Genomic DNA, 72089 nt, shown 5'->3' on the forward strand with positions numbered 1-72089 from the left:
AGCTCCTCTGAGGGCAGGGTTAGCATGGCAGAGATGTGGAAAAGTTTTGTCAACACGCCACAGCTAACTGCACCACCACCTGATACGCAACGTGTTAGCAGGAGGCAACATTTCACTAACATGGTGGAACAGTACATGTGCACACCCCTCCACGTACTGACTGATGGTTCGGCCCCATTCAACTTCTGGGTCTCTAAATTGTCCACGTGGCCAGAGCTAGCCTTTTATGCCTTGGAGGTGCTGGCCTGCCCGGCAGCCAGCGTTTTGTCCGAACGTGTATTCAGCACGGCAGGGGGCGTCATTACAGACAAACGCAGCCGCCTGTCTACAGCCAATGTGGACAAGCTGACGTTCATAAAAATGAACCAGGCATGGATCCCACAGGACCTGTCCGTCCCTTGTCCAGATTAGACATTAACTACCTCCCCTTAACCATATATTATTGGACTCCAGGGCACTTCCTCATTCAATCCTATTTTTATTTTCATTTTGCCATTATATTGCGAGGCTACCCAAAGTTAAATGAACCTCTCCTCTGTCTGGGTGCCGGGGCCTAAAAATATCTGACAGTGGCCTGTTCCAGTTTTGGGTGACGTGAAGCCTCATTCTCTGCTATGACATGCAGACTGATTCTCTGCTGACATGCAGACTGATTCTCTGCTGACATGAAGCCAGATTGTCTGTTACGGGACCTCTCTCCTCTGCCTGGGTGCTGGGCCTAAATATCTGACAATGGACTGTTGCAGTGGTGGCTGACGTGAAGCCTGATTCTCTGCTATGACATGCAGACTGATTCTCTGCTACGGGACCTCTCTCCTCTGCCTGTATGTCGGGGCCTAAAAATATCTGACAGTGGCCTGTTGCAGTGGTGGGTGACGTGAAGCCTGATTCTCTGCTATGGGACCTCTCTCCAATTGATATTGGTTAATTTTTATTTATTTTATTTTTATTCATTTCCCTATCCACATTTGTTTGCAGGGGATTTACCTACATGTTGCTGCCTTTTGCAGCCCTCTAGCCCTTTCCTGGGCTGTTTTACAGCATTTTTAGTGCCGAAAAGTTCGGGTCCCCATTGACTTCAATCAACTTCTCGAACCCGAACATTCAGGTGTTCGCTCAACTCTATTTATGGGGGCTCTTCTCGTACGGAGAGGGCCTGCGATGGACCGCAGCCTAGTACACGTTTTTGTGTGGAACGCTGCATGATTTTGATCCATGGGTGTAGAAAGCACATTTCTTGATCTTTCATAATTTTTTTTTATAAATTAACCCTTGCTTCTGAGGTGCTGACGATGCCCCTGCTGCGTTGGCTACTTCTTCCTCCTCTGCCTCGCTGCAGGTGGGAATGCCATCAGCAGCGCGTCTACCAGTGTGCGCTTGTACTCGCGCATCATCCGTTCACGCTCCAGTGCAGGAAGTAAGGACTGCACGTTGTCCTTGAAGTGGAGATTCAGCAGGGTGGCCACCCAGTAATCGGCACAGAATGTGGGCTTCACCACCACAAAAAACTAGCCACACCACGACCATGGCCACGGCCCCTAGTTGATGCTCCCCTCATTTCGTTAGTCACCCACAAAATTGCCTGACAGACGAACAATTGTGTATCCGTGTGACAACAGCAAGGAATTTTGCAGCACAAAAATAGCGACACAATTAACAGACTGAGTAACTATTATATCTCTGTCACTGGTGCAAAGGGGTAGGATTGCACCGAAAAACATGCCAACGGGTCACCCTCAGACTGAACAGCACTGATAAATATGGTATTTCTGTCTCACTGGTGCAAAGGAGCTGTACTGCACCCCTCAATAATGCCTACAGGTCACCAGCACACTAACCCTCTCCCTACCTGCAGTAGCGTACTGTCCCTACACTAGTCAGAGCAGAATGGCGGCATCCCATGTGATCCAGCATTTACGCATGCAGGGTCACATGGTGCATCTGCCAATCACAGCCATGCCAATACTAGGCATGAATGTGATGGCTTCCAAGTGCCCACAGCTTAAACGCTTGTTGATTGGCTGCCCTGCAGCCTTTCAACAAGCTTTATTTAACCGCCTCCCGACCGCCTAATGCAGGGATGCGTCCTGTGGGCGGCTGGGTTATTCCTCCTTGACGCGTCGGCGCTTTATCTCGCGCAGGTAAGAAGCGATGCGCAGCTAAGAAGCTCATCTACAGCCTGGCAGCGGCGATCATTCGCTGGCAGGCTGGAGATGCGATTTTTTTAACCCCTAACAGGTATATTAGACGCTGTTTTGATAACAGCGTCTAATATACCTGCTACCTGGTCCTCTGGTGGTCCCTTTTGCTTGGATCGACCACCAGAGGACACAGGCAGCTCTGTAATAAGTAGCACCAAACACCACACTACACTACACCCCCCCCCCCTGTCACTTATTAACCCCTGATTACCCCATATAGACTCCCCTCACCCCCCTGTAAGGCTCCATTCAGACGTCCGTATGTATTTTGCGGATCCGCACATTGCCAGAACTATATAGAAAATGCCTTTTCTTGTCCGCTATTGCGGACAAGAATATGACATGTTCTATAGGCTCTACCAAAAATGCAGTGTTCGCCCGATCAGGCCTGATCTTGTGCGCACACTTGCGTTCAGTCCGCCCCACCGCAGTGACAGAATTTTATTTTTTCTGATCACTGCACAAACACCGTAAAATCACAGCGGCGCTGTAAAGATAACTTTTGAGGGGCATGGCGAGTTCCAAGAAGATTTTTTTTTTATTGAACAAGTTAGCGGAAATTGATTTATTTTTTTTGTTTTTTCTTACAAAGTCTCATACTCCACTAAGGCTACTTTCACACTTGCGTTCGGGGTTCCGCTTGTGAGTTCCGTTTGAAGGCTCTCACAAGCGGCCCTGAACGGATCCGCACGGCCCCAATGCATTCTGAGTGAATGCGGATCCGCTCAGAATGCATCAGTCTGGCAGCGTTTGTCCTCCGCTCCGCTCAGCAGGCGGACACCCGAACTCAGCTTGCAGCGTTCGGGTGTCCGTCTGGCCGTGCGGAGCCAAACGGATCCGTCCTGACTTACAATGCAAGTCAATAGGGACGGATCCGATTGACGTTGACACAATATGGCTCAATTTTTAAACGGATCCGTCCCCCATTGACTTTCAATGTAAAGTCAGGAGTCCCTATTAATATACCATCGGATCGGAGTTTTCTCCAATCTGATGGTATATTTTAACTTGAAGCGTCCCCATCACCATGGGAACGCCTCTATGTTAGAATATACCATCGGATTTGAGTTAGATCGTGAAACTCAGATTCCAACACAGAGGCGTTCCCATGGTGATGGAGAATATACTAAGAACTGTGCAATAACTGTCCCCTACTGCCTGGCAGCACCTGATCTCTTACAGGGGGCTGTGATCCGCATAATTAACCCCTCATGTGCCGCACCTGAGGGGTTAATTGTGCGTATCATAGCCCCCTGTAAGAGATCAGGTGCTGTCAGGCAGCAGGGGCCAGACCCCCCTCCCTCCCCAGTATTATATTTATTGGTGGCCAGTGCGGCCCCCCCTCCCCCCCAGTATTATATTAATTGGTGGCCAGTGCGGCCCCCCTCCCTCCCTCCCCAGTATTATATTCATTGGTGGCCAGTGCGGCCCCCCTCCCTCCCTCCCCAGTATTATATTCATTGGTGGCCAGTGCGGCCCCCCTCCCTCCCCAGTATTATATTCATTGGTGGCCAGTGCGGCCTCCCCTCTCCCCTTCCCCCCTAATTAAAATCACCCCCCTCTTCCCATCATTGGTGGCAGCGGAGAGTTCCGATCGGAGTCCCAGTTTAATCGCTGGGGCTCCGATCGGTTACCATGGCAGCCAAGACGCTACTGCAGTCCTGGCTGCAATGGTTACTTAGCAATTTTAGAAGCATTATACTTACCTGCGCTGTCTGTGGCCGGCCGGGCGCTCCTCCTACTGGTAAGTGAAAGGTCTGTGCGGCGCATTTCTTATAGCACAGACCTTTCACTAACCAGGTAAGTATAATGCTTCTAAAATTGCTAAGTAACCATGACAGCCATGACTGCAGTAGCGTCTTGGATGCCATGGTAACCGATCGGAGCCCCAGCGATTAAACTGGGACTCCGATCGGAACTCTCCGCTGCCACCAATGATGGGGGGGTGGTTTAAAATTAGGGAGGGAGAGCGGAGGCCGCACTGGCCACCAATGAATATAATACTGGGGAGGGAGGGGGGCCGCACTGGTCACCAATGAATATAATACTGGGGAGGGAAGATGGGGGGCCCCACTGGCCACCAATGAATATAATACTGGGAGGGAGGGGGGCCGCACTGGCCACCAATGAATATAATACTGGGAGGGAGAGGGGGCCGCACTGGCCACCAATGAATATAATACTGAGGAGGGAGGGGGGGCCGCACTGGCCACCAGTGAATTTAATACTAGGGAGGGGGGGCCGCACTGGCCACCAGTGAATTTAATACTGGGGAGGGAGGGGTCCGCACTGGCCACCAATGAATTTAAAACTAGGGAGGGAGGGGGTATCTGCCCCCTCCTGCCTGGCAGCACCTGATCTCTTACAGGGGGCTATGATACGCAGAATTAACCCCTCAGGTGTGGCACCTGAGGGGTTAATTGTGTGGATCACAGCCCCCTGTAAAAGATCGGGTGCTGCCAGGCAGCAGGGGGCAGTCATGTACACTCAGTTCTTTTAGTATATTCTAACTTGAAGCGTCCCCATCACCATGGGAACGCCTCTGTGTTAGAATATACTGTCCGATGTGAGTTTTCACAAAGTGAAAAATCAGATCTGAAAAAAACTGTTATGCAGACGGATCGGTTCTGAACGGATACCATTGTTTGCATTATAGGAGTGGATCCGTCTGTGCAGACACCAGTTGTCTTTTACAGAGATATTTCTCTCACCCAGCATGGGTATATATAAAAATACACCCCAAAACACATTGTCCTACTTCTTCTGAGTACGGCGATTCCACATGTGTGACACTTTTTTGCAACCTAGGTGCGCAAAGGGGCCCAAATTCCAATGAGAACCTTTTAGGAGGGCATTTTTAGACATTTGGATTCCAGACTTCTTCTCACGCTTTAGGTCCCCTAAAATGCCAGGGCAGTATAAATACCCCACATGTGACCCCATTTTGGAATGAAAACACCCCAAGGTATTCCGTGAGGGGCATGGGGAGTTCATGTAAAATTGTATTTTTTTGTCACAAGTTAGTGGAATATGAGACTTTGTAAGGAAAAAAAAAAAACATTTTCCGCTAACTTGTGCCCAAAAAAAAAAATATTCTAGGAACTCGCTATGCCCCTCACGGAATACCTTGGGGTGTCTTCTTTCCAAAATGGGGTCACTTGTGGGGTATTTATACTGCCCTGGCATTTTAGGGGCCCTAAAGCGTGAGAAGTAGTTTGGAATCCAAATGCGTAAACAATGCCCTGTGAAATTCTAAAGATACTCATTGGAATTTGGGCCCCTTTGCGCACCTAGGCTGCAAAAAAGTGTCACACATGTGTTATCGCCGTACTCAGGAGAAGTAGCGCAATGTGGTTTGGGGTGTATTTTTACATATACCTATGCTGGGTGAGAGAAATATCTCTGTAAAATGACAACTTTGTATAAAAAAAATGGGAAAAGTAGTCTTTTACAGAGATATTTATCTCACCCAGCATGGGTATATGTAAAAATAAACCCCAAAACACATTGCCCTACTTCTTCTGAGTACGGAGATACCACATGTGTGACACTTTTTTGCTGCCTAGGTGGGCAAAGGGGCCCAAATTCCAATGAGTACTTTTAGGATTTCACAGGGCATTTTTTACGCATTTGGATTCCAAACTACTTCTCACGCTTTAGGGCCCCTAAAATGCCAGGGCAGTATAAATACCCCACATGTGACCCCATTTTGGAAAGAAGACACCCCAAGGTATTCCGTGAGGGGTATGGTGAGTTCATGTAGAATTTTATTTTTTGTCACAAGTTAATGGAATATGAGACTTTGTAAGAAAAAAAAAAGAAAAAAAAATTTCCCGCTAACTTGTGACAAAAAATAAAAACTTCCATGAACTCACTATGCCCATCAGCGAATACCTTAGGGTGTCTACTTTCTGAAATGGGGTCATTTGTGGGGTGTTTCTACTGTCTGGGCATTGTAGAACCTCAGGAAACATGACAGGTGCTCAGAAAGTCAAAGTGTGTAAATTATTTTTTTGCACCGTAGTTTGTAAATGCTATAACTTTTACCCAAACCAATAAATATACGCTTATTGCATTTTTTTTAATCAAAGACATGTAGAACAATACATTTAGAGAAAAATGTATATAGAAATGTAGTTTTATTTGAAAAATTTTACAATAGAAAGGGAAAAATGACATTTGTTTCCCAAAATTTCGGTCAATTTTGATTAATATCTAAAAAAGTTAAAATGTCAGCAGCAATGAAATACCACCAAATGAAAGCTCTATTAGTGAGAAGAAAAGGAGGTAAAATTCATTTGAATGGTAAGTTATATGACCGAGCAATAAACCGTGAAAGTAGTGTAGTGCAGAAGTGTAAAAAGTGGTCTGGTCATTAAGGGGGTTTAAGCTAGGGAGGCTGAGGTGGTTAAACTACGAACAACGAACATGGACTTTGGCGCCAAACTCCACGTTTGGGTTCGGTACCCGGACACTGTAATGTTTGGTACTGTCCAGGTTCGCGCATAACTAAACCTCAGCGCTCAGATCTCCACCAATCAAAACTTTTGATATGTAAATGTTAAAAAGACAAAATAAAAAGGTCATACAAATACAAGCAGAGTCATAAATCAAAAGGAGAAATAATAGAAGACCTAACACTAACAAGATGTAGTCTCTCCTGGTTCCTTGAAGAACATGCTTCGTCTTGGCTCCGTTTTGAACATGTTTTTAGTTTCATGTCTTGGTTCTGGTTTCGGAACGTCCCAGTAATTTATTACGCAAAACGTGGTTGATGGAGGCCAGTGACATGTGGACTGGCAGGAACAATGTGAAAACGAGAGAGAGAAGAGATGGAAATTGGAGGTTTTTCTTATTTTTTCACTGAAACCCCCTTTAATGGATGATTCTCATTCAATAGGTTTTTAATAGTTTAACATCAATTACAAGATATTAAAGTACAATAGAGTACAGTGTCTCCTGTTAATCATTGTAAAACATGAGATGGGACTCTTTATAACATGGACCATAAAAATATAAACAGTAACAGGAAACAGTCTATAAATTTAGGTTTACTGAGTTGGATGACCCCGTCTGGTTCTGTAAGACGTGTACTTATCAGCTGCTCAGTACAATATACAATGCTATCTGCCCGATTCTACCAGTCACAACTCTAAGAAGCACGGCCCCTTCCAGAGTTTTATAGAAACTGACTGAAAGGAAATCACATATACAAAGTCTGTGCAGAGAGAAAGAGAGGTAAGCAAATGACGCTTCTGCTTTCTTTACAGTAAGATGTGAGATTATTCATTTTTTTTCTTTGCAGTTTTTGTGCAGTTTGCGAACAAAATAATCTGTTGCTTTGAGGAGACCATCAGCAGGCAGTCTATCAACAATTGATGGATCCTATTATAGGTTTATTTTCAGTGTCGGTTCATTAATATGAATGTCCGATGCTTTTTACCAGGGTTGTCTCACCACATAGCAGGTTTTGCAGGGTACAGTAAGGTGTTTCCCTTGTAGCAGCAGCTGCGACAGCCCTCCGTTTTGGCTAACAAAGGGGAGAAAGGGGGATTTCTATGCCTTCACCAGGCCACCCCTTGAACACACAAACACACACTCCAATGACAACATAGACTCTGCTGTTATCTCTGCACTCATGGGTCATCAATGAGGAGTAATAGGTCGATGCAGTGGCGTAGCGTGTGTTGCCAGCACCCGGGGCAGGCCAAGTATTGCTCCCCCCCAACCTGTGGCCACGCCCCTGTTTACAGATAATGTAGTAGATGTCACCTGCAGTCCTATGTAACACCACAGATAACACGGTGATAACTCTCTGGGTACAGATAATGCAGTAGATGGGTGTGAGCCCCCAGATTTCAGAACAGGCACAGTGTGACCTCAAGTCTGGGGTCAGGCTGCTACAGTTTGGGCCAAATTCTATATCCACCCTCCCATCACTGCAGAACATACAGGGTAATACAGCACCTCATACCTCTTACATACAGGGTAATACAGCACCTCATACCGCTTACATCCAGGGTAATACAGCGCCCCGTACCTCTAGCATCCAGGGTAATACAGCGCCCCGTACCTCTTACATCCAGAGTAATACAGCACCCCGTACTTGTTATATCCAGGGTAATACAGCCCCCATACCTCTTACATCCAGGGTATTACAGCACCTCATACCTCTTACATCCAGGATAATACAGCGCTTCATACCTCTTACATCCAGAGCAATACAGAACCCCATACTTCTTCTATCCAGTGTAATACAGCCCCAATACCTCTTACATCCAGGATAATACAGCACCCCATACCTCTTACATCCAGGGTAATACAGCGCCCCATATCTCTTACATCCAGGGTAATACAGCGCCCCATACCTCTTACATCCAGGGTAATACAGCGCCCCATACCTCTTACATCCAGGATAATACAGCGCCCCATACCTCTTACATCCAGGGTAATACAGCGCCCCATACCTCTTACATCCAGGGTAATACAGCGCCCCATACCTCTTACATCCAGGGTAATACAGCGCCCCGTACCTCTTACATCCAGGGTAATACAGCGCCTCATACCTCTTACATCCAGGGTAATACAGCGCCCCATACCTCTTACATCCAGGGTAATACAGGGCCTCATACCTCTTACATCCAGAGCAATACAGCGCCCCGTACCTCTAGCATCCAGGGTAATACAGCGCCCCGTACCTCTTACATCCAGAGTAATACAGCACCCCGTACTTGTTATATCCAGGGTAATACAGCCCCCATACCTCTTACATCCAGGGTATTACAGCACCTCATACCTCTTACATCCAGGATAATACAGCGCTTCATACCTCTTACATCCAGAGCAATACAGAACCCCATACTTCTTCTATCCAGTGTAATACAGCCCCAATACCTCTTACATCCAGGATAATACAGCACCCCATACCTCTTACATCCAGGGTAATACAGCGCCCCATATCTCTTACATCCAGGGTAATACAGCGCCCCATACCTCTTACATCCAGGGTAATACAGCGCCCCATACCTCTTACATCCAGGGTAATACAGCGCCCCATACCTCTTACATCCAGGGTAATACAGCGCCCCATACCTCTTACATCCAGGGTAATACAGCGCCCCGTACCTCTTACATCCAGGGTAATACAGCGCCTCGTACCTCTTACATCCAGGGTAATACAGCGCCCCATACCTCTTACATCCAGGGTAATACAGGGCCTCATACCTCTTACATCCAGAGCAATACAGCGCCCCATACCTCTTACATCCAGGGTAATACAGCGCCCCGTACCTCTTACATCCAGGGTAATACAGCGCCCCGTACCTCTTACATCCAGGGTAATACAGCGCCCCGTACCTCTTACATCCAGGGTAATACAGCGCCCCGTACCTCTTACATCCAGGGTAATACAGCGCCCCGTACCTCTTACATCCAGGGTAATACAGCGCCCCGTACCTCTTACATCCAGGGTAATACAGCGCCCCGTACCTCTTACATCCAGGGCAATACAGCGCCCCGTACCTCTTACATCCAGGGTAATACAGCACCTCGTACCTCTTACATCCAGAGCAATACAGCGCCCCGTACCTCTTACATCCAGAGCAATACAGCGCCCCATACCTCTTACATCCAGGGTAATGCAGCACCTCATATTTACCTAATTTGAGTTGGATGGCTTGGGGGACCTGCGCACCTAGATCGTTATCATTAGGGTGACAAAAATTTCAATTATTTTTTTGGGATGCCAGCTAACTCTTCTCTCACTGCTTAGAAAAGCTGCATAAAAAAATTCAGTTTTCTAATTGTCCTAACATTATATTCAATAACCTTTCTATAGTGATTTGTCATGTAAACTCATTTGCATAAACTTGGGCATATGGGAAAGACATGCAAATAGTGTTTCAGCTAAAAAATAAGGCAATTATGCAAATGAGTTAACATGACAAATCAATATAGAAAGGTTATTGAATACAATAATAGGACAATTAAAAAACGGAACATTTGTATGTAGCCCTCCTAAGCAGTGAGTTAGCTGCCCCCCCCCCCAAAAAAAAAACAACAACATTTTTTTTGTCACCCTAATGATAATGATTTGGATGCGCAGGTCCCCCAAGCCATGCAACTTTGAGGCTTATTGGCTCTCAGTCAGATGAGAGCTGGTTTTGTATGTCTTATAGTGCACAAGACTGCCGTTGTAAGGTATGCTGACTGTAAATAACTGTCTTAAGGATAGTTTGTTGGCTCTCACATATTGGGCTTTTGGTTTATAGCTTTTGTGTGATTGTTTGTTATAAATAATAAAATTGTGTGTGCATATAACATTGCTGATTTTTGCAATGGTGATTTCTTGAATTTTCTAAATGATGGTGCATATTCAGTTAAAAATTTGCAAAATATTGCAAATTTGAATATTTTGTATGTTCCTCATCACTAGTGAGAATACAGTGCATTGCAAAAGTGTTCACCCCCTTGACTTTTTTCATGTTTTGGTGCCTCACAACCTGGAATTAACATGGATTGTTTGAGGATTTGCATCATGTAATTAACATGCCCACAACTTGAAGATTTTTTTTTATTTTTGTGAAGCAAACAACAAATAGGACAAAATAACAGAAAAGGTCAATGCGCATAACTATTCACCCCCCTAAAGTCAATACTTTGTAGAGCCACCTTTTGCGGCAATCACAGCTCCAAGTCGCTTTAGATAAGTCTCTATGAGCAGTTGCCACATCTTACCACTGGGATTTTTGCCCATTCCTCCTTGCAAAACTGCTTCGGTTCCTTCAAGTTGGATGTTTGCGCTTGTGAACAGCAATCTTTAAGTCTGACCACAGATCTTCTATTGGATTGAGATCTGGGCTTTGACTAGGCTATTCCAACACATTTACATGTTTCGGAAAGGAGTGAAATTAACGTGCTTCATTAAAAACGATACCTTTATTATTAAATGGGTACGAACATGATTAGCGATTTGCTCAGGTGATGTTCTAAATATAATATATATTTGACAGAAAACCTCCTATTATAGATAGGATGGGTAATGAGTACATAAATCACTAGAAGGTTGGGGGTAGTAATAGGTAAATTCGTGGGAAAAGGTTCTTTCCCTAGATAACCCTATGGATCTAGTGTCCTGAAGCACAGGGATGTCCCCTGATGGTGGAGACACCCTGCCCCCGTACCTAAGCCTCAATATGGCCCTAGTGACGCCCTACTAATAAAGCTGGATTGGGAAAATATTAATTCAGAGAAAAAAAACAAAAATAATTAATTTGATATAATGGTGTAAAGACACAACTCCAACGCGTTTCAGCTGCATACAGCAGCTCATCAGGAGGTGATACAAGTTATAATGGACGTAGGGAGTAGAAAAAGCAAATATAGATAATGCTTAAAATAAAAATAGTACTTAGCTCCCAGGTATACCCAGTTAGGCTGTATACACAGATGCAGACCTCTGTCAATTGAGTGATGGAATCTACAAATAGAGACAATGGATGTAAGATGTTCACAGAGAGGTACCAAGAGAGCCTGTGGTATGAATATCGCAGGCACTTACCGATCAGAGGGGGGCCCCTGAGGCGGATACAGCGCGTATGCTGGAGACTGGAGGGTTCAAGTGAAAGTGCTGGCGCTCACTATTTAAGCGCTGGTGCAGGCTCATGCTTCCGGACGCCGGAAAAAGAGGACTTACAGTAAGTGAACCGCATCGCGGTGACGCAACGCGTCACTTCCGGTCCTTTGGAACGCATATTGCAACGCATATGCGGCCGGAAGCGCTGTGAGTTGTCTAACTGTGTATCTTTGCTGGTGACAAATAATTAGGTCTACACAGTTAATATAGGATAATAATGAGACCCCCTTCTCTCAGTGAATTGGGGGCAGGGGGATTTCAGCTGTATTTTGAGCCCTTAGGTAAAAATCTAAATCGGAGAAATAAACACAATTATGTAACTGCAAGATAAAGGTCATCTCATACATACAATTAGAGATTGAAAATTATATGTACGTGAAAGAATAGAGTGACAATGATATATGTCACTGCTTATGGAAACGGTGCTTCTCGCACCAGCATAGACAGAAGGTCGGACTGAGTTTGGAGATATACGAATAAATATACATGGAGGAGCTATCTCCAATAAAGGGAACAAAGGGTTTTTGAGGGTAAGAGCTGTATCAGATGAAACATGTATATGTGAGTCTTTCATTTAGACCACCCGGCGACTGAGACCGGAAGCGATAAATCCATTCGGACTCCTTTTGGAGTATCCTCCGGTCCCAGTCTCCCCCCCTTGGGGGCTTGGGGACGACTTCAAGTACTGAGAACCTGAGGGAACTTGGATCCCCTCCATGTAGATCATTTACATGGTTAGCAACTGAAGTGTCCTTCTTTTTTGCTATGTCATTGACATGTTCGCAGATTCTTCGTCTAAGTTCCCTGAAGGTCTTGCCGATATAATCTTTGGGGCAGGAACACTGACATATGTAGACAACCCCCCGTGTTTTACAGTTAGCAAAAGTACCTATAGCTTGTAAAAAGTCGGTCATGGAGCAGGTAATTGTTTTTTTGATACATACACATTTACATGTTTCCCCTTAAACCACTCAAGTGTTGCTTTAGCCGTGTGTTTGGGGTCATTGTCCTGCTGGAAGGTGAGCCTCCGTCCTAGCATCAGATCACGCACAGAGTGGTACAGGTTTTGCTCAAGAATATCCCTGTATTTTGCACCATCCATCCTCAACTCTGACCAGTTTCCCAGTCCCATCCCCTAGCATGATGCTGCCACCACCATGTTTCACTGTGGGAATGGTGTTCTTTGGGTGATTTGACGTATTGTAATTGCGCCAGACATAGTATTTTCTTTGAAGGCCGAAAAGTTCAATTTTAGGCTCCTCAGACCAGAGCACCTTCGTCCATACATTTTGGGAGCCTCTCACTTGCCTTTTCGCAAACTCACAACTGGCTTTTTGTTTTTAGCTGAAAGTAATGGCTTTCTTCTGGCCACTCTGCCCTAAAGCCCAACTCTATGGAGCGTACGGCTTATTGTCGTCCTATGTACAGATACTCCAGTCTCTGCTGTGGAACTCTGCAGCTCCTCCAGGGTCACCTTAGGTCTCTGTGCTGCCTCTCTGATTAATGCCCTCCTTGCCCGCTCTGTGAGCTTTGGTGGGCGGCCGTCTCTTGGCAAGTTTCCTGTTGTGCCATGTTCTTTCCATTTGGTTATGATGGATTTGATGGTGCTCCTGGGGATCATCAAAGATTTGGATATTTTTTTATAACCTAACCCTGACTTGTACTTCTCAACAACATTGTCCCTACTTGTTTGGAGAGTTCCTTGGTCTTCATGGCAGTGTTTGGATAGTGATGCCTCTTGCTTAGGTGTGGCAGCCTCTGGGGCCTTTAAAAAAAGGTGTGTATATGTAATGACAGATCATGTGACACATAGATTGCACACAGGTGGACATCATGTCACTAATTATGTGACTGCTGAAGGTAATTGGTTGCACCAGAGCTTTTTATGGGCTTCCTAACAGAGGAGGTGAATACATACGCACAGGAAAATTTTCTGTTTTCTATTTCTAAACAATAGTTTTATTTATATATTTTTCTCATTTCACTTCACCAAATTAGACTATTGTGTTCTGATCCATCACATAAAATTCAGATTAACAAAACATTGAACTTAAGGCTGTAATGTAACAAAACACGAAAAAAGTCAAGGGGGTGAATGCATTTGCAAAGCATTGTATAAGGTATGTGATAGGATATCTGCACACATATCTCTCAGTGGGTATATAAGGTGTGTGATAGGCTGTCTGCATGCATATCCCTCGGTGAGTATATAAGGTGTGTGATATGCTGCCTTCACACATATCCCTGGGTGGGTATATAAGGTGTGAAAGGCTGTCTGCACACATATCTCTCAGTGGGTAGATAAGGTGTGTGATAGGCTGTCTGCACACATATCCCTCAGTGTGTATAAAAGGTGTTTGATAGGCTGTCTGCACACATGTCCCTCTGTGGCTATATAAGGTGTCTGATAGGCTGTCTGCACTCATATACCTTGGTGGGCATATAAGTTGTGATAGGCTGTCTGCACTCATATACCTCGGTGAGTATATAAGGTGTGAAAGGCTGTCTGCACACATTTCTCTCAGTGGGTATATAAGGTGTGTGATAGGCTGTCTGCACACATTTCTCTCAGTGGGTATATAAGGTGTGTGATAGGCTGTCTGCACACATATCCCTTGGTGAGTATATAAGGTGTGATAGGCTGTCTGCACACATATCCCTCGGTGGGTATATAAGGTGTGTGATAGGCTGTCTGCACTCATATACCTCGGTGAGTATATAAGGTGTGATAGGCTGTCTTCACACATATCCCTGGGTGGGTATATATGGTGTGATAGGCTGTCTTCACACATATCCCTGGGTGGGTATATAAGGTGTGTGATAGGCTGTCTGCACACATATCTCTCAGTGGGTATATAAGGTGTGTGATAGGCTGTATGCACATATATCCCTCGGTGGGTATATTAGGTGTTTGATAGGCTGTCTGCACACATATCCCTCAGTGGGTATAAAAGGTGTGTGATAGGCTGTCTGCACTCATACACCTCGTGAGTATATAAGGTGTGTGATAGGCTGTCTGCACACATATGCCTCGTGGGTATATAAGGTGTAATAGGCTGTCTGCACACATATCCCTCGGTGGGTATATAAGTGGTGTGATAGTCTGTCTGCACACATATCCCTCAGTGGGTATATAAGGGGTGTGATGGGCTGTCTACACCATATCCCTTGGTGGGTATATGTAATGCAACAAAACACGAAAAAGTCAAGTGGGTGAATACATTTGCAAAGCACTGTATAAGGTATGTGATAGGATATCTGCACACATATCTCTCGTTGGGTATATAAGGGGTGTGATAGGCTGTCTGCATACATATCCCTCGGTGAGTATATAAGGTGTGTGATATGCTGGCTGCACACATATCCCTCGTGGGTATATAAGGTGTGATAGGCTGTCTTCAAATATATCCCTGGGTGGGTATATAAGATGAGCGATGGGCTGTCTACACACATATACCTCGGTGGGTATATAAGGTGTGATAGACTGTCTGCACACATATCCCTCAGTGAGTATATAAGTGGTGTGATAGTCTATATGCACACATATTCCTCAGTGGGTATATAAGGGGTGTGATAGGCTCTCTGCACACATATCCCTCAGTGGGTATATAAGATGTGTGATATGCTGTCTGCAGACATTTCCCTCAGTGGGTATATAAGGGGTGTGATAGGCTGCCTACACCATATCCCTCGGTGGGTATATAAGATGTGTGATAGGCTGTCTGCACACATATCCCTTGGTGTGTATATTAGGTGTTATAGGATGTCTGAACACATATCCCTTGGTATAATATACAGGGTGTGATAGGCTGTCTTTACACATATCCCTCGGTGGGTATATAAGATGTGTGATAGGCTGTCTGCACACATATTTCTCAGTGGGTATATAAGGTGTGTGATAGGCTGTCTGCGCACATATCCCTCGGTGGGTATATAAGGTGTGTGATAGGCTGTCTGCACGCATATGTCTTGGTGGGTATATAAGGTGTGTGATAGGCTGTCTGCACACATATCCCTCAGTGGGTATATAAGGACAAAACAAGCAGCTTTTTTATTCTTAAAGGAACCACTAGCAGCGGTGATGCTGCAGATGCACTGGCTCCAGATACCCGGTGAAGCATGGCTCCAGATACCCGTGACAACCTACCAGGCCCTTATTGAGTTCCTCCAAGCCCGTCTAAGTGTTGTCCGTGCTGCACATGGCCGTTACTCTGTGTACGCTGGCATAATAATATGACTTGACTGTGTCAATTTACTAGTTGTTTTTAAATGTGATGTAATGTAAAAATTACAAAGTTTAGGGTATAAATAATATCAGTACGGCACATCATACATAAACCCGGAAAAAGCCCAGTGGGAGCAAAACCTAGGTCGGGTGGAATGATGTGCCGGTTAGGGTTGAGCGAACCCGAACTGTAAAGTTTGGGTTTGAGTTCGGTGTTCGGCAATTAAATGGCGCTTTTTGAAAGGCTGCAGGGCAGCCAATCAACAAGCTTTTAACTCGTGTGCCCTTAGAAGCCATCACAGCCATACCTACTAATGGCATTACTGTGATTGGCCAGTGCAGCATGTGACCCAGCCTCTATTTAAGCTGGAGTCACGTAGCGCTGCACGTCACTCTGCTGTTACTAGTGTAGGGAGAGGATGCTGCTGCTGTGAGGGAGAGAATAGGAAACAATTCTGGTGTTCTTGGTGTTAAATCTGCAAACTTCAGCGATTATTTTTGTGGGTGCTATGCTACATTTTTGTACCCCTGAGCCCAGTGCCACAGAGAAATAAGCTTTAATCAGTCTGTTTGTTAGGTGGGTATTGGCAACCATTTTTGCAAGTGCAGTGCACCAGTACTGCATGTGTGCCAGAGACAATAATCCTATTCTGGTAGCTCAGTGGGCGACATCTAGGCATTTATTAAGGACACCTGCACTGCATATGTGCCAGGGGAAGAGAAAATAATATAGGTAATAACTCTGGGAGTTCAGGGACCCAGGAGGTGACATATTCACATTTTTTTCTGTAAAGTACCCCTGTGCTGCATATGTGAGTGTAATCAATTCAGTAAATCCATCTCTTAAATTCTGGGAGGACAAATTATAATTTCTTTTGTTAAAAAGTACATTTGCACTGCATTTGTGATAGTGAAAGAAAGTCAATTAAATCCATCTGTTTAACTGTGGGTGAAAAAATCATATTTGTTTTTGCCAGACAGTACCTTTGTGGCCAGTGCTGCTAATCTGATAGTTAAATATAATCATAAATCCATCTGTTTCATTGTGGGTGAAAAAATCATATTTTTTTTTTCCATAAAGTACCTTTGCAGCCTGCACTGCAAATCTGATAGTGAAATATAATCAGTGAATACAACTGGGACATTGTGGGTGAAAAAAAAACACCTTATTTTTGCCATAAAGTACCTTTGCGGCCTGCACTGCATTTGTGATAGTGAAAGAAAATCAGATAAATCCATCTGTTTCATTTGTGGGTGAAAAAAATCATATTTTTTTCCCCATAAAGTACCTTTGCGGCTTGTGCATCAAATTTGATAGTGAAAAAAAATCTGTAAATTCATCTGTTTCACTGTGGGTGAAAAAATCATTTTTTTTTTCCCATAAAGTACCTTTGCGGCCTGTTCTGCAAATCTGATAGTGAAATATAATCAGTAAAAACAACATTGTGGGTGAAAAAAACACCTTTTTTTGGCCATAAACTACCTTTGCGGCCTGCACTGCATTTTTTTTTTCCATAAAGTACCTTTGCAGCCTGCGCTGCATTTCTGACAGTCCAATAAAACAGTTGAATACTGCTGTTACATTGTTCGTTGATAAAAAAAACTCTTTTTGTGCTAGATAGTACATTTGCAGCCTGCACTGCATTTCTGACAGTCCAATAAAACCGTTAAATACTGCTGTTACATTATCAGTTTAAAAACTCACTTTTTATGCTATATAGTACATTTTCAGCCTGCGCTGCATTTTTGACAGTCCAATAAAACCGTTAAATACTGCTGTTACATTATCAGTTAAAAACAAACTCGCTTTTTGCGCTTGATTGTACATTTGCCGGCACTGCAAATCTGACAGTGAACTATAATCAGTAAATACAACTTGGACATTGTGGGTGAAAAACACCACCGTTAAATACTGCTGTTACATTCGCAAAAGCACAAATGCAATCGCACTCTGCAAACCAGCACTCTGCCCTGCCTTTATGTTGGTTTTGTAATGAGGCATTGGTGTACATTTTGGCCAAAGCGTAATAAGCCACTCACCACGTCAAGGTCGCCTCTATGAGTGGTCCCTAACACTAGTTCCTACCTGTTATGGGCCACGACAGCCATAGCAATGTGCACCTGCATAAAGGGTTGTGCGGGCTGAACCCCCCACATTTTTTTCTTTGTAGTATATATTGGAGGCGTGGCGATCTCCATGCAGTCATGCACACCTGACCTGCCCCGGAGGCTGGTTTTAAAGTCAGTATAAAACTGAGTCTGCTTATATAGCACCTACCAGTAGCCATTTGGCTCCAGGAGAAGTATATAGTGGGCTCAGCATGCATGTTGGTACTTGCATCCCTGGATCCGATGAAAGCTGTAATGGCACCGGACGGGGTTAAAAGCAGAGTGTGCTTGGCGTGCATGCTGTACCTGTGCTCCCTGGACTTTGTGTGGCTGTCGTGGCCTATAACAGGTAGGAACTAGTGTTAGGGACCACTCATAAAGGCGACCTTGACGTGGTGAGTGGCTTATTGCGCTTTGGCCAAAATGTACACCAATGCCTTATTCAACATCCAGCACAGAGGCAGGGCAGAGTGCTGGGTGCAGAGTGCGATTGCATTTGAGCTTTTGCGTTTGTATCTGTATTGAGCCATAGCAATGTGCACCTGCATACAGGGTTGTGCGGACTGAACTCCACACATTTTTTTCACTGCTGTTACCTTGTTGGTTGAAAAAAGCACACTTTTTGTGCTAGATAGTACATTTGCAGCCTGCGCTGCATTTCTGACAGTCCAATAAATTTGCCTGTTGTGTGAAAAACACCAATTTTGGGCAAGATAATACATTTGCGGTCAATACTGCTGTTACATTGTTGGTCACAAATAAATAAAAAATTGTGACCGTGAAGTAATTGTTAAAAATTCGCCTGTCACACTGTTGTATGACCTCAATTTTTTTTTTCTCTTTATGACACCGGCACAGCCTTACTGTTAGTGAACTTAATTGTTGACTGTTGGCGGTTACATTGTCGCCTGACATAAACCATCTGTTAGTTTGGTGGGTGAACGCAAAGAATGAGGAGAGCATCAAAAAAGGGACGTGGCCCAGGTCGTGGTGCTGCTGGTGGAGCTCCTGTTGCAGGGAGAGGACGTGGTCGATCTGTGCCAGCTACACACACAAGTGAAACACCTTCCTCAGCAGCAAGTAGGCGACAGAACCTTCATCGTTATTTGGTAGGGCCGAATGCGGCTCTACGAATGGTGAGGCCTGAACAAGTAGAGGCGATAGTAGATTGGGTTGCTGACAGTGGCTCCATTTCCTTCACATTGTCTCCCACCCAGTCTCCTGCTGAAAGACCACAGTTGGCACCTGCACCCCATGGCCATCAGTCTTTCACCTCACCCCCTTGCAAATCAGCCAAGCAGTCTGAGCCCCACGTCATGCAGCAGTCTCTTCTGCTTTTTGATGACTCTGCTAGCAGGGCTTCCCAGGGCCATCCACATAGCCCTGCCCCAGAAGTGGAAGAGATTGAGTGTACTGATGCCCAACCACTTATGTTTCAGGATGAGGACATGGGAAGACCACCGCAGCACGTCTCGGATTATGACGAAACACAGGTGCCAACTGCTGTGGCTTTCTGCAGTGTGCAGACCGACAAGGAAGTCAGGGGTGAAGACTGGGTGGAAGATAATGAGGAGGACGATGAGGTCCTCGACTCCACTAGAGATGTCGCGAACATAAAATTTTCCGGTGAACGCGAATTTCCGCAAATGTTCGCGAACGGGCGAACCGGGCAAACTGCCATAGACTTCAATGGGCAGGCGAATTTTAAAACCCACAGGGACTCTTTCTGGCCACAATAGTGATGGAAAAGTTGTTTCAAGGGGACTAACACCTGGACTGTGGCATGCCGGAGGGGGATCTATGGCAAAACTCCCATGGAAAATTACGTAGTTGACGCAGAGTCGGGTTTTAATCCATAAAGGGCATAAATCACCTAACATTCCTAAATTTTTTGAAATAACGTGCTTTAAAACATCAGCTATGATGTTGTATCGATCAGGTAGTGTAACGGTTACGCCCGCTTAACAGTGACAGACCAAACTCTGACAGACCAAACTCCCTGTTTAACGCACCGCAAACAACCGCAAACAGTCCATTTGCATAACCACAAACTCCCCATTTGCACAAGGTTGGATACCAAGCTAGCCATGTCCCATTCCTTGTCCTCACTGACATCATTAAAGGTCTCTTCCTCTACCCAGCCACGTACAACACCAAGGGTCCCCAAAAGGTGACAACAAGCCCCCCTGGGACGCCTGCTGTGGTTGGTCTTCCACCTCCTCAAAGCCACCTTCCTCCTCTGAATCCTCTTCTTCAGACTCCTCTCTCTGCGTTGCAGCAGGTCCAGCAATCGAGGACGACAAGGCTGCTTCTGGTGGTGATGGTGACCACAACTCTTCCTCTTTATGCTCATCTACGCCCTGATCCAGCACTCTTCGCAGGGCATGCTCCAGAAAAAACGCATATGGGATGAGGTCGATGATGTTGCCTTGGGTTTAACTGACCAGGTTTGTCACCTCCGCAAAAGGACGCATGAGTCTACAGCCATTGTGCATGAGCGTTCAGTAATGCGGCCAAAAAATACCCAGCTCCGCAGAGGCTGTCCTCTTTTAAATAAAAAAATATCTGTTCTTAACAGTTTAATCTCTGTTTTGTCCCCTATCAGGGGCCGATGTATGGAATATATTTTAGGAACCGGGAAATGGAAAAAGATGCTTGGTCGGTTCTCTTACTCCCAATTTGGGGCACTGCGCGTGCACCGTGCAATGTACTATGCAATCCTGATATGAGTGGTATGTTAAGTAGTAATATTCCTATCAGTTTAATCCCTGTTATGTCCCCTATAAGGGGACTTGTATGGAATAGATTTTAGGAACTGGGAGATTGAAAAAGATGCTTGGTTGGTCCTCCTACTTCCAACTTGGGGCACTGCGCGTGCGCCATGCAATGTAATGTGCCACCAGATATGAGTGTGCATTCAGGGCGGACAGGAGTGCTGGTCCGGTGTGACTTTATGCTTTCAGGCAAGTCAACTCCAAAAATGCGTGACACTGTCGTATCCGGGCTGTGGAATAGCCCCTGGGGAGCTGGGGGGTGCAGTTGATGTGGAGCAAGACGCAACAGCAGAAGAGGACTCAGCCGAGGAGTTTAGCGAAGAGGATGGAGTAGGAGGAGTAGAGGAGGTGGCAGCAGGCCTGCCTGCAAGCCGTGGCGGTGTCACCAACTCCTCTGCAGAGCCACGCATTCCATGCTTGGCAGCCGTTAGCAGGTTTTCCCAATGCGCAGTGTAGGTGATATATCTGCCCTGACCATGCTTTGCAGACCGGGTATCAGTGGTCAGATGGACCCTTGCCCCAACAATGTGTGCCAGACATGCCATGACTTCCTACGGGGTGGCCTGCCTCTGCCTGTCATTTTTTTTTAGATTAGTTTAGTTGTACTATGCGTGCAAGCTACTGTGACACCAGATATGAGTGGCACTGTGCACTGGCAGAAGTTGGCAGAGTAGACGCTGTAGGCCTGACACACACGCTTGCAGACAACTAACTGCAATTATATTACAGTCCAAAAAGTTTTTAGTTTTTTTTTAATGTAATCTACTATGACACCAGATATGAGTGGCACTGTGCACTGGCAGTAGTTGGCACAGTACACGCTGTAGGCCTGACGCACACGCTGGCAGGCAACTGCAACTAGATTACAGAGGGGGAAAAAAAAGCAGACTGATGTACTAGCCCTAAAAAGGGCTTTTTGGGGTGCTGTCCTTACAGCAGAGATCAGATGAGTCCTTCAGGACTGCAGAGATCAGATGAGTCTTTCAGGGCTGCAGTGGACACTGAATACACTGGCCTAGCTATTGAGTTCCCTATTAGATCAGCAGCAGCAGCAGCTGCACTGTCCCTCCTCTCACTCAGAATGCAGTTTCCGAATGAATCTAAGATGGATGCTGTCCAGGAGGTGGGAGGGTCTGGGAGGGAGGGTCTGCTGCTGATTGGCTGGAATGTGTCTGCTGACTGTGAGGTACAGGGTCAAAGTTTGATCAATGATGATGAATAGGGGGCGGACCGAACATCGCATATGTTCGCCCGCTGCAGTGAACGCGAACAAGCAATGTTCGCCGGGAATAGTTCGCCGCTCAATATTTCGGGACATCTATAGACCCCACATGGAATCAAGGTCATGTGAGTGACCTGTGTAGTTCGGAGGAAGAGGCGGTGGTCGCATGGAGCCACCAGCACAGCAGAAGAGGGAGCAGGGTGCAAAAGCGGAGCGGCCATCCTCTAGACAGTAGCCTCCTACTGCCCACCGCAGCAAGGGACCGAGCACACCAAAGCCTGCTCCAAGGAGTTCCCTGGCATGGCCGTTCTTCAGACAATGTGCTGACGACAAGACACAAGTGGTTTGCACGCTGTGCAATCAGAGCCTGAAGCGAGGCATAAACGTTCTCAACCTGAGCACAACCTGCATGACCAGGCACCTGCATGACCAGGCATCTAAGTGCAAAGCACGAGCTGCAGTGGAGTAGACACCTCAAAAACCAAGAAAGGTCTCTGGCTCCTTCTGCTTCCTCTTCTGCTGCAGTCTCGGCCTCTTCATCCACCTCTGGAGTGACAGTGCCACCTGCCACCCCACAAACAGAGGATGTGGCAGCAACGCCACCACCTCGGTCACCAAGCATCTCCACAATGTCCCATGGAAGCGTTGAGCTCTCCATCTCCAAAACACTGGAGCAAAAGAGGAAGTACCCCCCTACCCACCCGCGATCCCTGGCCCTGAATGCCAGCATTTCCAATTTCCTGGCTTTGAAATGCTGTCATTCCACCTGGCGGACACAGACAGTTTTAAAAATCTAATGGCGGTGGCTGTCCCACAGTACATGATTCCCAGCCGCCACTACTTTTCCAGGTGAGCCATCCCTTCCCTGCACAACCAAGTGGGGGACAAAATCAGGTGTGCACTGCGCAACGCCATCTGTGCCAAGGTGCACCTAACTACAGATACATGGACCAGTAAGCACGGTCAGGGACGTTTTATCTCTCTAACAGCACACTGGGTAAATGTAGTGGTGGCTGGGCCTGAGGTGAATAGCAGTTTGGCGCATGTCCTTCCACCACCGAGGATTGCATTTCTCTTTGCCTCCTGTTGCCTCCTCCTCCTACTCCGCTTCCTCATCCTCTACTGCCTCCTCATGCGATCAGCGTAACACCTTCACCACCAACCTCAGCACAGCCAGGGGTAAACGACAGCAGGCAGTTTTGAAACTTATCTGTTTGGGGGACAAACCCCACACCGCGCAGGAGCTGTGGACGGGCCTTGAACAACAGACCAAAGAGTGGTTGCTGCCGGTGAGCCTCAAGCCCGGCCTGGTGGTGTGCGATAATGGGCGAAATCTCGTTGCAGCTCTGGGACTAGCCGGTTTGACGCACATCCCTTGTCTGACGCATGTGCTGAATTTTATTTAATAACTTATCCCACATTTCCACCCAATCAGATTTCAGCCTTTGACCTCCCTTGGATGTGGTATCCCTTTCTCAGGCTCCCTCTCCTGCCTAGAACCCTAATTCCCCATTATCCGTAATCACCATGGTAGGCGCATAAAATCGAAAAATCGAAAGTTGATAGGGAAGATATCCAATTGGATCGTGGACGTCACGGGGACTTGCGACATGGTGGGGCATTATGTGGGCACACACCTACACGTACTGAATGACGGGTCTGCCCCTTTCAACTTCTGGGTCTCCAAATTGGGCACATGGCCTGAGCTTGCCCTTTACGCCTTGGAGGTGCTGGCCTGCCCTGCAGCCAGTGCATTGTCTGAACGTGTGTTTAGCACGGCAGGAGGCGTCATCACAGACAAGTGCAGCCGCCTGTCCACAGCCAACGTGGACAAGCTCACGTTCATTAAAATGAACCAGGCCTGGATCCCACAGGACTTCTCCGCACCTTGTGCAGAATAGACATGTATACCGGCCTCACCCAGCCATTGTTGTACTCCAGCACTTTCTCTTTGTTTTATTTTTTATATTTCCCAATGTTTTGGGGTCTACCCAAATTTAAACAAAAATAATATTTAAAATAAAATAGAAAACAAAAAGAAAAACCAGTGTTGGCTACCTCCTCCTCCTCTACCACCCCTTCCACCTACAGTGCCACATCCACTGCCTCCTTAACCTCCTACTCCCAGTGGTGGGCAAACTTTTTTGTCAACTGAGCCAAATATCGCCAAAACCACGATTGAAATTTCTTTCGAGAGCCACATTTTTATAACCTAAAACATTGCGTCAACAGTACCAGTGAGGACTATTAGGGCTCATGCACAGGCCGCATACAGCGGGTCCGCAATATACGGGCACTGGCTGTGTGCAGCCCGCATCAAGGACTCATTCACTTCAATGGGTCCAGGATCCGGGATATGAGTGCTACAGTGTGCTTCTGGCTGTGCCTCCGCGATCCTCATGCAGATGCCCCATGGTCTGTGTCCGTGCATTGCGGACCGATATTTGCGGTCCGCAGCACAGGCACGGCGCCCTTACATTCGTGGGCATGAGCCCAGAGTGTGTTTTTACATACTTTTATATGTACTTTCTTTTATTTGGATCTTGATTATTATTTCATTTTATCTTTATCATTTTAAACTTTTATTAAACTTGTCTGCAGATGTAGATGTAATGTGGATGACGCACTTATGGGGGATATCTGTGGATGACGCACTTATGGGGGATATCTGTGGATGACACATATATAGCATAAGATGCTATATATGTACCCTCCACAGATATCCCCCATAAGTGCGTCATCCACAGATATCCCCCATAAGTGCGTCATCCACAGATACCCCCCATAAGTGCGTCATCCACAGATATCCCCCATAAGTGCGTCATCCACAGATACCCCCCATAAGTGCGTCATCCACAGATATCCCCCATAAGTGCCCTCTAGTAAGTAAAGTAATGTATTAGTGGGGGAAAAGGAGGAGGCAGGGACACTTGCGGCGGGGCCGGTGCAGTGCCCGGCTCTGTGCACACACCGGGGGCAGCTCCTACCTTTCTGCTGCAGGACATTTCGCTCCAAGTCCCTGAGCGGCGGCCTCTTCACCACTCCTCACATGGCCGGCAGTGGGCAGCCGAACTAGAGCGCCGCTGCCCGCCCTTCTGCTGCTGTGCACAGCGTGACATCTCTCCCTCCGTCATGCGCCTCCTGCCCCGTCTGTCTGCTCCTTCCACTTTATAAATGAAGCAGGCAGGCGGGGCAGGAGGCACATGACGGACATTTTGCAAGCAGCTTGAGCGGCGCGATATGGCTGCGCGGCCGCCCACCCGCACCAAAGGGCCGCATTGAAGGTTCTAAAGAGCCGCTTGTGGCTCGCGAGCCTCACTTTGCCGACCACTGTCCTACTCCATATGGACCTCCTCCTTATTATTTTATATTTTTACGTATTTTTTGTTATTTTTAGTCATTTCCCTAACCACACTTGTTTGCAGAACACTTGCCATGCTCTTAACCACATTTTTGCTGCCTTTTGAAGCCCTCTAGCCCTTTCCATTACTTTTTTAGAGCCATTTTAGTGCTCCAAAGTTCGGGTCCCCATTGACATCCAGGTGTCTGCTCAACTCTAGTGCCAGTTTTACATGTTTATGATAAGTGCATATCTTTTATGCTATATGTGAGTATAATAAATTATTTTTAGTCATCCTTTGGGAGGCAGTCTACGCTATTTTTCTCTTCCTTTTGCCGCATGGTAATCTCTGGCTAAGAGCGTGGTGGTGGCATATTGTGTGACATCAGGAAAAGCTGTTTGTCAAAGACACCTGCTTGATTATCAATAAGACAAGAAGCTGTGTGGACCTGCATGCACCTGTTTATCCACGTCGTGTGAACTGTTGTGACTGTGAGGACTGGAAATGTTCAGTCTCTGGAATAGGGTTCACTGCTAGAAGGAGTGTATGAGTTGTGTTCTACAAGTTTGGACTACTTCTTATTTATCCTTTTTAACTCCCTGATTAGTATGGCGTGCATTTAACAATTCTAAATAATTCTCCAAATCAGCTTACACAGTCACACTTATAATACTTGTGGTCACTCCGGTCCCCAACTGCACTATTCTTACTTGCAGGAAGAGATTTACAAACTTAGAGATTCTTGCTGGCATGGACACCTGCAGATGCCTCCTAGAATATCAGTACACAGTTACTCTATCAGTCTGAGTTTAATTTTGCCTTTGACAAGGTAGTGGAGCAACCAGCCCTTAGTCCAATGCTTCAAGGGGTCGGACATACCCATATTTTCACTCAGACAGCCCAACTAAGGTGAGCATCGGAGCATTTCATGCTCCTATGCTCTCCCTAGCCCTGTGCTGGATTGCGCAGGGCAAGGGCTTGTTTGTTCACCTAGGCACACTGCTAGCAGGAGGCTTCCGCCCAGCAGTGTGTTCGATGAGGTCACCGGCTCTGATGGGCCGGCTTTAGCATTGAAGAAAATATATAAAAGGATTGCGCTGCAGGAGAGAAATCTTTTCTGGGTATTAAAGTTCTCTTTATGTAATCTTCAGCTAATGGGACCACATGCAAACTTCACAATCCAACACTGGTAGGAAACCTGTAATGTGATGAGAAAGCGCACTATGGTGTAGTAAGCCCCAAACATCTAACGCACCATGTGAATAGGCTATACTCACAAGACTCCGCTAGTGAAGGCGTGTAGGTATCTGAATAGTGTCCCTCTTCGGAATCTGTTACAAAGAAGAACACTGTAGTGTAGTATGTAGCAACACTTTACACTCCTGCAAACAGATTGTACTCACAGAACTTCGCTGGTAAGGTGCGTGGATGATGATATTCAGGAGCAACTTAAAGGGGTTGTCCAGGTTCAGAGCTGAACCTGGACATCCCTCCATTTTCACCCAGGCAGCCCCCCTCACATGAGCATCGGAGCAGTTCATGCTCCGATGCTCTCCTTTGCCCTGCGCTAAATTGCACAGGGCAAAGGCATTTTTCTGAGTTCTGGTGACGTACCGGGGCTCTCTATGGGGCTGACAGGAACCCCGGTGACGTCACCGGCACTGATGGGCGGGATTTGGCTCTGCCCTAGCCAGTAAAACGGCTAGGGCAGAGCTAAAGCCCGCCCCTCAGAGCCGGTGACGTCACCGAACACACCGCTGGGCGGAAGTTACCGCCCGGCAGTGTGTTATTGAAAACACAAGAGCCCGTGCCCTGCGCGATCTAGCGCAGGGCACTGGAGTGCATCGGAGCATGAGATGCTCCGATGCTAGGCTCAGGGGGGCTGCCGGGGTGAAAATAAGGGTATGTCCGGGTTCAGCTCTGAACCCGGACAACCCCTTTAAGCTTGGTGGATGGAACCGGCGTGGATCGAAGCACGTGGGTATAATCAGCCAGTCCAGCAGATTGAATACCGTAACTCCTGAATGACACCAGACCCCGACTTCCAAGGATCTCATGGGAAGGAAGTCGCAAGTATGGTGAAGTACGCACCAGTGGGTCAGATAAAAATTATTTAATATACTTAGCTTAAAACGTGTTTAAAATGTCTCTATACTGCCTGACCCGGGTTTCGCCGTGATGCTTCGTCTGGGGCGTTGATTGGTAAGTGGATACCACTGGGTTTAAATCAGCAGGGAAACCTCCCCTAAACCACGTCATGATCACATCCAAAAAAAATACAAGGCATGAAACAAACACATACAAACAGATTAAAATGAATAAAATACACAAATGGTAAAAATAGGCAGAGGGGAACCTACTTAGCATGTGGCAAATATAATCACACCAAGCAAGCATTAACGTCACACTCAATATTTAACCCTTGAGGCTGAATGGTGCCCAAAAGGAACATCCACTCAACCTCCTTTTTATTTATCAGAGCAATAAAATCCCCTCCTCGGGTAGGGGTATGCACTAATTCCAATCCGGTGAAGCGCAGACCTCTTGGATTTTTGTCATGATTGATCTTAAAATGTAGCGAGACACTATGGGTCTCAAGTCCTTTTTTAATGTTACGGATATGTGTCACAACCAGACAGCTGAGAAGATCTTACAGAGGCCTTTCAGAACCTCCTCCTTGAGTTCTCTTTGTTGTGCTGTTCAGTTCCTCATCTCGTTAGCCTCTCTCAGCTGTCATGGAGTTGGACTGATTGCTTCCCTTTAAATTCCTCCCCATGGTGCATTACTGGGCGGCTTATACTACTTCCTGGACTGTGTGTGCATGCTGATCTTGTTTTCCAGTCTGCTACAAAGTTAAGTGCTGAACATTTATCTGTTATTTTCTGTTTGCTGGATCCCAGGTGACCCTGACTCCCTCCGTGTCTGGTGTAGGGAGCCGGTGGTCGTGTCCCCTCACTATTGTAGGGTGTTCAGGGGTTATATAGTCGAGGTACGTGGATATGCAACCTTCCACCTTTCGGATCTTTGCATAGGCTGAGCAGCCAGGGAAAGTCTCAGGTCTTGTGCAGGGGTCTCCCTTTTGGTTCCTTAGCTTTGGATCCACTCAGTCATATATGCATGTTGCTTTGTCTTGTTTCCTGTACACCGTCCGTGACATTATAAGCCGCCAAAACTGTCTCAAGCATGGATCCGGTTTCACTTTTGGCTGAACGCTTCCAGGGTCTTTCATTGGAGGTAGCTGATCTCCGTAAGACTTTTTCTCAGCTTCAAGTGACCGGTTCAGCTTGCGTTCATGGAGTTTGTTCTGAGCCTAAGATCTCGCTCCCGGATACGTTCTCCGGGGGTAGTCAGAATTTTGTGCGTTTTAGAGAGGCTTGCAAACTCCATTTTCGCCTTCTTCCCCATGCCTCTGGTGATCAGGAACGGAGGGTGGGGATCATCATATCGCTGCTCAAGGGTAACGCTCAGTCCTGGGCCTCTTCGCTGCCCCTCCGTTCAGTGGATGAATTCTTTTTAGCCCTGGGTCAGATATATGATGATCCAGATCGTGTTGCTTTGGCTGAGTCTAGACTACGTTTATTATGCCAGGGTAAATAATCCGCAGAAATATACTGCTCAGAATTTCGGAGATGGGCAGTTGATACTGGTTGGAATAATGCTGCACTCCGAAGTCAATTTTGCCATGGTCTTTCAGAGGGATTGAAAGATGCATTTGCCTTTCATGAGAGGCCTATTTCTTTGGACTCTGCTATGTCTCAGGCCATTCGTATTGACAGGCGTCTTAGAGAGAGAGGAGAGATGTCCCCTTCCTGTCATACTCAGTCCCAGGACAGTGCAGCGGTCCCATTCTGTGCGCAGGGGTCTCAGTCGCTGTCAGCCCCTTCTGAGCAGGAGCCCATGCAGCTGGGGTTGATTGCTTCTGACAATAGAAGATTCAGCTCGCATGGGAGGGTTTGTTTTTGTTGTGGAGGTATAAATCATTTGGCAAATATTTGTCCCTCTAGGAGATTCAGGCAGTTTTCTGGGAGTAATAAAGAAACAAACAGGAAAAAATCTTTTAAAAATGTTCCGTCTGTTACTATTGGCAGGGTTAAGGCGGAAATTGAAGGTTTTCCGTTTGCTTGTAGTTCCCGTTTTGTCCTGCCGGCTAGGGTGGCGCTAGAGAGCAAGAACATTTTTTGTGAGATTTTTGTGGACAGTGGAGCAGCGGTCAATCTCATTGATAATCAATTTGCGATAACTCATGGTTTCCAGGTGCGCACTTTGGGAAAGGATATTCCGGTTTTTGCTATTGATTCCGCTCCACTTTCTCAGAAATCATTAAAGGGCATAGTTCACAATATCCGTTTAATTGTGAGTGATGCTCATCTTGAGGATGTGTCATGTTTCGTCCTTAGCGGTTTGCCTACTCCTCTAGTGTTGGGGCTACCCTGGCTCACTAAACATAACCCCACCATTGATTGGCAAGCAAGGCAAATTAATGGTTGGAGTGACTTTTGCAGAGAGAATTGCCTCACGACCTCTGTTTCTGAGGTTGCTACTAAGACTGTACCATCTTTTCTCTCAGAATTTTCAGATGTCTTCTCTGAGAGTGGAGTTCAGGATTTGCCCCCGCACAGGTAAAGTACGATTGCCCTATTAATCTCATCCCAGGCGCCAAACTGCCTAAATCTCGTTTATACAATCTTTCCCAACCTGAGAGGATCGCTATGCGTGCTTATATCTCTGAGAGTCTGAGAAAAGGACACATACGACCCTCGAAGTCACCTGTTGCCGCTGGCTTTTTTCTTTGTTAAGAAAAAAGATGGTTCTTTAAGACCTTGTCTGGATTTCAGGGAGCTGAACAGTATCACTATTCGTGACCCTTATCCGCTTCCTCTGATCCCGGACCTGTTTAACCAGGTTGTTGGGGCTAAAGTCTTTTCCAAATTAGATCTAAGAGGGGCATACAACCTGGTCAGGGTCAGAGAAGGAGACGAATGGAAGACGGCCTTCAATACCCCTGAGGGCCATTTTGAGAATTTGGTTATGCCTTTTGGTTTGATGAATGCCCCAACCGTTTTTCAGCATTTCGTGAACAGCATTTTTTATCATTTGATGGGAAAATTTGTATTGGTGTATTTGGATGACATTTTGATTTTTTCTCCTGATTTCAAAACTCATAAGGAACATTTACGTCAGGTCCTGCTCATCCTGCGGGAGAATAAATTATATGCGAAACTGGAAAAATGTGTGTTTGCGGTTCCAGAAATTCAATTTCTGGGGTTCCTTCTCTCCGCTTCTGGTTTTCGCATGGACCCCGAGAAGGTCCGCGCTGTGCTTGAGTGGGAGCTTTCTGAGAATCAGAAGGCGCTGATGCGTTTTTTGGGCTTTGCCAATTATTACAGGAAGTTTATTTTGAATTATTCCTCTATTGTTAAACCACTCACTGATATGACCAGAAAGGGGGTAGATTTTTCTTCTTGGTCAGTAGAGGCGCGTAAGGCTTTTTCTAATATCAAGGAGAGTTTTGCTTCCGCTCCCATCTTGGTGCAACCTGATATTTCTTTACCCTTCATAGTTGAGGTTGATGCTTCTGAGGTGGGTGTGGGGGCGGTCTTGTCTCAGGGTTCCTCTCCTGCCAAATGGCGACCGTGTGCCTTTTTCTCGAAAAAACTCTCCTCAGCAGAGAGAAATTACGATGTGGGAGATAGGGAATTGTTGGCCATCAAGTTGGCTTTTGAGGAATGGCGCCATTGGCTAGAGGGAGCCAGACACCCTATTACCGTATTTACTGACCATAAAAATCTGGCCTACTTGGAGTCAGCCAAGCGTCTGAACCCGAGACAGGCCAGATGGTCTTTGTTCTTTTCTAGGTTTAATTTTGTGGTCACGTTCCGCCCTGGAGTTAAGAATGTGAAGGCAGATGCCCTGTCACGTTGTTTTCCGGGAGGCGGGAATTTTGAAGACCCGGGTCCCATTTTGGCTGAAGGTGTGGTGGTCTCTGCTTTCTTTTCTGAATTGGAGGCAGAGGTGCAGGCAGCCCAGTCAGAGCCTCCTGATCTTTGTCCTCCTGGGAGGTTGTTTGTGCCTCTCGCTTTAAGACAAAAGATTTTTAAAGAACACCACGATACGGTCCTTGCTGGGCACCCGGGGGCAAGAGCCACACTGGATCTCATCGCTCTGAGATTCTGGTGGCCTGCGCTTCGTAAGTCGGTTGAGGGTTTTGTGGCAGCCTGCGAGACTTGCGCTCGTGCCAAAGTCCCTCAATTTACGGCTATCAGGTCCTCTCCTTCCCTTACCCATTCCTTCCCGTCCTTGGACACATCTGTCCATGGACTTTATAACGGACCTGCCTCGTTCCTCGGGGAAGACTGTGATTCTGGTGGTGGTGGACCGTTTTAGCAAAATGGTGCATTTCATCCCTTTTCCTGGTTTGCCCAATGCCAAGACGTTGGCGCAGGCATTTATTGATCACATTGTCAAATTGCACGGTATTCCTTCAGACATAGTCTCTGATAGGGGCACGCAGTTTGTTTCCAGATTCTGGAAGGCTTTCTGTTCTCGCTTGGGGGTTCGGTTGTCATTCTCTTCTGCTTTCCACCCGCAGTCGAATGGCCAGACAGAGCGCGTCAATCAGAATCTGGAGACATATCTGCGCTGTTTTGTGGCGGAGAATGAAGAGGATTGGTGTTCTTTTTTGTCCCTTGCTGAGTTTGCTTTAAATAACCGTCGTCAGGAGTCCTCTGATAAGTCACTATTTTTTGGTGCATATGGGTTTCACCAGCAGTTTTGGACTTTCTCGGGAGAGGGGTCTTCTGGTTTACCTGATGAGGACAGATTCTCCTCGTCTTTGTCATCTATTTGGCAAAAGATTCAGGATAATCTAAAGAGCATGAGTGAGAGATATAAGCGTGTGGCAGATAAGAGACGTGTGCTTGGTCCGGACCTGAATGTTGGTGATCTGGTGTGGTTGTCTACCAAGTCTGTCATCAATCCTGTTGCCTACCGTCTTGATCTTCCTCAGACTTGGAAGATCCATAATGTTTTTCATAAGTCCTTATTGAAACCTTATGTTCAACCCATTGTACCCTCGCCTTTGCCTCCTCCTCCGATTATGGTTGATGGGAATCTTGAATTTCAGGTCTCTAGGATTGTGGATTCTCGTCTTGTCCGCGGTTCTCTTCAGTACCTTGTTCATTGGGAGGGTTATAGTCCTGAGGAGAGGATGTGGGTCCCAGTGACGGACATTAAGGCCTCTCATCTCATCAGGGCTTTCCATAGGTCCCATCCTGAGAAGGTGGGCTCTGAGTGTCCGGAGTCCACTCGTAGAGGGAGGGGTAATGTCACAACCAGACAGCTGAGAAGCTCTGACAGAGGCCTTTCAGAACCTCCTCCTTGAGTTCTCTTTGTTGTGCTGTTCAGTTCCTCATCTCGTTAGCCTCTCTCAGCTGTCATGGAGTTGGACTGATTGCATCCCTTTAAATTCCGCCCCATAATGCATTACTGGGCGGCTTATACTACTTCTTGGAGTGTGTGTGCATGCTGATCATGTTTTCCAGTCTGCTACAAAGTTAAGTGCTGAACATTTATCTGTTATTTTCTGTTTGCTGGATCCCAGGTGACCCTGACTCCATCCGTGTCTGGTGTAGGGAGCTGGTGGTCGTGTCCCCTCACTATTGTAGGGTGTTCAGGGGTTATATAGTCGAGGTACGTGGATATGCAACCTTCCACCTTTCGGATCTTTGCATAGGCTGAGCAGCCAGGGAAAGTGCTAGGTCTTGTGCAGGGGTCTCCCTTTTGGTTCCTTTGCTTTGGATCCACTCAGTCATATATGCATGTTGCTTTGTCTTGTTTCCTGTACACCGTCCGTGACATAATGCTTGCTTGGTGTGATTATATTTGCCACATGCTAAGTAAGTTCCTCTCTGCCTATTTTTACCATTTGTGTATTTTATTCATTTTAATCTGTTTGTATGTGTTTGTTTCATGCCTTGTATTTTTTTTGGATGTGATCATGACGTGGTTTAGGGGAGGTTTCCCTGCTGATTTAAACCCAGTGGTATCCACTTACCAATCAACGCCCCAGACGAAGCATCACGGCGAAACCCGGGTCGGGCAGTATAGAGACATTTTAAACACGTTTTAAGCTGTATTTTTGTGAGTATATTAAATAATTTTTATCTGACCCACTGGTGCGTACTTCACCATACTTGCGACTTCCTTCCCACGAGATCCTTGGAAGTCGGGGTCTGGTGTCATTCAGGAGTTACGGTATTCAATCTGCTGGACTGGCTGATTATACCCATGTGCTTCGATCCACGCCGGTTCCATCCACCAAGCTTAAGTTGCTCCTGAATATCATCATCCACGCACCTTACCAGCGAAGTTCTGTGAGTACAATCTGTTTGCAGGAGTGTAAAGTGTTGCTACATACTACACTATAGTGTTTTTCTTTGTAACAGATTCCGAAGAGGGACACTATTCAGATTTCTACACGCCTTCACTAGCGGAGTCTTGTGAGTATAGCCTATTCACTTGGTGCGTTAGATGTTTGGAGCTTACTACACCATAGTGTGCTTTCTCATCACATTACAGGTTTCCTACCAGTGTTGGATTGTGAAGTTTGCATGTGGTCCCATTAGCTGAAGATTACATAAAGAGAACTTTAATACCCAGAGAAGATTTCTCTCCTGCAGCGCAATCCTTTTATATATTTTCTTGATTTTAGCGGATTTTTTTCCCACATTGTCTTTTGGATTTGCACCGCCTGAGGGAACCAGTATTTCTAGCAGAGACACTATCAATATATTTTCGGCTTTAGCATTGCCCTAGCCATTTTACAGGCTAGGGCAGAGCTAAAGCCCACCCATCAGTGCTGGTGAAGTTACTGGGCTCACAGCTGGGCAGAAGCCTCCGCCTGGCAGCCCTAAGGAGAGCCTGAAAATGTCTTTGCCCTGCACAATTTAGCACTGGGCACAGGAGAGCATCGGAGCATGAAATGCTCATCTTGGTGGGGCTGCCTGGGTGAAAATATGGGTATGGCCGGGTTCAGCTCTGAACCCGGACAACCCCTTTAACTTGTTGGAGGCTAATAAGAAGCTCCAGTCAAAATACACAGTCACAAGCTCCCTTGAACAACAGTCTCTAAGACTCACCAGTCTGTATGGCTCACTTTCACAGTTTCTTGAGTGACCCCTCTGAGGGCTTCCAGTCTCCAGAACCAATTTCTCTCCATAACCACTTCTATATGGCAGTATCTCAGGGTCCACTTCTCCCTGGAATTCACGCACGCTCTCACTGCCTCCAACACTGCATGCACCTTAGTGGCTACCAACACACAATCTCCTAACAGGTCTCTTTATCGCTCATGTGCTCACTGCTTACATGGACCAAAGCTTCAGACTTCCATGACCTAAGCCTTCTCCTTGGCACGTACTATCTTCTGACTGAGCTGCACAGACTCCACAGGTAATCCATGTGACACTGACTTACTTCCTGCATTCATCGTTCCTTATATAAACTCTACCTGCCCATGGTAACGAAGAGGCATCTCTGTCCCTGCCGCTGGATTCTGGCTGCATCGCTCCATGCCTGCAGGTCCTTAGTCTCTGGGAATTAACATCCTGTTGATGGGTTTCAGGTGACAGATGCAGCAAATCAGTGCCTGCAGCGATGACCAGTCACCCGTGCGGCACATGATCCAGTGACATAGTGCATGGGTCACCACTGCGGCCAATGATTGGGATGTTGATTTCCCGAGATCCGGGACCATAGAGTGATAAAGCCAGAATCCAGCATCAGGGCCCAGGTAAGTATGAACTTTACCGCAGGTCGAGTCACTCTGAAGAGGTCTTTTAAAAAAAGTTTAGTCTGGTAAGGTACATATACCCCCCCCCCCCCCCCCTTTACAGGCATCTTTTGACAGGAACAACATTACTGTAGGTGGGAGGCTTGTGGAAGGAATCAAAATAAATTGGATTTTTTTTTTAACTTAAAACTCCATTGTGCCAGTCTAACCCTGCTGGGTCATCACCCGTCCTATGTACCAATACAAAAACAGTTCTTTCTTGTTTTTCTGCAGGTCGATAACCGAAAATGGAATCTGGTTATGAAATCATCACCGAAGAAGAAGTGCAAGAAATTATACAAGCACTTAAGTCTGCTTTTGAAGATGCGTCTCTCTATGAAGCAGCTGAAAGACTCAGTGAGTCCCTTAAGGAAACAGAAAATGCCCCGTTAAACATTGCCATCACAGGAGAATCGGGAACAGGAAAGTCCACTTTTGTCAACGCTATCTGTGGGATGGAAGATGAAGAAGAAGGCTGTGCCAAAACTGGTGTGGTGGAGACAACGAAGGAGCCCATGTCATACCCTCACCCGCAGTATCCTAACGTGACTGTTTGGGATCTTCCAGGAATAGGAACTCCAAATTTTGTAGCGGACAATTATCTTCAGTCTGTTGAGCTTAATCGATACGACTTTTTTATCATCATTTCATCAGAACGCTTCAAGCAAAATGACATTCTCCTGGCGACAGCGATTCAGGCTATGGACAAGAAATTCTACTTTGTGAGATCCAAAATCGACTCAGAGTTGTATGCCTGCAAGAAACTAAGAAAGAAGACCTACAATAAAGAGAGCATACTTAATGAAATCCGAGTTAACTGCATTGAAAGTCTCAGAGTTAAAGGAATTACTGAGCCTCAAGTGTTCCTTCTCTCATGCTTGGATCTGGACAAGTACGACTTCCTCAAAATGCAGGAAACCCTAAAAATGGATCTTCCAAAACATAAGAGACACATATTCCTGATCTCTCTACCTAACATTTCTCTGCCGGTGATTGAAAAGAAGCAGGAGGCTCTGAGGAAGGACATCTGGAAGTTTGCTACTCTTTCATGTGCAGTGGCTACAGTACAGATCCCAGAGCTGTCTCTAATTTGTGATGTAGAAATCCTGGTGAAAGCCATGAAAGGCTACCAAAATGCTTTTGGCTTGAATAACCAGTCTCTAGAAACTTTAGCCAACAAGTTTGGTAAAGAGGTCAGTGAGTTGAGATCAGTGATCAAGTCCCCTGTGGATGTAAAAGAGATAATTAAAGAGCGTGCTACCATTTTTCTAACCGGAGGAGACGTGGGGGCTCTCAAGATAGCTGAGTATATTGCTAGCACCATACCAGTGCTTGGTACCATCCCAGCATGGCACATCTCGTTTAGTACCATTTATCGGATGCTCTCTGACTTCCTTAACGAGACTACTGAAGATGCATATCGGGTTCTTAGGAAGGCATTAGAGTAACCCATTTAAGTATCTTTCTGCCATAGATTAAAGTATAGGAACAAGGGACTTCTGGGGACAGAGCCGCATCTTACCTGTGCTCACTCCTTGTTGCCTCGCCGTTGTGAGAGTAATGAGGTCATGGTCAACATTATACTCATATAATGCATATAACATGAATGATTATATCATGCATATATTCATATAGATGAACCTTATTTCTATTATATGTATATCCTCTGAAGTTTATCATTTATGCCACTGCTTCATAACAACTTGGCATTAGAACACATTCTGAAGACCATCTGTAATCGTGCTGTAACATGAATATTTGTGGGGAAAAGGGAGTATTTCATTCAATTTGGAACACAATGAAGAAGTTTGAGAAATATGTAGTGTGAGCAGATATAGAAAAATGTTCTCAGGGATTCTAGGAAATGTTTTCTACATAATGGATTCAGATGGTTGGTATACATGTTCAAACTGGATCCAGTTTCAGGGAACTGAACTTTTTAGATTCTTGTCCAAATAAACTATTACCTAGTTTTAAAACTACAAGATATCGCCAATATGTTATCACGTGCAATTATGTAATGCGCCACGTTTAATTTTTAAGTATTGTAACCGCCTTGAAACACCCAATTACTCCCATTATCATAAAGGTATCATAATAAAGATTTCTGGGGTGGTCTCTCAGAGTAGTGTACTGTATATATACAGTATACTGTCCTCTTCAGACAAGCCTACAACCAGTGACCCTGCTGCCTCTATACCGCCATGAACAGCTTCACCCGCACCTACTGTGTCCTTCTCCCATACCTTGTAGATTGTAAGCCCTCACGGGCAGGGCCCTCTCGTCTTCTGTACCAGTCTGTAACTTGTCTTGTTTATGATTAGTGCATTTGTCTGTGTTATGTATGTGCACCGCTCCTCATATGTACAGCGCCATGGAATGAATGGCGCTTTAATAATAAATAATAATAATCTCCTTAGATGCAGCAACTGTGTTGGTGTCTCTGTGTCGGACGACTTAATTATTTTAATTACTTTGTACCTGAAAATTTAACTACTCTGACAATTTGTAGGCCCAGCGAGATACCCGCTCCTGCTTGACAATGACTGAACCACAGGGGAGCAGTACCCACGGGCCCAGGAACGCTAATCCTAGGTAAGTGAGACATTGTCTTCAGGATCAGTCCAGCTTGCGAGGTCCAGGTATCATTTCAGGTAGATTGTAATGAATTGATTCATGTCAATGTTTTTGACTGATTTGAAATGTTATTGTGTTATTATTATGTATATCATTTTGCTACTAAATTGCACAAACTGTAGAAGGCGTGTGTTTCATGACGTGAATTTTGTCTAGTCATCCTGTGTCCTGTGAAGGGTTAACTGATTACAGTAACTCTGATCAGGGTTGTGTGAGGGAAGTAGCAGCTCCTGGCAACGGGAGAGGTCCAAGTGATTCGGGATAGGGCTCCTTCAGTCCCTGGTGATCAACCCGAAAGGGGGAAATGGGTCAGGAGTCAGTCTGTGTTGTTTGTCTTAAATCTATTACTAAAAAGCTCTGCTTGTATTAACTTGAGGGTTTAGTGTGGAGGCTGGACACTCTCCATACGCTGTGGCTGCTCCCGGAGCAGGAAGAATACGTGTGTCTGTGTAATGCACTAATTCACTATACAGTAATGTAAAAGCTGCAGTATATAATAGATTGGATACTGATTGTGCTGGTCAGTTCACAGTGTAAAGGGTCTAAAGCAGGGCTGGCCAACCTGCGGCTCTCCAGCTGTTGCAAAACTACAACTCCCAGCATGCCTAGACTGCTAACAGATATCAGCCTACAGCAGGGCATGGTGGGAATTGTAGTTTTACAACAGCTGGAGAGCCACAGGTTGGCCAGCCCTGGTCTAAAGTATGAAGTGTATATACAGTAGGAATTACTATTGGGTTATGCTTATATGTCTTTGTGTGCATTTATCTGTGGTATAGAATTTGTCAAAAGGCGAGAGAGACTCCTCATTCTGAAGTTCAGCTCATTTCCTATATAGAGTTCACAGATATCTAGCCTAACCTAATTAGAGAATGTGTTAACTTAAGAGATTATACATAGCAGGATAACCAAAAAGTTCAGGGATTGCTACTAGAGATGAGCAAAGTTTTCAAAAATTTGATTTGCCGGTTCGTGGAATTTTTTCGGAAATATTCGGTTTGATCTGAATATATTCGTGGCAAAGCACGTAAAAATTTTACTGGCTGCAGAGAGCCTCTATAATGGTGTAGAACACTGTGCCTGTATAGTGGTGTAGAACACTGTGCCTGTATAGCGGTGTAGAACACTGTGCCTGTATAGCGGTGTAGAACACTGTGCCTGTATAGCGGTGTAGAACACTGTGCCTGTATAACAGTGTAGAACACTGTGCCTGTATAGTGGTGTAGAACACTGTGCCTGTATAGCGGTGTAGAACACTGTGCCTGTATAGCGGTGTAGAACACTGTGCCTGTATAGTGGTGTAGAACACTGTGCCTGTATAGCGGTGTAGAACACTGTGCCTGTATAGCGGTGTAGAGCACTGTGCCTGTATAGCGGTGTAGAACACTGTGCCTGTATAGTGGTGTAGAACACTGTGCCTGTATAGCGGTGTAGAGCACTGTGCCTGTATAGCGGTGTAGAACACTGTGCCTGTATAACAGTGTAGAACACTGTGCCTGTATAGTGGTGTAGAACACTGTGCCTGTATAGCGGTGTAGAACACTGTGCCTTTATAGTGGTGTAAAAACACTGTGCCTGTATAGCGGTGTAGAACACTGTGCCTGTATAGCGGTGTAGAACACTGTGCCTCTATAATGGTGTAGAACACTGTGCCTGTATAGTGGTGTAGAACACTGTGCCTGTATAGTGGTGTAGAACACTGTGCCTGTATAATGGTGTAGAACACTGTGCCTGTATAGCGGTGTAGAACACTGTGCTTGTATAGTGATGTAGAACACTGTGCCTCTATAATGGTGTAGAACACTGTGCCTGTATAGTGGTGTAGAACACTGTGCCTGTATAGCGGTGTAGAACACTGTGCCTGTATAATGGTGTAGAACACTGTGCCTGTATAGCGGTGTAGAACACTGTGCTTGTATAGTGATGTAGAACACTGTGCCTCTATAATGGTGTAGAACACTGTGCCTGTATAGTGGTGTAGAACACTGTGCCTGTATAGCGGTGTAGAACACTGTGCCTGTATAATGGTGTAGAACACTGTGCCTGTATAGCGGTGTAGAACACTGTGCCTGTATAGTGGTGTAGAACACTGTGCCTGTATAGCGGTGTAGAACACTGTGCCTGTATAGCGGTGTAGAGCACTGTGCCTGTATAGCGGTGTAGAACACTGTGCCTGTATAGTGGTGTATAAACACTGTGCTGGTATAGCGGTGTAGAACACTGTGCCTGTATAGCGGGGTAGAGCACTGTGCCTGTATAGTGGTGTAGTACACTGTGCCTGTATAGTGGTGTAGAACACTGTGCCTGTATAGCGGTGTAGAGCACTGTGCCTGTATAGCGGTGTAGAACACTGTGCCTGTATAACGGTGTAGAACACTGTGCCTGTATAGTGGTGTAGAACACTGTGCCTGTATAGTGGTGTAGAACACTGTGCCTGTATAGTGGTGTAGAACACTGTGCCTGTATAGTGGTGTAGTACACTGTGCCTGTATAGTGGTGTAGAACACTGTGCCTGTATAGCGGTGTAGAACACTGTGCCTGTATAGCGGTGTAGAACACTGTGCCTGTATAGCGGTGTAGAACACTGTACCTGTATAGCGGTGTAGAACACTGTGCCTGCATAGCGGTGTAGTACACTGTGCCTGTATAGCGGTGTAGAACACTGTGCCTGTATAGCGGTGTAGAACACTGTGCCTCTATAATGGTGTAGAACACTGTGCCTGTATAGTGGTGTAGAACACTGTGCCTGTATAGTGGTGTAGAACACTGTGCCTGTATAATGGTGTAGAACACTGTGCCTGTATAGCGGTGTAGAACACTGTGCTTGTATAGTGATGTAGAACACTGTGCCTCTATAATGGTGTAGAACACTGTGCCTGTATAGCGGTGTAGAACACTGTGCCTGTATAGCGGTGTAGAGCACTGTGCCTGTATAGCGGTGTAGAACACTGTGCCTGTATAGCGGTGTAGAACACTGTGCCTGTATAGCGGTGTAGAGCACTGTGCCTGTATAGCGGTGTAGAACACTGTGCCTGTATAGCGGTGTAGAGCACTGTGCCTGTAAAGCGATGTAGAACACTGTGCCTGTATAGCGGTGTAGAACACTGTGCTGGTATAGCGGTGTAGAACACTGTGCCTGTATAGTGATGTAGTACACTGTGCCTGTATAGTGGTGTAGAACACTGTGCCTGTATAGCGGTGTAGAGCACTGTGCCTGTATAGAGGTGTAGAACACTGTGCCTGTATAGTGGTGTAGAACACTGTGCCTGTATAGCGGTGTAGAACACTGTGCCTGTATAATGGTGTAGAACACTGTGTCTGTATAGCGGTGTAGAACACTGTGCTTGTATAGTGATGTAGAACACTGTGCCTCTATAATGGTGTAGAACACTGTGCCTGTATAGTGGTGTAGAACACTGTGCCTGTATAGCGGTGTAGAACACTGTGCCTGTATAATGGTGTAGAACACTGTGCCTGTATAGCGGTGTAGAACACTGTGCCTGTATAGTGGTGTAGAACACTGTGCCTGTATAGCGGTGTAGAACACTGTGCCTGTATAGCGGTGTAGAGCACTGTGCCTGTATAGCGGTGTAGAACACTGTGCCTGTATAGTGGTGTATAAACACTGTGCCTGTATAGCGGTGTAGAACACTGTGCCTGTATAGCGGGGTAGAGCACTGTGCCTGTATAGTGGTGTAGTACACTGTGCCTGTATAGTGGTGTAGTACACTGTGCCTGTATAGTGGTGTAGAACACTGTGCCTGTATAGCGGTGTAGAGCACTGTGCCTGTATAGCGGTGTAGAACACTGTGCCTGTATAACGGTGTAGAACACTGTGCCTGTATAGTGGTGTAGAACACTGTGCCTGTATAGTGGTGTAGAACACTGTGCCTGTATAGTGGTGTAGTACACTGTGCCTGTATAGTGGTGTAGAACACTGTGCCTGTATAGCGGTGTAGAACACTGTGCCTGTATAGCGGTGTAGAACACTGTGCCTGTATAGTGGTGTAGAACACTGTGCCTGTATAGCAGTGTAGAACACTGTGCCTGTATAGCGGGGTAGAGCACTGTGCCTGTATAGTGGTGTAGTACACTGTGCCTGTATAGTGGTGTAGAACACTGTGCCTGTATAGCGGTGTAGAGCACTGTGCCTGTATAGCGGTGTAGAACACTGTGCCTGTATAACGGTGTAGAACACTGTGCCTGTATAGTGGTGTAGAACACTGTGCCTGTATAGGGGTGTAGTACACTGTGCCTGTATAGTGGTGTAGAACACTGTGCCTGTATAGCGGTGTAGAACACTGTGCCTGTATAGCGGTGTAGAACACTGTGCCTGTATAGTGGTGTAGAAAACTGTGCCTGTATAGCGGTGTAGAACACTGTGCCTGTATAGCGGTGTAGAACACTGTGCCTGTATAGAGGTGTAGAACACTGTGCCTGTATAGTGGTGTAGAACACTGTGCCTGTATAGCGGTGTAGAACACTGTGCCTGTATAGCGGTGTAGAACACTGTGCCTGTATAGCGGTGTAGAACACTGTGCCTGTATAGCGGTGTACAACACTGTGCCTGTATAGCGGTGTAGAACACTGTGCCTGTATAACAGTGTAGAACACTGTGCCTGTATAGCGGTGTAGAACACTGTGCCTGTATAGCGGTGTAGAACACTGTGCCTGTATAGCGGTGTAGAACACTGTGCCTGTATAGCGGTGTAGAACACTGTGCCTGTATAGCGGTGTAGAACACTGTGCCTGTATAGCGGTGTAGAACACTGTGCCTGTATAGTGGTTGAAGGCAAATGTGACTCCATGTTGTCTTCCCTATGATGTACAGAATTGTTATAATATCTCACCTACGCACTTCACATCCTCCCCCACTGTGAGTTAGGTTCACTTATCTGTCTCAGGACATATTCTGGGAATCTCCCAGAATTAGAACAAATGTTCTAATTCACTCAGGGTCATTCGGCACAACTGCGTACGTTCTTATATGTGACGTATTACATATCCATAAAAGGGATGTTCCAGTGGTATCTGTATGGGCGTCAATGTTTATCATTTATCATTGGTTTAACGCGGTTGTTGTGCAAACTTTTCCGTTGCCTATATGAGGCCAAGCAATAGCATAATAAAATTAGAGTGTTTCTCAGTGATGTGTGTGTCTATTATTGCCAACTGAGAAACATCTCTCCTGACGTCAGTGTCTCAAACCAAGGTTGTTGTAGAGGTCCAGAAAGGTCCAAATCCTTTCAGTTTGGGGGCTACGTCCGGGTTAGAGAAGGCCATCCTCGTGTCCGGTAAGAGAGACATCCCTTTTGTCCACTGCCCGGTCCGAGGGCACTGGCCACATCTCTACCCGTAAGTTTTTATTATGTATCCGGTATACATTGTTAAGTCTTAAAAAAAAACTCCGGGAGTTTATAATGAGTACTTGGAGTACTTTCATGAATAAGGCCGGCACTTGGAGTGCCACGCACGGAAAAAAATCTCTGGGAGATTTGTTTTGTGTCAGGGACACATCATAGGATCACATGATCCATTCCGTAAGTTGTTGTGTGTCACGGACACACTATAGATTCTCCGGGAGATCTATTTACTTTATCTAACTGTCGACAGAGATTTTTTTTGCACCAGAAGTACATGTAAGAGAACAGTCTCCGGGAGACTGACCTACCTTGGTTTGACGCATACCTATATTTAGAGTATAAAATACATAGAGTGTTAAGATTAATCTGTTTGTGTGAGAGCTATTGTTCTGGTGGTAAGTGTAAGAACATATCTCACTGTAATATTATCACTCTGTCAGGCCAATGTAACAGAAGGTTTATCTTTGTTGAAATGGTTGTCTGAATGTGGACACAAGGTGTCACGCAAGAAAATGCAATGGTGTAAGAAGCAAGTTGAGTACTTGGGCTTTGTTCTCACAAAGGGAGAAAGGAGAATCAGCACAGAAAGAGTCCAGTCTGGTATCGGGCCTGGTCACCCCGCACACCAAGAAAGAAATGTTGTCTTTCCTTGGTATGATACCTACTGCAGACAATGGATTCCTGATTGCTCCTACTATGACAATGTAATGAGACAAGCCACTCTGGCAGACATGCCAGATCTCATCAGGTGGTCTGAGGAAATGTTTAATGTATTTGATTATTTGAAATGTTCTTTAATGATAAGTCCAGGTTTGGGCCTCCCTGACTACAAACTCACGTTCCACGTATATGCTCGACAAAATTGTAAAACCATGGCAGGTGTGCTGACATAGTATCACGGAGGCAAGTTACGTCCTTGTGCTTTTTTCTCAAAGGTGGTTCTGGCATCCGTCCAAGGAATGCCGGCCTGTCTGAGATCTCTTGCAGCCTGTGCTATGATTGCTGAGCTTGCAACGCCACTTACAATGGGACATGAGACTATCCTGTACACCACACATGATGTAGTAGGCCTTCTTAAAGGCATGCACACACAGCACATGTCTGCACAAAGACTATCTGGATGGGAGATTCTACTCCTCAGCAATCCCTCCCTCCAAATATGCAACACATACCTTAGGTCCAGCACCTATCTTGAATGCCCTATTAGGACTTAAAGGACCCGAGGATCACTTGACAGAGGCACATGATTGTATACACGCCATACAACATGACACACATATTGTCCTAGGAGCCAGACCCATCACATACCAATCTTCACAAGCAGCAGAACTGCACTCACAAGAGCATGCATACTACATGAAGGCAAGCTAGTCACCATTTACACTGACAGCAGGTACGCACATGAAGTGGTCTGGGACCACGGGGTCATTTGGCAAAGGAGATGATTCATTGCAGCTGATGGTAAGCACATCTCACATTCACAACTTGTCATACAACTTTTAGAAGCCATAAGATCTCCCTGACAGATTGCAATTGTCCACTGCAGGGCGCATACTGGTGGTAAAGATCATGTGTCCCAAGGCAATGCCCTGGCAAACTTGGAGGCCAAGAAGGCTGCACTGATGGCCCCGGCCACATTGCAGATGGTGAAATGAGTACCTCCTTCACTTGAGTTAACTCAGATGCTTGTGGATCTCCAGTCCTCAGCTACTGACGATGAAATGGCCAATTGGTGTTATCCAATCTTGCAGAAGAATCCTAGGACAGGATTATTCTGCAAAGAAGGGGAAAGATGCATACCACAGCACAGCTCCCCTCTGTTCATTGCACATTTTCATGGAGTAGGACACAGCATTCAAACAACACATGTTCTGCTAGCGCAGAATTTCTATATTACAGGCATTAAACAGTTAGTGTCAGATTATGTGGGAAGGTGTATCACATGTTTGAGGAACAACCCAGACACCATTGTAACCAGATTGATTAAAACCCTAAGTGAAATTGAGGAAAAAAGTTGCTTGTAAGTCTCCTTGTCTTCCACAGGAACCAACTCACCCATTCCAAGTGGGAGATATCGTGCTGATAAAGAAATTAAAGAAAGGAAAATTCGCAGGAGACTTCCCCTACGGACCACCGACTACAGTGGTAGCCACAACCCGCACAGCAGTACTCACGGAAGAGTGAAGAGTGAAACTGGTAAAGGAGGCACCCCAAAAGGAGGTGATAACGGGGACAGACAGTCCTGACCTCGAAAAAGGACAAAGTAAGGTACTAACGGGAGCAGCCAGCTCTGACCTCGAAAACGGACAAAGTGAGGTACTAACGGGAGCAGACAGCTCTGACCTCCACCAGGATGCACTCCCTAAATTCTGGAAGATGGCACAGATGGCCCACTTGGACTGTGGGATTACTGATAATCCTAATGACTCTGCCGGAGGATAACAAAGATGAAGTTGCTATAACTCAGAAAGGTGGAATCACTACCTTCTGGTACAATTCCTCCAGTACTCACGTTGCAACTTACTCCTTCTGTTTATGCAGCATAATGAAGTGCAGTCCTTCCACGAGATGTGGCAACCACTATAAGAATGGACATACCCTCAGAAACAAACAAACCCCCTCAAACCTCGTATCTTAACTTTTAACAATATGAGAACAATATCTGACCCAACATATGAGGAGGCTCTTGCAGCAGAAACTCGGTTCTGTGATGCCAACCTATGGTTAGAATGGATGAAGTACAGCGCTGCTTCAGTAAATAAAAGTAATTGTTATATATGTGGGACAGCTAAGCCTCCCCTAGGTACTGTGCCCTTAATATTGCCCTCTAGTGTTGAGGAATGTTTTTTGCAATTATTCTCAAATTTATCTAGTAACCAGTCTGCATGTGAAGAATGAAAGCAAAAATACCCACTCCTCATAAAAGCTCTCCGCCCTGGTGCAGGTATACATATCTATCCTGGTAACGATACCTGCCACAGAGGGGGAGATCAAGGAAGATCCCTGGGTAAGTTCACTAAAGGATTCTGTGCAACTTACAGTGAAACAGATACCTCCCTCACACAGAATCAAGTATACTCGATTGGAGATGTATATTTGATCTGTGGGGATGGAAAGATGAGATCTAGACTAGAGGGTTCCTGGAAAGGTGAATGTGCCCTTGCTAAAGCCATCATGAACATACAAATCTTCACTGAAAATGAAAAAGACACCAAGACACATATATACGCAACCGTCGCGCCCTCCCAAAGGTAGCTTCGACCCACACGTGTATATTGATGCAATCGGGGTCCCAAGAGGGGTCCCTGATGAATTCAAGGCCAGAGGTCAGGTGGCAGCAGGATTTGAATCCATAATTCCCCACATAACAATCAACAGAAATGTAGACTGGATCAACTATATTTACTATAATCCACAAAGGTTTGTAAACTACACCAGGGATGCGTTACAGGGTGTAGCAGAACAGTTACAGGCAGATTCCATTATGACATTTCAAAACCGCATGGTGCTCGATATGATACTTGCAGAAAGAGGTGGTGTCTGTAAGGTAATGACGGACCCCTCATCCTGCTGCACGTTCATACCCAACAACACCGGCCCTAATGGTAAGGTCACACTGGCAATAAAGAAACTCGAGGATTTATCAATCAAGCTCAAAAGAAACTCTGGTATCGATAACCCTTGGGACCAGTATTTTGGCTAATTCAATACCTGGAAACAGGCACTTGTACAGTTGGGAATCATTATCCTGATAATTATTATAGCAATAGCAATAGTTGCAACATGTATCATACCATGTGTACGGAAACTAATAATGAAAGGAGCATCAAATATGTCATTTTATAAAACTCTGCTGCCTAATCCTGAAGACAACTCACATGAAGGATATAGAAATTATCTGGTGGTATACAGGGAAAAGGGCAAGGGTAAGAACCATATTATCTAAGAAATTTGGTTCTAAAGAGGGGATTGAAGGCAAATGTGACTCCATGTTGTCTTCCCTATGATGTACAGAATAGTTATAATATCTCACCGACGCACTTCACATCCTCCCCCACTGTGAGTTAGGTTTCCTTATCTGTCTCAGGACATATTCTGGGAATCTCCCAGAATTAGAACAAATATTCTAATTCACTCAGGGTCATTCGGCACAACTGCGTGCGCTCTTATATGTGACGTATTACATATCCATAAAGGGATGTTCCAGTGGTATCTGTATGGGCGTCAATGTTTATCATTTATCATTGGTTTAACGCGGTTGTTGTGCAAACTTTTCCGTTGCCTATATGAGGCCAAGCAATAGCATAATAAAATTAGAGTGTTTCTCAGTGATGTGTGTGTCTATTATTGCCAACTGAGAAACATCTCTCCTGACGTCAGTGTCTCAAACCAAGGTTGTCGTAGAGGTCCAGAAAGGTCCAAATCCTTTCAGCAGTGATCAGGGGACTGTGGCAGTGATCAGCAATGACGGATTGGCAATGTAACCCACAATAAGAATTCCCGGTGGGCTGATGGCCTTTGCTGCACAGGGGGCACCCTCTATGTAAAACACATGGCAAGCCACTGGCGACGCTGTGCTGTCATCACCATACACAGTAGTAATAGTACAGCAGGGCTAGCGACCTGCAATGGGTATCACATACTGTAACACACATCGCAGGCAGGGGTGGGATCCAGTCGGTTCTATCTGCGTCTGTGGAGTAAGATGTTACAATTACAGCAGTGCTGCCGACATCATACTGCATTTTGTAAACCACTCCGGCAATGCCGCTGCAATTTCCTACTGACGGGATCCTGAACGTCCCCAGAGCGCAGCGGCACAGCCTTTACTGACAGCTCCAGCTCTGCTGTCAGATAACTTCTGCTGCTGCCAAAAGCTCTTGCCCTCAGTGAGGATGAGGAGGATGAGCCGTCTCCTCGCTCCTCTATGGCTGTTCTAGCGCCTCGCTCCGCCAGTACTGCCTCCTCTCTTTAATTGACTCAAACTCCCCCCCACCCATAATCTGTTCAAATTGTGATGATGTCCGAGAGGCTGGAGTGCCCCGCAGAGGACTGGGCAGCAGCCAGCAGGAGAAAGACACTGAGGCAAACAGAGAGAAGGAGCATACCTCCCAACTTGTGAAAAGCACGAAGAGGCACAATATGTGCGGAGAACGTACCAGGCCACGCCCCCAACTGCACCCCAAAACATAACTATACACACCCAATCCCACCCAGTCCCCTTAATGTCCCACATAGTAATTATTCCCCCTGTATGTCACCACACAGTAGCAATGCCCACGTTGTGTCCCCTCACAGTAGTTATGTCCACATTGTGACCCCTCACAGTAGTAATGCCCCCATTGTGCCCCCTCACAGTAGTTATGCCCACATTTGCACCCTTAACAGTAGTTATGCTCAGATATGTGCCCCCTCACAGTAGTTATGCCCACATTTGCACCCTTAACAGTAGTTATGCTCAGATATGTGCCCCCTCACAGTAGTTATGCCCACATTTGGGCCCATAAAAGTAGTAATGCTCACATGTGCACCCCTCACAGTAGTAATGTCCCCATTGTGCCCCCCTCACAGTAGTAATGCCCCCATTGTGCCACTTCACAGTAGTTATGCCCACATTTGCACCCCACTAAACGCATTTTTTTTGTCTACTTATAATCCCTATCCGGCCATATTGCCATACATTATGTTATTATCTACTGAGGAAGGAACTTGTTTCCGAAACGCGTCAAGTGTGTATAGAGACCAAGGCTACTGGTGCGGTTTTTATAAAACAAGCGAGAAGAGGACTTTCTTCAATTTCCAATTTTTCAACTTCTACAAGCATTTGAAGACGTCCCAGACCGCTAGAAAGGTTCTGCATTTACCAACTATCCCTAAAGTAGATCAAAACCTGGGACATTATATTCAACATTACCGCAAACTTAAGGTAAAATCCTGTTGCATCCACTGCCGCTGGCCTGACAGGTTCAGGCAATTACCAGCTCAGCTCAGCCAGCTTCCGTGGGCTTGACGGCTTCAGACGTCTGCGTCATTAACCAGCGATCGACTACCTGGCTGGACATGTGGGACGCTGAGAGAGTGAGACGCTGAGCGAGCGGGTCTGAAGTCTTGCTCCACAAGCAAATAGTAAGTGGAACATCGCCAAACAAGTGCGGTTAAGATCTGTTACAGGACACTTGAATAGAGAACCTTTCCTGTGGCAATTATAGCAAAGACGTTCTGCAACTTTTGTTTCAACTATCTGGTAAATTGATACTTATGCCCTGGACATTCAAACGGTTCAATTCAAGTGAATATCTCTCGCAGCCTCACTGTAGCTATTTGGTCCTATTCTTAGGAGTACTCCAATCATCTAGGTTTGTGCGTGAGCTCCGCACATATTAACCTATTTGTACACATTTATTCATGTATGTATGCTGAGATGATGGCACAAAGCTAGCTAATTTTTATTATTTGATTTAGTGTATTAATAAAACTTTTATGCAAAAATACTGTGAGCCAACCTATATTATTACTCATTGTGTTATTAATAATTTTCGTTCAGTAGATTTAGCCAAAAATGTACTTTTATGATATGCTAATTACCTTTCTACCAGCAAGTAGGGCGTCTACTTGCTGGTAGCAGCTGCAGAAAACCGCCCCCTCCTTGTGTAGATTGACAGGGCCAGCCGCGATCTCCTCCTCCGGCGGGCCCTATCAGCGTTTCAAAAATCACGCGCCTGTGTTGATTCGGCGCAGGCGCTCTGAGAGAAGGAGCTCACCTCCTCAGCACTCCCTCAGTGCACCTGCGCCGATGACGTCACCGAAAGAGAAGACGTCATCGGCGCAGGCGCACTGAGGGAGTGCTGAGGAGGTGAGCTCCTTCTCTCAGAGCGCCTGCGCCGAATCAACACAGGCGCGCGATTTTTGAAATGCTGACAGGGCCGGCCGGAGGAGAAGATCGCGGCTGGCCCTGTCAATCAACTGGTCCAAATTATAGAAGTAGGTTTACGGCCTGGAGAGAAATGACACTGAGCACTCAGGTGGGAGTCAAAGCAGATCTCTGGTTAATTGCAGAACAGCAGACGATCTATATGTTAGCAGGAAATGTAGAACAGGAAGATGCGGGGGAGGCAGTGTGCCGTATGTCTGTACTATGTGCTGTAAGCTATGTATTTTCTGTCACATCTGTGTGCGAGAGGAGGTTCACCCCCTCCAGGTGGGTGACGCTGTTACTTTCGGTTTCTTTGAAGCTGCTTGCTTGAGCTGAACGTAAACCGTCTTGAGGCACATAATAAAGCAGAAAGCAAGCTTCTTGTTATAGGCGTTGGCTGGGTACCTGACCGCCATTTTAACTACGATATAGTTCTCAACAAGCAAGTATCCATTTTGTATCAATAGTCCATAACAGTCCCCCCTTGGATACTTGATTGGAGACTTACCCTCGCCTAGCAAATCCCCTGGGCATACCATTCGTATCCTCCTTACCCGCAGTGGGGACACCCTACCCCTTCTAGGTAGGCTCCCGGTTGCTCGGACTTGTGGTAACACCCTGGGATTCATCTCACCCTATCTCAGCCAGGCATCATGGTGAGGAGGGGGAGCTGTGTTGAGCGATGTTTCCTTTTGTTCCTCCTCATCACCATACATGAGCATGTTGGGTTGTTCATCAGTTTTCTTCACTCTTGTTAAAAGGCGGGTCACACAAGTAAAAACAAGCTTAATTACTATATATATCACCAATAGTATTAGGGCTACCTGTAATATTACTTGGACAATTCCCATGAGCCAACCCCCAATACCTTTAAACCAGTTGGCGGGGTTAAGGAAGGAGAAGGTATCAGACCACCATGTATCTTTATCAGCTTTATGTGCGTCCAGCCATTTATCCCTTAGACCCGCCATTTTCTCTAGACCCACCTTAACTTGCAAATTACCTTGCGGTTCTATGTAATGGCAACAAGCGGGTCCCACTACCTGGCACATACCTCCATCTTTGGCTGTAACATAGTCTAGAACTAATGTGTGTTGGTTGGTGACAATGATCAACTGGTTTTGCACAATGCTCGAGGCATTCATAAGTCTCATCACTTCCCATATTTGATCATCTAGATAATCAGTTGCAACCACCAGATGATCCCACATCTGCGCTATCATGGGAAATACGAAAAGGCTTCTAAGAATTTTATTGGATATGCTCATTTCTACAACATGTAGCTTACCATTTGGTCTGGGTGTGTTATCTTTGGCCCTGCGGTACAAGGTGTGTTTAGGAATAGCATTTATCTCAATGTCAGAGTGTGGTACTATAAAGCTGGCAGGAGTAAGTCTAGCGATGGTGCACAGTCCTGTGACATTCTGCGATAACCATTTGTACACTTTGTGTCAACAAACTAAGTATATGTCTTCTGGAACTGCCACTGCTGTGCTATTGAATAATTGGGTAATTAATTTGACTAACTTTATCCCTTTCGCCAGCTCATATCCTTTTAACTGACCTTCGGTGTTGTTAGCTAATATACCTGTGATAAGGTCCTGTACGGTTGTTACAGGGTAGGTCTTTTCCGTTCATGGCATCTACACCAATACACTGCACGTGGCTGTTTTTGAGTCATTGCAACCTGAGTGTATGTGTGGACTAAATGTCATACCTTTGGTTTGTACTTGGAGACAATCACAGTGTGTCCAGCTAGGATAACATGTGACATTAGCCCAGTGTCCCTCTTGCCAGGAGGTAGAGCTATAATCTATCGGGTCCTGATCTGTTTATCATGAGCCATGGGGCATCTGCCCGCCCTGCGACAGGTAAGGACACTTCCCTGTCCTTATCTTTTCTGGATTTGACTCGGTATATGCTAGTGAGAAAGATAGTAGAGTTAGACAATAGACAGGTCAATCAGTTCAGAAAGGTCCAGGGGTATTGCTACATAAGGCATACCGGCTGAGCTCACGGGACTGTGGGTACAGATCCAACCATCTCTGAGTTTCAGTCTCATTCAACCCCTGGACTAGAATTTGATGGTGCCATATTAGTGAATTGTCCCATTCATCACCCAGTGGCATGAACACTGCTGATATGCCTACAGTCAAAGTCATAATAAGTAGGTGGACCCTCATGGCTTATTGTTCCAGGGTCGTCGGGACAGCCTTTACCCTTTTACAATGTGGGGCGTGGATCCAGGTGGGTCTCCCTTTGAGTTTCACAGAGGTCGGGGTAGCCAGCAACACCTGGTACGGCCCCTTGTATCGTGGTTCGAGGGTGATTCTGACTTGTTTTTTGACCACCACCCACTTTCTAGGTTTGAGAGTGTGGCTTCCCTCTAGGGAATCAGGATCTGGAATGGAAGAGAAAACATGTGCACGTATGTTAGACAATTGTTTACGCAATCACATATTTTGCAACAGATTCACAATGCATTTGCAATTGCTGTGGGAAATACTGCCCCATCCTAGGCCCTGTCCCAGACAAAATTTAATATGGAGTCAGTTTGTGTGGAGGCCTATGAGTGTGTCTAACTGAATATAGTGATATTGGCAGGCATTGTACCCAACTGAGCCCTGTCTCCCTAGTCATTTTCAGCATCTTGGACTTCAGTACACCGTTCACTCATTTGATTTTGTCGCTGCTTTGGTGTCTGTACAGCGTATGATAGGCTAAATGTGACCCTACCATCTTCCAGACTTCTTGGGTTAAGCTAGCAGTGAATGCTCGGCCCTGATCACTCTCAATGACCTCAGGTACTCCGAACCTACAAGCAGTTTCCTGCATTAGTTTCTTAGCAGTTGTTGTGGCTGTCTGATTTTGGACGGGGTATGCTTCTGGCCACCCAGAGAACAAGTTTACCACTACTAGCACATATTAAAACCCTTGGCACATTGACATCTGGATGTGGTCAATTTGAATCCATTGGAACGGGTACTGGTCTTTGGGGAGACATTTGGTTGGTGAAGGTGTGGCAAACATCGCCACTTATCGAATGTCTTTCTTGTCTGTACCTCTTCCCCTCCCCCCTCAACCTCCCATCAGCCCTTGCTATTGTCTGAACCCACTTTTCCTTGTACCATAGTAATCTATGTATTGTATGTAAATGAGGCTGTTGGAGGTTTGAAACCAGGTGCGCATGCCTAGTAAAGTCAGTTGACTCCCAAACTGTGTGTCGTCCAGTCACTGGGGAAATTGTCTCTTGAATATTGACCTGTTTCTTCAGCTACAAGGGGATTTAAAGTGAAGATATTGAGGGTATACCTTGAAGCTCCGCAACAATTGGTGGCAAGCGGTGGGATTCAAACCGCACAGCAAAGCAGCAGTTCGTTGAAACAGCCATTCGGATATACCGGAGTTTGAGAATATGTGCAGTCATTCGAACGAACGGTGAATGTAGACAAATTATGCAACATTGAAACAAACTACGTTAAAGGAATTATTGGAAGCAAGGGGAAGAAAAGCCAGCAACAAAACCAAAGCTACTCTTGTGGCCGAACTCATGGAGGGGGACAGAGCGACCACTGCGGCAACTCCACAGGAGACAGAGCCAACGGAATTTACAAGAGAGCTCAATAGCAGGTTAGCTTTTTACCCAAAAACCCCCTCCGTGGAGACACTAGAAAGACTGATAGCAGATGTACACGAGTACATTGTAGCTAAGCAAAACGCTATTCAGCGAGTTGGGGAAGGAGCCCCAGCGCCCACCAGCACTACCCAGGGAAAAGCTAAGATTCCCTACCAAGCTTTTAAAAATTACACAGAAGGAGAAAGTGATATTGACGAATACCTACAGGATTTTGAAAGGTTGTGCCAGCTACACGACATCAGCCCAGCTGACCAAGTACCCCTGCTGGCAGGTAGATTGTCAGGCCGCGCCGCAGTGGCATACCGAACCGTCCCAGACGAAGACATCAGGAATTATCACAAAGTCAAACAAGCCATCCTAGCATGGTATGCCATTACCTCTGAGGCATACCGACTCAAATTCCGGGACATCAAGAAACAAACAAAAGACTCACACACTGAATGGGCACACCGACTACAACGAGCCGCCAAGGGGTGGATGGAAGTGACACGGGTCACCACTATGGAAGAGATGTTCCAGTTAATAGTAATGGAGCAGTTTTTTAATGGACTAACCACAGAACTGCAAAATTGGGTACGAGATCGCAGAAACAAGACAATGCAAAATGAATATATGACTCACTGGATCCAAAACTAAGGAACAAAAGGGAGACCCCTGCATAAGACCTGGCACTCCCTCTGACTGCTCAGCCTATGCGAACACCCCAATGGTGGATGATCGCATATCCTCGTACCTCGACTATATAACACCTGAACACCCTACAATAGTGAGGGGACACGACCACCGGCTCCCTACACTAGACACGGAGGGAGTCAGGGTCACCTGGGATCCAGCAAACAGAAAATCACAAATGAATGTACAGCACTTATCTTGTAGAAGACTGGGAAATAGGATCAGCATGCACACACACTCCAGAAAGTTGTATAAACTGCACACTAATGCATTATGGGGAGGAATTTAAAGGGATGCAATCAGTCCAACTACATGACAGCTCAGAGAGGCTAACAAGATGAGGAACTGAAAACCAAAACAAAGAAAGCTCAAGGAGGAGGTTCTGAAAGGCTTCTGTCAGAGCTTCTCAGCTGTCTGGTTGTGACAGTACCCCTCCCTCTACGAGTGGACTCCGGACACTCAGAGCCCACCTTCTCAGGATGGGACCTATGGAAAGCCCTGATGAGACGAGTGGCCTTAATGTCCGTCACTGGGACCCACATCCTCTCCTCAGGACCATAACCCTCACAATGAACAAGGTACTGGAGATAACTGCGGACAACACGAGAATCCACAATCCTAGAGACCTGAAATTCAAGATTCCCATCAACCATAATCGGAGGAGGAGGCAAAGGCGAGGGTACAATGGGTTGAACATAAGGTTTTAATAAGGACTTATGAAAAACATTATGGATCTTCCAAGTCTGAGGAAGATCAAGACGGTAGGCAACAGGATTGATGACAGACAGGATTTTGTAAGGCCCAATAAACCTAGGACCCAACTTCCAGGAGGGAACCTTCAATTTGATATTCTTGGTAGACAACCACACCAGATCACCAACATTCAGGTCCGGACCAGGCACACGTCTCTTATCCGCCACACGCTTATATCTCTCACTCATGCTCTTTAGATTATCCTGAATCTTTTGCCAAATAGATGACAAAGACGAGGAGAATCTGTCCTCATCAGGTAAACCAGAAGACCCCTCTCCCGAGAAAGTCCCAAACTGCGGATGAAACCCATATGCACCAAAAAATGGTGACTTATCAGAAAACTCCTGACGACGGTTATTTAAAGCAAACTCAGCAAGGGACAAAAAAGAACACCAATCCTACTGATTCTCCGCCACAAAACAGTGCAGATATGTCTCCAGATTCTGATTGACGCGCTCTGTCTGGCCATTCGACTGCGGGTGGAAAGCAGAAGAGAATGACAATCGAACCCCCAAGCGAGAACAGAAAGCCTTCCAGAATCTGGAAACAAACTGCGTGCCCCTATCAGAGACTATGTCTGAAGGAATACCATGCAATTTGACAATGTGATCAATAAATGCCTGCGCCAGCATCTTAGCATTGAGCAAACCAGGGAAAGGGATGAAATGCACCATTCTGCTAAAACGGTCCACCACCACCAGAATCACAGTCTTCCCCAAGGACCGAGGCAGGTCCGTTATGAAGTCCATGGACAGATGTGTCCAAGGACGGGAAGGAATGGGTAAGGGAAGGAGAGGACCTGATGGCCGTGAATGAGGGACTTTGGCACGAGCGCAAGTCTCGCAGGCTGCCACAAAACCCTCTCGCAGGCCACCAGAATCTCCGAGCGATGTGATCCACTGTGGCTCTTGCCCCCGGGTGCCCATCATGGACCGTATCGTGGTGTTCCTTAAAAATCTTGTGTCTTAAAGCGAGAGGCACAAACAACCTCCCAGGAGGACAAAGATCAGGAGCCTCTGACTGGGCTGCCTGCACCTCTGCCTCCAATTCAGGAAAAAGAGCAGAGACCACCACCACACCTTCAGCCAAATGGGACCCGGGTCTTCAAAAATTCCCACCTCCTGGAAAAAAACGTGACAGGGCATCTGCCTTCACATTCTTAACCCCAGGGCAGAGCGTGACAACAAAATTAAACCTTGAAAAGAACAAAGACCATCTGGCCTGTCTCGGGTTCAGACGCTTGGCTGACTCCAAGTAGGCCAGATTTTTATGGTCAGTAAACACGGTAATAAGGTGTCTGGCTCCCTCTAGCCAATGGCGCCATTACTCAAAAGCCAACTTGATGGCTAACAACTCCCTATCTCCCACATCGTAATTTCTCTCTGCGGAGGAGAGTTTCTTCGAGAAAAAGGCACACGGTCGCCATTTGGCAGGAGAGGAACCCTGAGACAAGACCGCACCCACCCCCACCTCAGAAGCATCAACCTCAACTATGAAGGGTAGAGAAATATCAGGTTGTACCAAGATAGGAGCGGAAGCAAAACTCTCCTTGATATTAGAAAAGGCCTTACGCGCCTCTACCGACCAGGAAGAAAAATCTACCCCCTTTCTGGTCATATCAGTGAGTGGTTTAACAACAGAGGAATAATTCAAAATAAACTTCCTGTAATAATTGGCAAAGCCCAAAAAAAGCATCAGCGCCTTCTGATTCTCAGGAAGCTCCCACTCAAGCACAGCACGGACCTTCTTGGGGTCCATGCGAAAACCAGAAGCGGAGAGAAGAAACCCCAGAAATTGAATTTCTGGAACCGCAAACACACATTTTTCCAGTTTCGCGTATAATTTATTCTCCCGCAGGATGAGCAAGAGCTGACGTAAATGTTCCTTATGAGTTTTGAAATCAGGAGAAAAAGTCAAAATGTCATCCAAATACACTAATACAAATTTTCCCATTAAATGATAAAAAATGCTGAAAAACGGCTGGGGAATTCAGCAAACCAAAAGGCATAACCAAATTCTCAAAATGGCCCTCAGGGGTATTGAAGGCCGTCTTCCATTTGTCTCCTTCTCTGACCCTGACCAGGTTGTATGCCCCTCTTAGATCTAATTTGGAAAATACTTTAGCCCCAACAATCTGGTTAAACAGGTCTGGGATCAGAGGAAGCGGATAAGGGTCACGAATAGTGATACTGTTCAGCTCCCTGAAATCCAGACAAGGTCTTAAAGAACCATCTTTTTCGTAACAAAGAAAAAACCAGCGGCAACAGGTGACTTCGAGGGTCGTATGTGTCCTTTTCTCAGACTCTCAGAGATATAAGCACGCATAGCGAGCCTTTCAGGTTGGGAAAGATTGTATAAACGAGATTTAGGCAGCTTGGCGCCTGGGATGAGATTAGTAGGGCAATCGTACTCCCTGTGCGGTGGCAAATCCTGAACTCCACTCTCAAAGAAGACATCCGAAAATTCAGAGAGAAAAGGTGGTACAGTCTTAGTAGAAACCTCAGAAACAGATGTCGTGAGGCAATTCTCTCTGCAAAAGTCACTCCAACCATTTATTTGGCTCGCTTTCTAATCAATGCTGGGGTTATGTTTAGTGAGCCAGGGTAGCCCCAACACAAGAGGAGTAGGTAATCCGCTAAGGACGAAACATGACACATCCTCAACATGAGCATCACTCACAATTAAACGAATATTGTGAACTATGCCCTTTAATGATTTCTGAGAAAGTGGAGCGGAATCAATAGCAAAAACAGGAATATCCTTTCCCAAAGTGCATACCTGGAAACCATGAGATTGACAGCTGCTCCACTATCTACAAAAATCTCACAAAAAAATGTCTTGCTCTGTAGCGCCACCCTGGCAGGCAGGACAAAACGGGAACTACAAGCAAACGGAAAACCTTCAATTTCCGCCTCAACCCTGCCAATAGTAACAGACAGAACATTTTTAAAATATTTTTCCCTTTTTGTTTCTTTATTACTCGCAGAAAACTGCCTGAATCTCCTAGAGGGACAAACATTTGCCAAATGATTTATACCTCCACAACAAAAACAAACCCTCCCATGCGGGCTGAATCTTCTATTGTCAGAGGCAATCAACACCAGCTGCATGGGCTCCTGCTCAGAAGGGGCTGACAGCGACTGAGACCCCTGTGCACAGAATGGGACCGCTGCACTGTCCTGGGACAGAGTATGACAGGAAGGAGAGATCTCTCCTCTCTCTCTAAGATGCCTGTCAATACGAACGGCCTGAGACATAGCAGAGTCCAAGGAGATAGGCCTCTCATGAAAAGCAAATGCATCTTTCAATCCCTCAGAAAGACCATGGCAAAATTGACTTCGGAGTGCAGCATCATTCCAACCAGTATCAGCTGCCCATCTCTGAGCAATATATCTCTGCGGATTGTTTACCCTGGCATAACAGACGTAGTCTAGACTCAGCCAAAGCAACACGATCCGTGTTGCCCGTTACCCCTGATGAAGCCAGCGTGACTGGCGAAACATGTTGGGGGGCAGTTTTAGGTTTTAATTAGCAGATAAGTGGCCCCCTCTGCTAATCCAGTGACTTAGTTTCTGTCAATGATCAGCCACACTTTAGGAGAACAGCAGTCCTGCTAGTCCTGTATACACCAGTTGTTTGTCTAAACAGTATAGTGATCGCTTGTATTTAGGGACAAATTGTACTATGATGGCGTTCTAACTGCAGTGAGGGTGGATATCATAAATCCTCCTTAACAAGGGGCAGCACTCCGCTCTACTTGCCACTTTAGGTGCCATTAAGCAATCTTAATGGTAATAGCATTTCGATATGTTGGAACGCTCCTAGCCAGCAATAAGCAGTGGTTTGGCCCGTTCAGTGGCAACCCCCCTGCACTGGCAGTGAGCATTTATAATGCTGGTCTGGATAGCCTGGCACTTATCAGTAGTGTACATGTTCCTCTTACCACGGCCAATGCCATCAGTTAAGTGCTAGTGTCTCTTGAGTATGCCCAGTTATATGGAGCGTGGGTGTCAAAAAATCCATCCATACATTCAAGGCGTAACAATTTGCGCGATTCATCACCTACTGTCGCCAAACAATTGGTGTTGTTAACAACATTCAGACACGTTGTTAGCCACTTTGTTGACAAATAATAGTGGCTGTGTCTGGTTACAGGCAATTTTTTCGGCACTAGCAGGACCATACACCCCACCAGGGTAGATTTATATGCTGGCAAACAGTAATTTGGCAAATAGTCCATCGGTATATAAGTGGTATGATGACATCAGTCTCCCACTATTGACATTTGCCACTACCAAATAAATTTTGCCGACAGCATCCAACATCACTCCCTGTTGGTATATGGAATTGGTTCTGCTCTTTTCCTCATTTTTGGAGTGAGCAATTCAGTATATCACTTCCTATTGATTACATATAGCATTTTTGTGGTGGGCCACTACTGTGTTTTTAACACTGTAGCAGTTGTTTTGTGTTTTGTCTGTGTTATTTCAGATGTGGTTCACTATGTCTAGTGACACTTTTTAACAATGTGTTCAATAAAAGTGAAGTATTAAAGTAACCCGGGCCAAGACAGGTTTCTATTGCCTATATAGGCATTTGTAAATATATAAGCCGCACACTAATGCATTATGGGGAGGAATTTAAAGGGATGCAATCAGTTCAACTACATGACAGCTGAGAGAGGCTAACGAGATGAAGAACTGAAAACCAAAACAAAGAATAGCTCAAGGAGGAGGTTCTGAAAGGCATCTGTCAGAGCTTCTCAGATGTCTGGTTGTGACAAGTAACCATTCAACTGTGACTTCTAATCGCAGATCATCTCTGGAAACCACGTCTCGACCACCCACCATACCACCCCATTCCTCCCACACCTTACCATGAGCCTGCCAGGTCGCAGGGGAAACAGAGGATCTGACCAACGACATAATTTACTGTCCACCAAGTATTACAGGTGCTGTGGGCATTCCTTGGCCTCCTGATCCGCTTCCGGAAGAAAGGACCCAAAATTCGGCCAATGAAAATGGGAAAGGGCATCAGCAACTTTACTATCCACCCCTGGGACATGCCGGGGACTGAAATAGATATTGAACTCGAGGCACCTAAGCACCAAATACCGGGAGGGAAGAAGAAGAGAGACTGTTAACCCTATAAACTACCGACAAATTATCAGTCCAAAAAGAAACGTGCCTGTTGGATAACCTGATCCCCCATAATTCCACCGCCACAATAATCGGGAACAACTTGAGTAAAGTGAGGTTCTTACATAACCCGGAGGAAAACCACGCATCAGGCCATGAGGCAGCACACCACTCATTCCCAAAAATGGTCCCGAAAACCGCAGGACCCTGCAGCATCGGAAAACAGCGACAGCTCAGAATTGGGGATTTATTTTGCCATATTGCATGTATGGCCATTGTTTGATTGCAAAAAAGACCTCCAGACCCCCAAATCTTCTTTCAGGTACTTGAAAAGCCGGATGCGATGCACCGGAGCTTTAACGCCCCGAGTGGCCATCGACAGACGCCGTGCAAAAACTTGACCCATGGGCATAACCCTGCATGCAAAACATAAAAGCCCTAATAAGGACTGAAGCTGGAGGAGGGTTACCTTTTTGACTGCTAAAAGACCATCAATCAAGCCGAGGAGTTTCTGCCAAAAAATCATGTCCACAGTGTCGATTTTGATACCTAGAAACGACAGCCGTGTGACCGAGCCCTCAGTTTTTTCTGCCGAATTGGGAACCCCAAACTGAGCCATCCTCCCCAAGAAATTATTCAACAGGGATTAGCAACTGTTACTCGACCCGGAGGAAACAAAAATAAAATCATCTAAATAATGTAAAACAGATGTAGAGCCCGTATCATAACAAACTACCCACTCTAGGAAGGACCCAAACATCTCAAAATAATGACATTAAATAAAACAACCCATGGGAAGGCACGTGTCATAGTAAAACTGACCATCCACGCAGCAACCTAATGTCACGGATGGTGTTACAGAAAACTAGAAGACACAAATGAAGATCCGACTGACTTGATCCAAAACTAAGGAACAAAAGGGTAAGCCCTGTAACAGCCCTAGCTTTCTCCCTTACTGCTCAGCCTATGCAAAAATCTCAATGGTAGAAAATTGCATACCCTCGTTCCTCAACTGTATGACACCTGAACACCCTATAATAGTGAGGGGACACAACCACCGGCTCCCTACACTTAATGAGGAGGGAGTCAGGGTCACTTAGGATCAAGCCCACAGGAAAACAGAAATAAAGAAACAGACTTATTTTGTGATTGCAGCAGTAACAGCTTCTAGCATCAGCACACTCCAGGAAGTTGTATAAACCGCAAGGTGAGGCAGTATGGGGAGGAGATATATAGGGAGGCAATCACTGCTAATAGATGACAGCTGGGAAAGGGAGGAGAGATGTCAAAACGAAAGCAAAACAAAAGAAGTTTATGCAGGAGGTACTGAAGAGCGTCTATCAGAACTTCTTAAAGATCTGGTGGTGACACCTAACAAATGGAAACAATCAGGATGAACAGGGAGGAGACGAAAAGCCGACTCGATGTCTGACTTCGCCAGTAGGGCCCCTCTACCCGCCTCCCTGACCAACGCAATCGCCCGGTCAAATAAGACATAGGACACCGAAGAATCCTCAGGACTGATGGCGTAGTTTACGGATGAACCCTTTGGGTGGGAGAGATGATGTATTAACTGGAACTTCCCTGCCTCTTTCTTGGGGCCCACCCCAAGTGGGGAGACCCGTAGATTGGGAAAAGGCAAGTCATTAAATGGGCCCATAATCCGACCCATTGAGACCTCTTTATCCACCTTCTCCCTGAGAACCTCTGGAAAGTAAAAAAAAAATAACAACCCTAAGCTGAGCGGCCACCTGCCTATTGGGGTATCTGTCTAATCAGGGGTCCATCTCTATCACGCTCACCGGGGTTCTTATGTCCTTCCTGCTCACTCTGCTTGGAAAGCTTAACAGAAGGTCGGGGGCACTTAGTCGCCGGATGAGGGCTACCGCAGGCTAAGCACTCATGCCTAAATCTGCACAAGCCTGCAAACCTACAGTTCCCTTCATTAAACAGCCAACACGACCCTGGACGACAGACGTCCGCCCCCGAAAAGGGAGGCGGTCTTTGCCCCACCATTATTCTCAACCAAACATCCGTGGATTTGACCCCCCAACCTAACTCAGGTTGCAGCACCAGGCGTTGTCGAAATTCCTCATCATAATGCCACCAGGCGGAACCCCCATGGGATTTATAGGCGCTGTAAATGACATCCTGGTAAATAAAGAGTTCAGAACAACGTTCAGGGTGACGCTGTCCCATAATGCTACCCAAAACCGCGAAAGCCTGCAACCAATTGTTCATGGTCTTAGCAACTTTAGGTCTGCACTACAAGGTTTATCTGAAAAACGCCTCTCCTTGTCAACCGTGTGCTGGTCAATTGATATGAGGGACCAGATATCTACATATTGGTTAGCCCAAACTTTTTTCCGGACGGCCTCGTCTAAGTGGGCTCCCAGGGGGCTAACCCCACAAAAACAAGAATCTTTGTGCACACTTGCCAACACAGGCAATGGTTTACCAGGGGGAGGGAGGGGGCCTGGCTTTAAGGAGGCTGGCTAAACTGATCTAACAGCACCTTTAACAGTGCCGCCTTCTCTGAACCCCCACTGCCCCCTCCCCACTCACCTGTGAACTGGTACTCACCGGACGTAGACAGGATTGGCGCCACTGAAGGACCCGGTGTAGGAACCTCAGGCTGGGGAGACGTCACTGGAACCAGGCTGGGCTCTGGAAGATCGGCTAGGCATCCGCCTCTTACGTTAAACATGCGACTCCCGACTATACTCTCCTGATGCTGCCGAGGACCCATCCGAGGACGATGGAGACCGCCACCTGGAAGATCTGGAGCGTCTACTCCACCCTGAGTCACCAGACCTGCGACGGGACTGACGCCTACGTGATCCACGGCGACTACGCCTCCGGCTCTCAAGAGAGGAGGATGATGAGACAGAATATTCTCTGCGCCTGCGTGACCACTGGGGAGCATGGGGTGGGGCCTCGATTTGCTGGGTGTGAGGCCCTGTAGTGTCTACCTGTGGCCCAGAAAACTATGAAGGGGCAGTAGACTAGAATAAAATATCACTTTTAATAATATAGGAGAATAAAAAAGCCCATGGGGTAGAATCTTAGTGCGCATGCGCGGTCACATGGTTTCGGCTTTCCCGATCACGTGACCGCGAGTGTGAGGTGCATTCTCTGACGTCATCAGCAGACGTCTTGTCAGCTGTTGTGGATCACCTGAGATGCGTCTCACCTTTCCCCTCGGTCTTTATAATGGGGCAGCACAGACCCATATGCTGCCGGTCTATCCACCCCTGCAGATGCCATTACTCTGGGTCTTGCCTGTTTCTGGGCTCACAGCCATACACTGACCGCAGCCACCAAACAGTAAGTCTATGTTCTCCATCGTCCTATGTTGGATGATTGGTGGCGACCCATTGGTTATTATGCTTATGTGTTTTTTTTTGTCTTCTGTTGTTACAGGGAGTGCAGAATTATTAGGAAAGTTGTATTTTTGAGGATTAATTTTATTATTGAACAACAACCATGTTCTCAATGAACCCAAAAAACTCATTAATATCAAAGCTGAATATTTTTGGAAGTAGTTTTTAGTTTGTTTTTAGTTTTAGCTATTTTAGGGTGATATCTGTGTGTGCAGGTGACTATTACTGTACATAATTATTAGGCAACTTAACAAAAAACAAATATATACCCATTTCAATTATTTATTTTTACCAGTGAAACCAATATAACATCTCAACATTCACAAATATACATTTCTGACATTCAAAAACAAAACAAAAACAAATCAGTGACCAATATAGCCACCTTTCTTTGCAAGGACACTCAAAAGCCTGCCATCCATGAATTCTGTCAGTGTTTTGATCTGTTCACCATCAACATTGCGTGCAGCAGCAACCACAGCCTCCCAGACACTGTTCAGAGAGGTGTACTGTTTTCCCTCCTTGTAAATCTCACATTTGATGATGGACCACAGGTTCTCAATGGGGTTCAGATCAGGTGAACAAGGAGGCCATGTCATTAGATTTTCTTCTTTTATACCCTTTCTTGCCAGCCACGCTGTGGAGTACTTGGACGTGTGTGATGGAGCATTGTCCTGCATGAAAATCATGTTTTTCTTGAAGGATGCAGACTTCTTCCTGTACCACTGCTTGAAGAAGGTGTCTTCCAGAAACTGGCAGTAGGACTGGGAGTTGAGCTTGACTCCATCCTCAACCCGAAAAGGCCCCACAAGCTCATCTTTGATGATACCAGCCCAAACCAGTACTCCACCTCCAACTTGCTGGCGTCTGAGTCGGACTGGAGCTCTCTGCCCTTTACCAATCCAGCCACGGGCCCATCCATCTGGCCCATCAAGACTCACTCTCATTTCATCAGTCCATAAAACCTTTGAAAAATCAGTCTTGAGATATTTCTTGGCCCAGTCTTGACGTTTCAGCTTGTGTGTCTTGTTCAGTGGTGGTCGTCTTTCAGCCTTTCTTACCTTGGCCCTGTCTCTGAGTATTGGTATTTGTTGGGATTTTTCTAACAACCCTAATCAAGGTGCTATAACTATTTTTGCATTATCCATTGGACAGATGGTCTTTTTTATCACTGGTTAGGGTCTATTTAGGGCTTTCAGTGTAGGATCAGAGCTCCAGTCTGGGCCACCCCTTGCGGGGCATTTTGGAACCCGTCCTTTGGATATAACAATAGGGTGGACTAGGACAAGTAGGGAGTCATTAGGGTTAGTGTTTTGACCATACTAACCCCCCCCCCCCCTCTGTCCCTTTTTGTTTAAATGTTTGCCTAGCCCGCCACTAGCACCAACATTGATATCCTAGCCTCATGTGGTGTCACACTGATACCAGGCTAAGGGTGTGTATGTCTTACATGTTTGTTTGGCTGTAGGGGCTTTTTTAATCTCCTATATTATTAAAAGTGATATTTTATTCTAGTCTACTGCCCCTTCATAGTTTTCTTATTGCATTCTTTGGAGCAGTGTTCAGGTGGGCTTCATTGCCTATCCTGCTTGACCACCTTTTTGTCTACCTGTGGCCCCCCTACAATATCATGTGCAGCCCCATCACACCCTGCAGCAACAGGGGCCATTGTCTCCTCTATAGCCCCCCGCTCATAAACTGCAGGGGGCCTAAGGGCTGGGTTGAAGGGGGGTAGGTTGCAACCCTCGGGGGGGTGACTTGCTGGCATTTTCCCCATGTCGCCAGTACCCAACTTAAGCCGCGCTGCCGGCAAACACGTGGGGACCGGAAGTGCTGGGAGAGAGGAGGGGAAAAGGGGCGGAAGCTACAGCTGCCGATCTAATACTACTCCGGCTGGCAGAGATTCAAACTACGCTACTAACAGCGCTTGCGGTATGTGGTGAGGGAGGGCTATGATCAAGTCTCGCGGGGTGGCAGATATGCCTGGTAGACCGCCTGCCCCCTGCCGAAGCCCCGGAGCCAGATTTCGTCCTATCCAACTCCCCAGCTGTGAGCTCTAGACCAGGGGAGGAAAGCAGAGGAGAGTCGAGGCTGCATAGGAAAGAACGCAGCCATTCCTCGCCTCCCTCCGCTATCCTCGTTAGAAACACATCCCTTAGGGGGGCATCCATGGTTCTATGCAGACTGAACACTGGGGAAAGCTTACCACACAGGGATTCTGCTAAAGAGGAAGAGGAGAGGCAGGACAGAGGTATATATATGTCCTGTACTACAGCCCGCCTCTTCCTCTACGGCCGGATCCCGATCCCCTCATTAACCCTCCACCTGCCAAATTGACCCTGCCCAGTCACACTAAGGGCCCATTACTCCCACCAAAACGGGATAGGGAACAAAGACGGTAGGGAGGGGACCCCTAGTGCCTGCCCACCCTCCCTAAATGGTCAGGTGCTCACCATGATGAAACCGTACCGCATAATCCCAACATACAGTGATGTCAGGCAGGGCTGCGAGGTGCGGTTCGTCACACCCATATGTGCTCCCTCATAGTAGTTATGCTCATATGTGCTCCCTCGCAGTAGTTGTGCCCAGATGTGCCCTTTTCTGGGAATAAGGAGGGTGAGAGGGGGGGGGGGGGGCAGACTGTTGATTATATAGGACTGCAGCGTCCTTCAAAAGGTAATTGATAAAATGCTTGGACTCCCAGCTTTCAAACATGACCAGGCCCATATCTCTAGCTGCTACCAATTATTAGATCAAAGCATAGCATTATCAGGTGTGAACCGGGTTCATTCTTTTTTTTGGGCTAAATCCCATTGAGAATGGCTTGAAAGACTTGAAAATTGCTGTTCATAGACGCTCTCCATCCAATCTGACTGAGCGCGAGCTCTTCTGCAAAGCTGGTAGAGACATACTGTACCCCAAAAGACTGCAGCTGTAATTGCAGCAAAAAGAGGTCCTACAAAGGGAAGGGGGGGGGGGGGGGGGCTGAAAACAAATGCACACTGCACTGTCTGGATTTTTATTTATTAAATATTTTGAAAGCAATATATCATTTTCTTTTGACTTTTCCCATACAGTACTACTTTATAATCACACACATCACATAAACATTTCAGTTTGTCGGTGTAACGTGAAAAAATATTGAAAAGTTAAAGGGATATGAATACTTTTTCAAGGCACTGTATTTATTAAACTTCTGTCAGAAGATTTTAGACTATACTTATACACGAATATAAGTAAAAGACATCAAATAGTAATTTTTGAAGACCCTACTGTCATTTGAGATAGGCCCACTGTGGGTGGACATTTACTATAATTGCATGTATGTAAAAATGGATAGATCTGAATGAGAGTTCTGACTAACCACTGACAGAACTATTCCTGCCATCCATATTATATCTCTGGTGACCACCAAGTAACAAACTGAGAGGGATTGCATTTTTTTTATATCAAAATCACATTATTCATGTCACATTTCTTTCTTATTTCTTGTTTATTTTTTATGTTAATATTTTATGTTAATAGGTCAAAAACAAGGTGTGTTTAACCTTTGGCTGTTGGTTCTTTTGTCTGATATTATTATACCCTGGACCAAATATTGGGTCTATATACCTTGTGTAAACTCAGAAGTCTCCTCCATGTTATCCTGCTGCAACTCAGAGGAGGAGTGAGCCATCCTATCCACAATCTCATCCTCCTTCTTCTCAACGATAAGGTTGTGCCTTTCCAAAGCCTGGAGGGACATCTGCAGCCTACTACTACTATTACTACTACTATTAGGCTACTTTCACACTGGCGGCACAGACCTCCGGCAGGCTGTTCTGTCGGGTGAACAGCCTGCCGGATCCGTCCTTCCGCTAGTGACCATGTGCCCCCGGACTGCCTCTCCATCCCCATTGACTATAATGGGGTCGGTGCAGCGTTTTGTCGGAGGCATGGCAGAGCACGGCGAGAGACTGCCGGAATAAATGTTGGACATGTCATAATTTTATTCTGGCAGCCTCTTGATACGTCTGATCTCGACTTTCGACTCTGGGAATAAGGAAGTAGTATCCATCTTAAAAATACACTGGGCAATTCTAACAATGGACCCTGATCTAACACAGGTGATTAGGGATTATCCACAGGTTACTTATCGAAAAGGGAGGAGCCTACGGGACCGGCTAGTCCACAGTCATTACGAGGGCTCTAAAAGAGAGGGCACTTGGTTAGACCGTAGGCCCCTCGGTGTCTTCAAATGCGGTTCTTGCAAGGCTTGCAACTTCATTAACATGTCAAAATCAATAACTTGCTCTGTGACCCAACGGTCCTTCGTAATTCGAGACTTCGCAAAACTGTAGAACAAAAGGCGTAGTCTATATCTGCCAATGTAGTTGCCCGATGGACTACATCGGCAAGATCAAGAGAGAGCTGCGGCGAAGGGTCTGTGAGCATCTAAATGATATCAAAAAATTTAAGGATACTCCCGTGGCCCATCATTTTAATATCGGTCATATGGGCGATGTGAGCTCAGCCCTTTTTTTTCGGTCCTGGAAGTAATTCCCTTACCTGAGAGAAGAGGTGACTGGGACAGGAAGATTCTCTAAAAATAATCCTCTTGGATTTACCGCTTCCAATGCCAGTCCACCCTAGGTCCAAACGAAAGACTTAATTTTGTTTTATCTAGAATCCTCCCTGTTTGGATAAATACCTACTATCCTAAGTAACAAATCCATTATCGGCAGTATGTGACCCTTGTTTTCTGACCTGATTGTAGCGAAAAGCATAATATTTTGAAGGGGTGAACAATATTGGTTCCCAAAATCTAAAATGTAACCTGGCATTCCTAGGCACTATCACTCTAAGGCCTCATGCACACGACCGTTGTGTGCATCCGTGGCCATTGTGCCGTTTTCCGTTTTTTTGTGCCGCCCCCTTCCTCCCTCTATTGTTTTAATACATTGGTGGCAGTGTTCACCCCCCCCCGCCCCTCCCCTCCTCCCTCTATTGTTTTAATACATTGGTGGCAGTGTGCGCCCCCCCCCCCTTCCTCCCTCTATTGTTTTAATACATTGGTGGCAGTGTGTGCCCCCCTCCCCCCGCTCCTCCCTTCCTCCCTCTATTCTTTTATTACATTGGTGGCAGTGTGCGGCCTCCCCTCTCCCCCCCCCTCCCCCGATCATTGGTGGCAGCGGAGTTCCGATCGGAGTCCCAGTTGAATCGCTGGGGCTCCGATCGGTAACCATGGCAACGAGGACGCTACTGCAGTCCTGGTTGCCATGGTTACTTAGCAATAGTAGAAGCATCATACTTACCTGCTGGCTGCTGCGATGTCTGTGTCCGGCGGGGGGCTCCTCCTACTGGTAAGTGACAGCAATGCTTTGCACAGACCTGTCACTTACCAGTAGGAGGAGCTCCCGGCCGGACACAGACATCGCAGCAGCCAGCAGGTAAGTATGATGCTTCTACTCCGCTGCCACCAATGATCGGGGGGGGGGGGGCGCACACTGCCACCAATGTATTAAAACAATAGAGGGAGGAAGAGGGGGCGGGGGGGGGCGAACACTGACACCAATGTTAATGCAATAGAGGGAGGGAGGGGGGGCCGGGGGAAGCCGCACACTGTGCCACCAATGTATTAAAACAATAGAGGGAGGAAGGGGGGGCGCACACTGCCACCAATGTTAATGTAATAGAGGGGGGGGCCGCACACTGGCCACCAATGCTATTATTACAATAGAGGGAGGGAGTGGGCGCGGGTGGGGGGGGGCCGCACTGGCCACCAATGATATTCAAACTGGGGAGGGGGGTCTGCCCCCTGCTGCCTGGCAGCCCTGATCTCTTACAGGGGGCTATGATACGCACAATTAACCCCTTCAGGAGCGGCACCTGAGGGGTTAATTGTGCTGATCACGGCCCCCTGTAAGAGATCGGGTGCTGCCAGGCAGCAGGGGGCAGTCATGTACACAGTTTGTAGTATATTCTAACTAGAAGCGTCCCCATCACCATGGGAATGCCTCTGTGTTAGAATATACTGTCGGATATGAGTTTTCACGATGTAACTCATATCCGACAGTATATTCTAACATAGAGGCGTTCCCATGGTGATGGGGATGCTTCAAGTTAAAATATACCATCGGAATGGAGAAAACTCCGATCAGATGGTATAAAGGGACTCCAGACTTTACATTGAAAGTCAATGGGGGACGGATCCGTTTGCAATTGCACCATATCATGTCAACGTCAAACGGATCCGTCCCCATTGACTTGCATTGTAATTCAGGACGGATCCATTTGGCTCCGCACGGCCAGGCGGACACCAAAACGACATTTTTTTCATGTCCGTGGACCCTCCAAAAATCAAGGAAGACCCACGGACGAAAAAACGGTCACGGATCACAGACCAACGGAACCCCGTTTTGCGGACAGTGAAAAAATACTGTCGTGTGCATGAGGCCTAATAGAGGACCCAGGTGACCTTTGTACTTATCTTCTTGAGTATCTGTAATTAATATGTATTTGATAGTAAAAATTTGTTTTCTCTGTGTGATGATGTCTCTAGCTGTCTCTGGGGGTACTGGTTTGGGCCATTTTAATTTTTGTTATACTAGATACCGGCAGGCAGATGGAATTTGGGCTTGCGATGTACTGGTAATTGATACATCTTTAATCTGCACCTGCATTACTATTGGCCATCCTTGGTCTCCTCACTGTAGCCGCAGTATGTTGCGCTCCACTGTCAACTTCCGGTGCCGGCATCGAGCCCTATGCGGCTCACAATGCGTGTCATGGCACCGGAAGTGACATGGGCCGGAAGTCTGATGCGTTCCACAGTGCGTTCCGGAAGCCGGAATCGTTTTACCGGCGTCCGGACGCACTGAATACAGACTTTAAATAGACGGCACCTTTACCGCCAGGGTAGCTGGGCCCGGACCAGGTTCTTGAGGGAAATCGACCATTATCAAAATACGTAAGTTCGCCCAAATTATTCTATGCAGTGTCTGATTTTTGAGGGTTCATAATCCTCAGCTGTGATAGCCTACAGACATATTTGACTGATATCTTTTCCATCTATATGTATCTATCTAGGTATCATTGATGGGCCTTATATACTCCCATTCTGGCAACCCAACAACCTGTGCCTCCTTTTATCGGGCTTCTCTAGCTAAGTATCGTTTATGTGTATTATCCTTGTTTATTTATTAATGTTGGATTTTGTCCAAATATCTACCTACCTCCTGATGAGCCTGATGAGTCTCAGGTGAAACGCGTCGAGGTTTGCATATTGGTTTTGAGAGGGCGGGTGGCGTCCCTTGAATCTGGACCACCTTCCACTCTCCTTGTATCTTTTTGTAATTATTCCTGTATCAATTTATTTTCCCTGTTTAGGGTCTGTGTAGGGACTGGATAGCAATAGGTTCGGGGACAGGGAGCCTCCACCATCAGGGGGTCACCCTGGGCTAAGCAGTTTGTAGGGCATTTAGGGTAAGCCTTCGTCTGCCCTGCCCTCTTCTAGACCTCGAACCTATAGGCCTGTATATAGTATCTCGTCACCTTTAAATGTCTTTTGTAGGGGCCACTACTCCCCTTTCAAAAAATAACTTTTGCTGAATTGTAGTACACTATGTTGGTATATGCATACCTATACCCGCACTATCATGATTAAAGGTATTTTTAAAAGTCACTAATTCAATGTATTAAAAACTCGTGTGATAAAGATATCAGTAAGAATCTAACTATTTGGTAATTTTTTTTCTACTACTACTACTACTACTTTCACACTGGCGGCACGGACCTCCGGCAGGCTGTTCGGTCGGGTGAACAGCCTGCCGGATCCGTCCTTCCACTAGTGACCATGTGTCCCCGGACTGCCTCTCCATCCCCATTGACTATAATGGGGTCGGTGCAGCGTTTTGTCGGAGGCACGGCAGAGCACGGCGAGAGACTGCTGGAATAAATGTCGGACATGTCATAATTTTATTCTGGCAGCCTCTTGCCGTGCGCTGCCGTGCCTCTGCCGGAACTCTGCCCCCGCCCCATTATAGTCAGTGGGGACAGAGAGGCAGTCCGGGGGCACGCGGTCACTAGTGGCAGGCTGTTTACCCGACAGAACAGCCTGCCGGAGGTCCGTGCCACTAGTGTGAAAGTAGCTTTACTGCTACTATTTATTAGTACTATTACTATTACTACTACTATTACTACTACATCTGGCCCGATAAATAATGCTGCTACCACCCACATTCTGGCTCTGGGTATTTCGTTTACAACCCTTCCGTTGC

The 72089-nt window shown here is 46.3% G+C and overlaps 1 protein-coding gene across 2 annotated transcripts; it reads left to right on the top strand.

Moving 5' to 3' along the window:
* Nucleotides 1-7346: 7346 nt before the first annotated feature.
* On the top strand, nucleotides 7347-37566 carry LOC122927139 (interferon-inducible GTPase 5-like). Of its 2 annotated transcripts, XM_044278730.1 has the most exons (3): nucleotides 7347-7439; nucleotides 33951-34004; nucleotides 35570-37566. In XM_044278730.1, the coding sequence occupies exon 3, from the start codon at nucleotides 35584-35586 to the stop codon at nucleotides 36781-36783; it is 1200 nt and encodes a 399-aa protein (XP_044134665.1). In that variant the 5' UTR covers nucleotides 7347-7439; nucleotides 33951-34004; nucleotides 35570-35583; the 3' UTR covers nucleotides 36784-37566. The 2 variants fall into 2 exon arrangements, with proteins under 2 accessions (XP_044134665.1, XP_044134666.1); XM_044278731.1 differs by lacking the exons at nucleotides 7347-7439; nucleotides 33951-34004 and adding an exon at nucleotides 34541-34956.
* Nucleotides 37567-72089: the final 34523 nt, after the last annotated feature.

This window comes from Bufo gargarizans, chromosome 2 (genome assembly GCF_014858855.1).
Source record: "Bufo gargarizans isolate SCDJY-AF-19 chromosome 2, ASM1485885v1, whole genome shotgun sequence".
Lineage (NCBI taxonomy): Eukaryota > Metazoa > Chordata > Amphibia > Anura > Bufonidae > Bufo > Bufo gargarizans.

Bases quoted from the DNA above. Each gene is read 5' to 3' on its own strand.
- LOC122927139 (XM_044278730.1), top strand. From the start codon at position 35,584: ATGGAATCTGGTTATGAAATCATCACCGAAGAAGAAGTGCAAGAAATT.